The 55,039-nt window shown below is 53.9% G+C and overlaps 2 protein-coding genes across 11 annotated transcripts in view; both read left to right on the forward strand.

Moving 5' to 3' along the window:
- MAP1S (microtubule associated protein 1S) overlaps positions 1–8,137 on the forward strand; it is a 22,191-nt gene extending 14,054 nt beyond the window's left edge. The window contains exons 6-8 of one of the 2 annotated variants that reach the window (XM_025885412.2): positions 1,708–1,943; positions 2,054–2,290; positions 2,636–8,137. In XM_025885412.2, the coding sequence (XP_025741197.2) occupies positions 1,708–1,943; positions 2,054–2,290; positions 2,636–2,791 (629 nt within the window). In that variant the 3' untranslated portion in view covers positions 2,792–8,137. The remainder of the gene's footprint in view (positions 1–1,707; positions 1,944–2,053; positions 2,291–2,635) is intronic. The other variant, XM_025885413.2, reaches the window with a different exon arrangement.
- A 7,494-nt stretch (positions 8,138–15,631) lies between these two features.
- On the forward strand, positions 15,632–43,036 carry FCHO1 (FCH and mu domain containing endocytic adaptor 1). Of its 9 annotated transcripts, none has more exons than XM_073900965.1 (30): positions 15,632–15,692; positions 16,100–16,250; positions 18,781–18,885; positions 20,479–20,523; positions 21,284–21,354; positions 25,484–25,575; positions 26,597–26,671; positions 27,548–27,689; positions 29,443–29,595; positions 29,840–29,944; positions 31,371–31,469; positions 31,562–31,658; positions 33,093–33,137; positions 33,253–33,331; positions 33,829–33,853; positions 34,182–34,239; positions 34,684–34,862; positions 34,951–34,975; positions 35,368–35,419; positions 35,965–36,056; positions 36,423–36,698; positions 38,533–38,645; positions 38,759–38,846; positions 39,009–39,117; positions 39,812–39,967; positions 40,301–40,433; positions 40,888–41,087; positions 41,727–41,782; positions 42,160–42,324; positions 42,778–43,036. In XM_073900965.1, the coding sequence occupies exons 5-30, from the start codon at positions 21,328–21,330 to the stop codon at positions 42,798–42,800; spliced, it is 2,664 nt and encodes an 887-aa protein (XP_073757066.1). In that variant the 5' UTR covers positions 15,632–15,692; positions 16,100–16,250; positions 18,781–18,885; positions 20,479–20,523; positions 21,284–21,327; the 3' UTR covers positions 42,801–43,036. The 9 variants fall into 9 exon arrangements, with proteins under 9 accessions (XP_073757066.1, XP_073757070.1, XP_073757068.1 ...); XM_025884994.2 differs by lacking the exon at positions 16,100–16,250 and adding an exon at positions 20,755–20,844 and having other exon boundaries at positions 15,634–15,692; positions 20,479–20,598; XM_025884996.2 differs by lacking the exon at positions 16,100–16,250 and adding an exon at positions 20,755–20,844 and having other exon boundaries at positions 15,634–15,692.
- The last annotated feature ends 12,003 nt before the right edge of the window (positions 43,037–55,039 follow it).

A 55,039-nucleotide genomic window follows, 5' to 3' on the forward strand; every position in this document is an offset into this window, starting at 1 on the left:
GGGGGGGGGGGGGGGGGGGGGGGGGGCTGTTTCTCCCTTGGCCTTCCCCCCCCCCCCGACTCATGCTTGTGCTCTTGCTCTCTCTGAAATAAATATATAAATCTTTAAAAAAAAAAAAAAAAAGTCCCGGATGCCTTGCATGTGTTTTGCAACCCCTGCTCGTCTCAGTCTCAACTCATACCTGCCGTGTTGCAGTGGTTGGTGACACCGTGGAGGGCAGTGCAGGCCTAGAAGTACCAGGGGGCTGGTGGGAGAGCAGCGATGATGGTTAGCAGTGATCATAACTTGAGCTCGTTTCCTGAGTGCTTGCTCACCTGTTCTGGGTACCTGGGTGGCCCTGACCGTAGTTCTGGCTTCTCTAGCCCCATGGCCTGTCATTGGTTCCTAGCCTCAGTGCCCACCTGAGCTGCCACTTCTTAACCTTCTTGGGCACATTCCAAGGGAGGCACCGGATGGGGTCAGGGATCCCCAGCACGGTGGCAGGTGCTACCCAGGCCTGTGGGGCAGGGCTGGCACCCAGAGGCTGGGCATCGTCCGAGGCTCTTTCTGCCAGGGCATTTGGCCACTTGGGGTCTCCTTCTCCTACTGCCTCGGACAGACTGACCCTCTTTGCTAGTGTCAGCACACTGTCTCAGAAGAGCAGAAGATAAACGTTTTCAGCTTTGCAGGCCAGATGGCCTCTGTCCCAAGGACTCAACTCTGCACTGTGGCAGAACAGCAGCTTAGGATGTAACCAAACGGGCATTCTTGTAGAACTACATTTACAAAAGCCGACCGTGCTGCCGGTCCCTGCTCTACCCCTGTCCTGCCCACGCTCCCCTCATCTTCCCTTCCCTGTGGCGTCTCTGTGGCTCCTGTCTCCCTTGCGCCTTCCATAGCCACGGTGGCTTTCTCTTCCTGAGTCTTTTAAGATCCTCACCACTGCTGTTCCCAGCTATGAGTGAAGGATGCCACTTGCCTAGAGCTGGGGGATTCATTTCATTCTACATATGCCCCGGCAGCCCTCTGGACCCACACCCTGAGCTGGGCAATGTTTATGATCATAAGATGCCCAGCATCTGGCTGGGATTCCTGGACCTAAGATCCAGGTATGTCTTCAATCAGTTGATTATGAGACACACCTGGGACTGGTGGCCTCATCCCCCTTTGCATAGGCTCTGGATTCAAGGCCATGCATGAGGCTCTGAGAGCTGTGCCACATCCTGGGTCTCCCTCTTGCAATTCTGTCCCTACCACACCAACGCTGTCTCCCCATTGCCCTTGGCAGCAGGGATTTTTGTCTCTCTCACTTACTGCCGTGTCCCCAGTGCCTCATGCCCAGGAGGGCTCGATAAATGCCCCATGAGTAGAACAGATGGATGCTGCAGAGGCAGCAGATTGTTCTAGGTACCGATCGCTTTGGGAGCTGAAGCTCTAAAAACCTCCTCTTGCAGGAAGCCCTCCCTGATTGCCCCTTCCTACCTTCCTTACCTCTGGCCCTGGGTATGTCTGTGTCCAGGGACTAGCCAGGGAGGGTCCAGGCCACTGAAGATATGACCAGGGGTATCTGTAGAGTTCACTGAATAACTGCCCACACCCCGGAGAGCTTGTCAACTATAACCACTTGGAGGGGTGTAGTCAGAGCTGGGAACCCCTTCCTGGGCCCTGGGTCTCGGCCCCTTCCTGGTCCCAGGAGCTCGGGACTGACGCCATCCTTCTTGCCCACAGGGTCAGCTGGCAGCCGACCAGGGGGGTCAGCAGCCCCTCCCGGCTCCCCTGTCTACCTCGACCTGGCCTACCTGCCCAGCGGGAGCAGCGCCCGGCTGGTGGACGAGGAGTTCTTCCGGCGGGTGCGTGCACTCTGCTATGTCATCAGTGGCCAGGACCAGCGTAAGGAAGAGGGCATGCGGGCCGTCCTGGACGCACTGCTGGCTGGCAAGCAGCAGTGGGACCGTGACCTCCAGGTGCGTGACCACCCCAGGGTGTCAGGCAGTCTTGGCACAAGGTGGGACCCACACCTCCTGATACCTTCCTGTTGAACGTCCTCTTATGTGCGACCTTCACCCACCCACAGAGGCAGCAGGGCTCAGAGAGGCTAAGCTGTGTCCCCAAGGCCATGGAAACAAAGGCATACGCAGAGGTGTCCACTTCGTCTGTCTGCAGCAGCCTGGGTGCATGTGCTGGGCAGGACTGGTGTGATGGGCCAGGAGGAAGAGGCGAGGTGTCAGTGCAGCTGACAAAGGGGAGAATTGAGCCTGTGGGCTGGGGTTGTCCCCAGAGGAGGCCTGGAAGCAGAGCCTTGGAGCGTGAGGCAAGTTTGGGTAGAAGCAGCAGATTCCAGGTCCCTGGCCACCCGTGTTGCGTGTGGGCCAGCCGGCGGGAGAGCAAGCCTGGCGTGTGCAGGGGAGGAGCCAGAGGGAGTCCTGCTCTCCTGTGCTGTGAGAGGCTCCCTTCCCCTGGGTGCTGTGGGGAAGAGAAGGGGCTTCGGGGATGAGCTGGCCCCCAGCTACAGACGTCCAGGCGGGAGAGAAGGGAAGCCGAGCAGATGTGTTCAGGAGAAGGGCCTAGAGATGCTGGGAGTGGAGTTGGGGGCGGGGCCGGGAGGGTAGAGGGGACCCCCTCCCCCTCACCGTCAGGCCGTCTGTCCCACCTGCAGGTGACCCTGATCCCCACCTTTGATTCCCTGGCGCTGCATGAGTGGTACGAGGAGACGCATGCGCGGCACCAGGCGCTGGGCATCACCGTGCTGGGCAGCAACAGCACCGTGTCCATGCAGGACGAGGCCTTCCCCGCCTGCAAGGTGGAGTTCTAGCTCCAGGCCAGCCTCCCGCCCCCACCCCACCCCCGCCCCAGCCCGGAGTCGGCCGCTGCCTGAGACTCCCCTGCATCAGAAATAAACCAGGTACCCCACTCGGCCGTGGCCTCCATTCCTTCTGCTGACAGGAGACTTGGCAACGTCCGGGGCTGTTGTCATCACTGTGCCGGCCCCCAGTTCGGGGGGAGGCACGCTCTGGCCTCCGTGTGGCGGATGGGAACCCCCCTGCCCGGGGGAGGGTGTGCCTCTCTGGCAGGGACCACCGGCAGCTGTTCGTGCTGCTGACCTTGAGGAGCTGATTTTCCCCGTGGGGAAGCTGGTTCCCCTGGGCAGCCGCTGGACCCCCACCACACACCAGTCCGTGACCAAGGTGAGATTTGAACCCCAGGCTCTGTGCTCCAAAGCTGGAAAACAGGTTCCTCTCCGTTTCTAGAGATGACTGATGCTCCTGGCCGGGAGTCCCATGCTACAGAGAGGTCTTAAAGAAGAATCGGAAACCCAGTGGTCACAAAACGTCAGTTCCTGAAGACCCCCCTTCCCTGCACTCTGCACATGTGCACATTCGAGGATGTGCCACGTGCCCTGGTGTGGATGGCGACCCAGAAAGCGTACATCTGTCCTGTCACCCGATGTCCGGGAGTGTCACCGAGTAGAGAGATGGAATTAAGTGAGGGATCTTGGGATTATCTGGATGGGCCCTAAACCCAATGACAGGTGTCCTTATAAGAGACAAAAGAGGTGACATTGAGAGAGGAAGGCCGCGTGGAGATGGAGGCAGAGATTGGGGCGATGGGGCCACAAGCCGAGGAGCACTGGAGCCTCCAGAAGCTGGGAGGGGTGAGGAGTGGTCCTCCCCTAGAACTTTCTGAAGGAACCAACCCCGCTGGCAACTTGATTTCAGAGGCAGCCTCCAGAAGTGTGTGAGAGTGAACCGTTGTTTGGGGTACTTTGTGACGGCGGCCCCAGAGGAGCTGGGGGGCACACGGCTCCCTTCCCTGGCCGCGGTGGCCCGAATCACCGCGTGTGGCTGCGGAGCGTCTCCCGCCGAGGACTCGGAGTTTCTCGCAGCTCTGGAGGCTGGAAGTCAGGGTGCCCGCAGGGCCGGGGTCTGGTCAGGAGGCTCCCTGGCTTGCACATGGCTGCCTTCTGGCCGGGTGCTCACATGGAGCGGGAGGGGCGTGGGGGCATGTTCTCTGACCTCCCCTTCTTAGGAGAGCACTGACCCCGTTGCGAGCCCCCCCTTCACTACCTGCTGATCTCCCAGAGTCCCCACGTCCAGAGACACTGTCACGACACCATCACGATGGGGAGTTGGGCTTAAACATAGGAGTTGAGGCGGGGGGTCTGTATGGTTAGGGCTCAGCCTGTCAGTATCCAGCGTCTGGTTGGACTGGCCCCTGTGGTTGCACACCCTTCAGCAACACCCATCAGGAAACTGAAAAAAGTAAAGGTTTCTTACCAACAAGACCTGGAGCTCCCACAGCACCCCCAGGGCGGGCCACACAGTGAGGGGGTGGGAGGTTCCCTGGCTGGGCCTCTGCTTTTACTGGGGTCCAGGATGGGGGCGTGGGGTTCCCAGGGCTCATTGCTTATGGTAAAACTAAAACATAGGAGTGGGAATTTAAAGCGCCAGAAGGGAAAAAACAAGTGGCCCCAAAGGCCAGTTCTCAAAAGCAACCAAGAGCTCTCAAACAAGGCAGCCTGGGGGGGGGGGGGGGGCCGGAGAGCTGGCTGTTTATCGAGCGGTGTGGCTGGCAGATAGGTTTATTCCAGATAGCTACCTTTGAAACGGATGCCTGGGCAATCAAAGCTTAAGTCAGACACTTACATTACAAGAAGAAAAAGAAAACACCCAGGGGGCACACAGTTCAGGCCAGAGCTGTCAGCGGCAGCAGGCAGGGAGATGGCTACAAAGGGTTGGTGTGGGGGACCTGACTGCTTCCTGTGGGCGCCACCGAACTGGTGTCGGGCTGTCTTCATGTGGGATGTTGGGGCTTGACGGGGCCAGGCTGTTGGGAAGTGCAGACGGACGTCAGGAGAGCCCGTCCGGGACCCACAGGGATGGGACCCACCAGGGCGCTGTGGGTGGGGCCGGGGCCCAGCTCAGCACACAACGGCCCCGGGGAACAGGGGAGCAGCAGTCTGGGGGGGCTGCTCAGCACCTGGGACCTGGATCTGCGACCCTGCGCCCACTTGGTTGTCGCTGCACCCGCCTCCCACCGCTCACAGGGAAGGGGAGTGCTGGTGTTTCGCTGGGCATGGTGTGTGGTGTGGGGACAGCCGGCCCCCCCACTTCCGCTGCCGGGCATGCAGGCTGTGGCCCCTTGCCCGCTTTTTCCTGTTGCCAGGTAAGGGTGGGCTTCTCAGCCCCGGGCGTTAGGGTGGGTCACTGTGTATACATGAGGCCACACGGCCCAAGGTTTCACTTTGGCCAAATGCCGAGTGACAGGTGCCACCTCCCATTCTCATTTCATTTGTTTTATTACTAGGGAGGTTTTCTAAAATGTATTTTATCTGTAATGGGCTGCTTCGACTGTTTTATTACATGGGCATCTTTTTTTCAGTTATACATCATAATTTTGCTTTTTAAATACACTTTTTAGGGGTGCCTGGGTGGCTCAGTCGGATAGGCGTCTACCTTCGGCTCAGGTCAGATCTATACATCAGGTGATGGCACTGAGTCCTGCATCGGGCTCCCTGCTTCTCCCTCTGCCTGCAGCTCCCCCCCCACCCCCGCTTGTGCGAGTGCACGTGTGCTCTCTCTGACAAATAAATCTTTAAAAAAAAATACACTTTAGGGCGCCTGGGTGGCTCAGTTGGTTAAGCGACTGCCTTCGGCTCAGGTCATGATCCAGGAGTCCCTGGATTGAGTCCCGCATGGGGCTCCCTGCTCGGCGGGGAGTCTGCTTCTCCCTCTGACCCACCCCCCTCTCGTGCTCTCTCTCTCTCTCATTCTCTCTGTCTCAAATAAATAAATAAAAATCTTTAAAAAAAATACACTTTAAAAAATCTTTAATTGTGCTAAACGACATAAAACAAAATTTACCATCTTAACCATTAAGCTTTTTGTGGTAAGCTTTTTTACCAGATTGAGCTCTCAATTTCATGATGACTTTTTCTGTAAACATTTTATTTTTACGGTTTTCAAACCACAGTTTTTAAACGTCTTTTGTGTTTTGAGAGGCCTTTCTCGCAGCTGACACATTCTCCCATGGTTTTTTTCTCTCTGCTTATAATTTTAAGTTTTATTTTTATCCATCTAGGCCTTATTTAGAGATGAAGAGAAATGGAGGGGTGGCCAGGCCCAAAGGGCCAGCCGATTTTCCCCAGGCGGGGTACAGATTTTATATACTCCCTCCTCCCTAAATAAGACCCTAGTGTGTTGGCCTCTGTTTCTGCATCTGCTCTAATCCATCACCGGCTTTTCTGGTCCTCTCCTGGCTATTTCTTTGGTGTGGTCCTGTGTGTCTTAATAGCTGCTCAGCAGGTTCTTTCTCCTTAATTTTATTTTTTCCCTTCACAAATTCCCAGCTGTTTTCACAAGCTCATTCCTCTTGGGAGTTCTAGAATCTTCATGGAGGGGGCCCAAACACATGCTGTAAGAAATGTTACAGGGGCGCCTGGCTGGCTCAGAGCATGCGGCTCTTGATCTTGGGGTCGTGAGTTTGAGCCCCATGTTGGGTGTGGAGATTACTTTAAAAATAAAATCTTAAAAAAAAAAAAAGTATAAACTTCTGCTTTTGGCCAGATAGTAGACTAGATTCTCAAACTGATCCTCCAAGAAGAAGAGCGAAAATTACTATGTAAAAATGAGTTAAATCTTGATTACTGTGTCTGTGAGCAACCAGAGGCCAGAATGTCAGCCTAGGCAGGAGCCCCAGGAAGGAAGCAGCTTTTGTGTTAGACAAGGTGGGTTTGGTCTTCTGTTTTCACGGGCCTTCACTAGGGTGGCTCTGTTAAGACCTCAGAGGGTGAAGTCAAAATCAAAATAAGATTTCCCCAGGCATGGAAAGGAAACTTGATTATCTCTAGCCTGGCTGTTGGGAGGAAGAGGGGGGAGAATCTAGTCTGGTGAATGGTGACCTTACTCAAGTCTGCAACTCCAGCATTACTTGGGTGGCCAGAGGCCTCCAGTGGACGAAATGGTTTAAAGCTGCCCAGGGTGGTGATGACCCTGGAGGTCTGCTGGATGAGCCTTCAACCCTAGCCTTGAAGAACTCCCCCAGTCCCATCCCAGGAACTGTGTATGAGCGGCATCAAAACTCACAACCTGTCCTTGTGCTTGGGAGCCAAGGGACACAAAAGAAGCAGAGACTTCCAGTGTTGGCATCATCAGACCCAGAATTGGTGTGTTTAATCCTGAAGTGTGAACAAGGAGCAGGACATATGTAGAAGAGCCAAATAGAACTAAGAAATTGGCAAATGGTGGAGATTTCGAACACTGGACACAGCTAACAGTGGATTTCAGCTAGCCAAAGAGAAAACTGGTGAGCTAGAAGGTGGAGTGCAGTGAATTTCCCAAACATGGGAGGAGAAGGGAGGTTAAGGGATGGAGAGAGAGCAGAGGCACACTGAAGAGGATGAGGTGGAGAACTTTCCAGAACTGATGAGAAACACCAATTCACCAGGACTCAGAAAGCCAACCACATCCCAAGCAAGGTGTATTAAAAAAACAGCTGATTCAGGGCTGAAAACTACAGTCAGCATGGAAAGCAATAACGGTGTTGGAGAGCCAACTTCTCAGTCCCACGGCCTGGAACTCAGGACCCACAGGGGCACCACCTTCAAGGCTCTGAGAGAAAGCAGCAGCCCAGAGATGAGATGCTCACCCAACAGAAATATCCTTTGAGAAGGATAGAGAAGTGAAGCCCCTCGTTGAACAAAACTCTAAGGGAATTGTTTTGGGCAGAAAGAAAATGAACCAGGTCAGAGTGCTGACACGCAGGAGGAGGCAGTGAGCAAAAAGGTGAGAAGTGCAACTGAAAGAACATCACCTTCATTAGCAAGAATTGTAAGGTCCAATGTGTAGGATTAAATTCTCAAATTTGACAACAATGGCAAAAAATAGTTGAATGGAGTAAGGTTTTTAAATCTTTGTAGAGGCATGCCTCATTTTACTGCGTTTCTACAAAGTGAAGGCAACTCTGCATTAAACAAGTCTATCAGCACCATTTTTGCAACAGCATCTGCTCACTTTGTGTCTCTTTGTCACATTTTGGTAATTCTTGGCAATATTTCCAACTCTTACTATATTTGTCACGGTGATCTGTGATCAGTGGTTACAACTTTGAAAACTCAAATGATGTTTATCATTTTTTAGCAATAAAAGACAGTTTTAATTAAGGTATGTGCATTTTTTATGCTTCATAGACTACAGTATGGTGCAAATATAACTTTTACAGGCACTGTGAGACCACAAAGTTCATTTGATTGGCTTTATTGGAATATTTGCTTTATTGTGGTGATGGTTTGGAACTGAACCCACAGTATCTCTGAGGTATCGCTGTATTGTTTGAGGGGAGTGGGACATATTACTTGGTTGAGTGGTATAGAAAATATTAATAGTTACTGTAAATACTAGGAGAATAAAACTAGTCTATAACTTCCAAACTAGTAAGGGGCAAAAATTGGAATGAAAAAGAAATAATCCAAAATAATTCTTCCATAGCAAAGGAGGTTCAAGTAGCCCAAAATAAAATCATGGAAATACATATAATTTGCCAGCAATTACAATAAATGTAAATGGTCAAGTTAAAGGACAAAAGATAGACTGTTACCTTTTTTCAATTCAAATGTTTAAGCTACCTACAAGAAATTTCTACACATTTATCTTAGATGCTGAAAATTTTAAAGGATGAGAAAAAATAAACCTGACAAATATTAAAGAAAGAAAGCTGATATACTCACATTAGTAAAGTTTTATTTTTGTATATTTTTAGAAATAAGGAATATCAAATTAGAGTTTTTATTTTTTTTAAAGATTTTATTTGAGAGACAGCACAAACGGGGAAGGAGAAGGGCAGAGGGAGAAGCAGACTCCCCACTGAGCATGGAGCCCCACATGGGGCTCAATCCCATGACCCTGAGATCATGACCAGAGCCGAAAGCAGCCACCTAACGGACTGAGCCACCCAGGCACCCCTCAAATTAGAGCTTTTAATTCACCAAGGAGATAGAGTCTAAGCTTCTTTACATCTAATAATGGAGCCTCAAAATAAAGTTAAGAACCATTGGAGGATAAGTTTATCTTTTTTTTTTTTTACACTATTAGTAGGTTTTCTAACACTGATCTATACTTAGATTCCTAGAAAGAACTCCACTTTGTATTTTTATTTTAATAAACTGGGCGGGGGGTGGGGGAGGAGTCTGGGCTTTTGCCCTTAATACTTGGTGGATCTTTCCCTGACCTTCAGATTTCTGATGTTGCTGTGTTTTTCAACACCCTCACTCAGCGCAGCATTGCAGGACTCCAACCACCTAGAACATCAGGTGACGAGGTGGGAAGGGAGCCTGGTGAATCAAGCATGGGTTCCTAAGGGCTAACTACCAGGAAGTGACATCCCCCTTCTCTCATTTCATTGACCAAAGCAGGTCACATGACTGCCTGATTCAAGAGCTGAGAGGTACACTCCTCCCTTGTACCTAGAGGGAGAAGAATCAGAAATAGTGGTGAGAATCAACTGATCACTGACAAGTGCCCCCAGCAAAGACAGTTTTGTCTTAGCCAGAGGTTGGCAAACTTTTTCTGTAGAGCCAGATAGTAAATTTTTTCAGTGTTATGGGTCCTGTGGTCTCTGTTCAACAATTCAACTCTGCCGTTGGAGCTGAACACAAATGGACAAGACTGTATTCCAATAAGACTGCACAAAGAGGCTGTAGGCTCGATTTGAACTCTGGGCCATTGGGTCGCCAGCTCCTGGTCTAGGGCATCTACAGCTGGAAGGGCTTGGGGCCTGGGGTCTCCCCCCTCTCCTTCTCCCCTGCTTTCTCTTTTCTCCCTTTCTGTGTCTACTTCCTCCCTCTCCCCCAATCCCTCCTGACAGCTGTCTGGCCCAGCCTCTGCCTGAGTGCGCACTAAAAATATCCCGGCAGCAGCCAAAGCACCTGGGGGCCCTGACTGGAGCATGCGCCAGGAGCTGGCTATGCGACCTTGGCCCGGGCACCCACTCTGCGCAGCCGGCTCATGGGCAGCCCCTCCCTGATACTCACCCTGAGCCTGAGCCACAGCTGCCCCCTGATTTTTCCATGTTCCTGCAACATCTATATCACACCTCCAGGCCTCTGCACCCAAGCTGTCCTCTCCCTGGGGTGCCACCATCCGGCCATGCATCAGCCAGCAGATACTGGATGCTATCCTCACAGGGCAAACTGGCAAATGGAGGGGGTCAGACACGCAGGAGGATACAAGCCACAGAGCTGGGTGTGGAGGGGTAGGTAGACCCACATGCCGCTTGGGGGTGATAGAAGGCCCCATGAGGAAGTGGAGGATTAAGCCACACTGGGGAAGAGGGAGAACACACCTGGCAGAGGGACCCACAGAGGCCCAGGCTTGGTCTTTTAAAGGAACCAAGAGAAGGGCGCCTGGGTGGCTCAGTTGGTTAAGCGACTACCTTCAGCTCGGGTCATGATCCTGGAGTCCCGGGATCGAGTCCTGCATCGGGCTCCCTGCTCGGCAGGGGGTCTGCTTCTCCCTCTGACCCTCTTCCCTCTCGTGCTCTCTGTCTCTCATTCTCTCTCTCTCAAATAAATAAAATCTTAAAAAAAAAAATAAAGGAACCAAGAGAAGACTGGTAATACTGAAGCTCCCCAAGGGGAGGCTGTGGGGTGGGGCTGGCCCTACAGCGGCCTGCCGGGACACTCTACTGAGCAGCTGGGACTTCCCCTTCAAGGGTGGGGGCAGGGAGGGGGAGTGCTGGGATACTTTTCTGGGAAGATGTGGGCTCTTAGGAGATAATGGTGGAGGAGGGAGGGATTACCTCTCCCAGGAAGAGCAGGGCAATAAGCAATCATCTTCCAAACCCCACCTGCTAGGGCCCCTCCTCTAGAAGCCCTCCCTGTTCTCCTTCTGGTTCTGGCCTACCCCACCCCAGCCCCTCCTCTGGCTCTCCCTGACCCGCTCCCATTAAAATGCCACCCTGTCCACCAGCAAGTCACTCTCCTCTGTTTCCTTCTAGTCTGTAGTCTGGGTTGCTGCCAGGACAGGACAAGGCAGCCGCCCATCTACACACAGTATGTGCCTTAGCCCCACCCGGCACATAGTAGGTGCTCAGGAAATGGTGGCACTGCTGGTGACCTTGGGGATGTTACTTAACCTCTCTGTGGGCCCCTGACCCTCGCTTCCCCTATCTCAGAAATAAGAAAATTGTCCTGAACCTCCAGGTGGCCTCAGGCTGTATTGGCAGTGACTGGACCCCCAGGTTTCCTTCCCAGCAGCCAGTTCTGCATCCAGGCCTCCCCACCCCCACAACATTGTTTTAGGATCCAAGGTCAAGGCACGTGAGTGCTTTGGCACCAGTGCACCTGATTAAGTTTTGTCTCTGACATGTCTTTGGTGTGTGACTTCAGAAAGTACCTTCCTGTCCCCAAGCCTCAGTCCCCTATCCTATAAAATAAGAATAACCGCTCCCAACCCCTTCACCCTGGCTGGGGCTTGGGGGAGGTGTGTATGGGGAGTGTATGGGCACTTGGCCCAGATGAGTGGTTCCAGGGCCCCCACAAAGCTTCCACCCTGTTGGGGGAAGGGCTGAGCCCAACGCAATACCCTAACCCTGGGGGGTCAGCGTTGGGCTGGAAGGAAGCCTGACCAGGGCTTCCAGTAGGAACTAAGAGCTGAATTACCAGTCAGATGTAGAGCTAGGAGGAGAGCCCTGCAGGCAAGGGAACAGCAGCAGGAGCAAAGGCCCTGAGGTGGGATTGATTTTGTCAGGACAGCAGTGAGTGGGCAGGGAGAGGCGAGGACAGGGTTGTAGACAGGGTCCTGCTGCACAGGCCCGGAGGACTGTGGGGAGGGTGTGGGGTCTTTACTGAGGATGCTGAGCCCTAGAGGAGGGTTTGGAGCTGGAGAGGAAGGTGACCCGTCCCTGTCTGAAACCCTCACTATGGGCACAGGTGAACATCCTGGAGCCACCATACGTGTACGCTGGAATGGAACAATTAAGCAAATGGGGGGTGGAAGGTGGGAGCCAGGTTTCTCACTATTGGAGTGGGAGGTTATAGACAGGCGAGGGGAGACTAGAAGAATCCATTTGCTAATGGATGAGATGCGGAGACGTCTGCATGAATTCATGTGTAACTTAATACAGACGCGGACAGTTACACATGGAGATATTTACAGGTCTGTGTCAATAAACCGGTAATACACACATTTTGTGTCCTTGCTCTGTCAGCTGTGAGGGCCTAGAAGCAATGACCCCCCAGTAGGAAGCAGCACCCCTCGTGCCCAGATCTCCGTTTGTGTTAGTACAGCAGTGCCCCTCTTATCTGTGGGAAAACGTTCCAAGATCCCTGGTGGATGGGCGTCTGGGTGGCGCAGTCATTACGCGTCTGCCTCCGGCTTAGGTCATGATCCCAGAGTCCCAGGATGGAGTCCCACATTGGGCTCCCTGCTCAGCAGGGAGTCTGCTTCTCCTTCTGACCCTCACCCTGCTTGTGCTCTCTGTCTCTCTCAAATAAATAAATAAAATCTTAAAAAAATAAAGATCCCCAGTGGATGCCTGAAACCACAGACAGTACCAAACCCTATATCTATACCATGATTTTTCCTATACATACATAGCTATGCTAAAGTATAACTTATAAATTAGGCACATTATGACAATATAATAGAAATTATGTGAATGTGGCCTATCTCTTACATTCTCATCTTGTCCTGTACTCGCCCTTCTTGTGAAGATGGGAGATGATAAAATGCCTACGTGAGGACATGAAGCAAGGTGAATGACGCAGGCTTTGTGACGTAGCGTGAGGCTGCTGTTGACCTTCTGGCCATATGTCAGAAGGGCTATCATCTGCTTCTGGAGTGCGGTTGATCACAGACCACCACACTGTGCAAAAGGGGAGACTACTGTATTCTCCAGCAAGAGGCACCCAGGGCAGCTCCTTGAAGAAAAGGTTGATTCTAGGACCGGGGCAGGAAATATAGGAGATGAGTATGAAGCTTTTTGTAGGGACAGAGTAAGGAAGTGCTAAGAGGGGAAAACCATGGATGTGATGGGGGAGTGTCAAAGAGCCCTGAGAACCAACCGAGTGAGCCTCCGATGGCCAAAGCTGAAACCGTTTGAGCAGGAAAATCAATGAAATAGTATTGGATTTTAACCCAAAGTATAAAATAAATAATCCATACTGATGTGGATGATTGAATAGAGAAACAGGGAGAAGAAAGGAATTCAAAATAATTTGTGCAGGAAGGAAGCGTGACTCCCCCCACCCTGTAGGTGTGGGCTGCGCATGGCAACTTTCTTCCGCAGGGCACAGCACCAACGGAGGAGGGGGGTGCCGGGGGGAGGGGGGAGAGTAACTTCGCAGTGGAGACACCCGACAAGGCCAGCTCAGCCAGGTGATCCAGGTCAACATCACAGTGAAGAATCACGCTGATGGCATGTCCTGTGGACTTGGTGTGACGAGCAGGGCGCTTCACCTCTGTGGTCCTCCCCAAAGTTGTCACTCCCAGGCCAACCTTGAAAAAACACCAGACAAATCACAACTGGGGGAATTTCCCACAACACACCTGACCAGTTCTCCTATACACTGCCCAGGTCATCAAAACAAGAAAGTCTGAGAAACTGTCTCAGCCCAGAGGAGTCTCAGGAGGTGTGAGGACTATATGTAACATGAAGTCCCGAGACAGAGAAAGGATATTAGGAAAAACGGAGAAAATTTGAATAATGCATGGACTTTAGTTAATAATAATGTCCTGGGGGCGCCTGGGTGGCTCAGTTGGTTAAGCATCTGCCTTTGGCTCAGATCATGATCTCAGGGTCCTGGGATAGAGCCCTGCATCGGGCTCCCTGCTCCGCGGGGAGTCTGCTTCTCCCTCTCCCTCTGCCCCTGCTCCTATGCTCTCTCTCTCACTCTCTCAAGTAAATAAATAAATAATCTTAAAAAAGTAAATAATGTGGGATGCCTGGGTGGCTCAGTCGGTTAAGCATCTGCCTTCGGCTCAGATCATAATCCCAGGGTCCTGGGATCAAGTCCCGAAACCAGGTCCTTGCTCAGCGGGGAGCCTGCTTCTCCGTCTCCCTCTGCCTGCTGCTCTTCCTGCTTGTGCTCTCTCTCTCTCTCTCTGCCAAATAAATAAATAAAAATCCTTTAAAAAATAAATAAAATAATGTCCCGGTATCGGTTCACTAATTGTGACAAATGTACCATATTAATGTAAGGTGTTTATAATAGGGGAAGTTAGGTGTAGGATACACAGGAACTCTGTACTGTCTTCATAATAATTCTGTAAATCAAAAACAGCTCTAAAACAAACGGTTTATTAAGAAAAACAAAACAAGGGCGCCTGGGTGGCTCAGTTGGTTAAGCGACTGCCTTCGGCTCAGGTCATGATCCTGGAGTCCCGGGATCGAGTCCCGCATCGGGCTCCCTGCTCGGCAGGGAGTCTGCTTCTCCCTCTGACCTTCCCCCCTCTCATGTACTCTCTCTCAAATAAATAAATAAAATCTTTAAAAACAAAAAACAAAAAACGTGTAGCTGCCATGGGAGAGCAGGGACTGTTCTGGGCAGGGGTGGAAGCCACAAGAGGCCCAAGTAGGGAGCCAAGGCAGCCTCCAGGCCTGGCCTCAGGCCACGGGCGGGGAGGGGGGGATACAGGAAAATGGATGAAGTGGGGAGTTACAGAGACACGGCGCCAGGAGAACCAACGTGGAGGATGGGAAGAGAAGACTGTGGGACTCCAGGGGCACTGGCCCGTGCTCCCGGGCTGCCCTTACTGAACAATGGACGCCGGTAGGGAAGCAGGCCTGGGACCGGAGAGGTCACCCCAGTGTTCCAATGGAGGGTTGAGTGGCAGGAGCATTGTGTAAATCTCATTTTATGGGGGTCCAGGTGAGGGAGACAGAAGCCTGTCTGATTTGTGACAAGACAGCATTCTTGGGGATAGTCCTTCCCAGTCCCGGGGCCAGATCCCGAGACTGCCCTCAAGGATGCAGACTTGCGGGGCGCCTGGGTGGCTCAGTTGGTTAGGTGACTGCCTTCGGCTCAGGTCATGATCCCGGGGTCCTGGGATCGAGCCCCACATCGAGCCCCACATCTGGCTCCCCCTGCTCAGTGGGGAGACTGCTTCTCCCTCTCCCTCTGCCTGCCGCTCCCCCTGCTTGTGCTCTCTCTCTGTCAAATAAATAAATAAAAAATCTTTTTTAAAAAAGGATGCGGACTTGCTGTGTGGCCTCCTGGCAAGTTCTTGTCTTCGCGGAGTCTGTTTCTCCAGCTGTAAAATGGGATTCAATAACGTCCCGCCCACAAGTTTGTGGGGGACAGCACATGAGCCCAGTTCAGTGCCTGGCACACGGTGGGACCTCAAACTGTGATCACCCCTGCCCCCACCCCTTGGGTCTCAGGTAGCGCGAGAGGAGCCTGTTGCTTTAACTTATGCAAATATATTGCGGGTGGTGGAAGGGGGGTAATAAAAAAGGAGCTCGTCTCTGGATCAGCCAATCAGCTCGCGGGACTGACGGAGCTGGCCGCCTAAATGGCCCAATGGCGGGCCGCGCGGACTCCAAGCCCGCCCCTGACTCCGGGTGCCGTCTTGTGGGTGGGGACTCTCAACGCCACGCCCCGGAGGCGGAGCCAGGCGGCTGCCGCGCTGCAGCCGCGGAGGTAGGGGCGGGGCGGGCTCGGGTGTCAGAGACCGAGCCGCAGGTGGCGGCGGGCGCGGGGCTCGGCCAGAGCTCCGGAGGTGAGTGCTGTCCCCGGGACCCCCCGAATCCCCTGGCCCGCGCAGCGCCTTGTGCGCACTGCGCCCAGTAGCCCCGGAGGCCACTGGGGGCAAAGGCGCGGCCGGGCATGAGGGATGGCTAACTGGGGTCGGGGGCTGCGCGGTGGGCCCCCCCCGCCTCTCCGTGGCCATCCTCGGGGGTCTATGGAGGGAGATAGGGACCCCTCTCCAAGTCCCCCGTCTTCTGGCCTAGAACCGGAGCGTGCAGGAGGGTGGCTATGACGTGAGACCCCTCCCCAAATCCCTTTATTCTAAGCCTGGATCTGGGTGTAGGTTCCAGAGCTGCAAAGATGGGGGTGCCGCTCTCCCTCCAGCCTGGGACCCAGGACAACCGAAGTGAAGACCACTCTCAATTTCCCTCTTCCCAGCTCTGGTCTGCAGACCCCTGAGGACCGAGATGGAAGAACCCCCTTCCCTTTTTCTCCACTGTGAACCCTGATAGGCCTGGAGGAGGAAGCTGGGGGCCCCCGGGCCCCTCCTGTAGACTGCTCTATCCAAGTCTCCTACCGCAAGGATGAGGTGGGGGGCGTTTCACCGGCATCTTCAGCAGGGACCCCCAAAGTGGGAATTCTGGGGAGGGGGCCAGTGTGGGGCCCCTTGCCTAACAGGGACTGGCCAGGCCAGGCCTGAAAGGGCCTGGAGCATGGACTTGGGGGTGGTCCCTGCCTCAGTGGGGGGTGGGCAGCAGCATCTGTTCTCGGGGATTAAAATAAATCGAGGTAAATTAGGATCTTGCCGGAGGCTGACTGCGAGTGGGGTGCGGAGGAGGGCTGTGGGGTGGGCGGCCCCTCCATCTGCCTCGAATCTGGGAGTTGCCTGCCCCAGCCGCAGTGGGGACCAGGAGGCCGCTTTGATGGACCTGCCTCCCTGGTGACCTTGGGCAGGTGACAGCACCTCTGTGAGCCTTGGTTTTGTCCTTTGAAAATGGGGATGAGGGCTTCAGAAGCCGAATTCTACAGATTCTGAAACCCACACACCCCATCATATGCCAAACGATAACTCCCCCACCTTCGCTTAAGATGTCAGTGGTTTGGGGGTGAGAGGGCAGTGGGTTTGGAGACCACCTGACATGACTCACTGGCCTCCGAACCTCAGTTTACTGCACTGCAAAATGGATTCGTGGTCACTCTGGCCTTGCTGGAAAGGCTATTCTCCCAGACAGTAAAACACATTACCAAGCTGCAATGGTTGGAACGGGGGCTCCACCACCCTGGTCTTACTGGTGGGACTGCCAGTGCCTGGCACACGATGGGACCACACCCTGACCCATATATTGTCACCCACGCCAGGGACGAGCCAGTTCCTGGGTGGGGTCGCGGGTAGGAGGAGGTAGAAGCCACCAGGCCAGCCTGTCCCCTGACTGCGGTGGGCACAGGGGTGAGCTCGGGGCTGGGAGTCGTCCAACACCCCCACGTTCAAACTGATTCTCCCCGTGTGTGGCTTTGCCCCCAGGGCCTTGGTGTATTCTTCTATGGAATGGGCTGGATCCCCCTCAGAAGATCAGAGGAGACGTGGGAAGATGGGAGCCCTGTAAATGCAGACATGGTCATTATAATACTAATTACAATATTAGTGATCATAAATGGGGTCACAGCTGACCAGGAGCAGGGAGGAGAGAGAGGAGTCTGCCAGGTTTGCCAGCTGGATCTCTAGAGCCCGGCAGTTAGGTACACAGTTGGTGCTCAATAAGTGTTTGCCAAATAGATGACAAAGAGGGAGGAGACTAGTGGGGGAGGACCAAAAAATTCCTGAGCTTGACAGCCTGGTCGCTGGGTGACATGGGGCACGTGCCTCAGTTTCCCCATTGGGGTGATGGCCAAGATGAGACACTGCCTTGAAGCGCCACTGTGAGAATCAAGCCAGATTGTGTAAAGGTCACTGGTGGCTGGGCCTAGAAGGCAGGAGGCTCATGACAGGACAGGTCATTGAAACAGCACGGCCAAGAGGCTGGCTAGTCACTGGGAAGGAGAAAAATCTCAAACTGGCCGCACTGTGCACAAACTGGAGTCTGGGGGGAGCACAATGTCAGGGACTGTTCCCTGGGACCCTGGAGGCACCGAGGTCAGGGTGGGCCCAAGGTCACAGCACGAGGTCAGGGGTTCTGGACAGGTGGCTTAGAGCCAGTGAGCGCTGCCTTCTTTGCTGACTCCAGCCTGTCCTGTTCTGTTAGCTCCTGGGCCTGCTCACACGCTCCACCCAGTGCAGAGCTGTAGGTTTTTGGGATTTGGTGCCGGGGAAGCAGGATCTCCACGCAGCGGCGCCTGGGGCTGGTGTCAGGCACCCCCTGGAGGACTCTTCTCTGCTTTGGGCAGCCAGAGGATGGCGGGCATCCTGGTCAGCTGACAGCCTGCTGTGTGACCTTGGGCAAGTCCCTGTCCGTCTTTGTGCTCTGCCCTGGTGCTCTGGAGGTTCGAGCAAGAGCCCTGGGTTCGAGCAAAGCCATTTTCTCCATCAGATACAGAGACTTCTGTGTCTTGGACACAATACTTTCGGAGGCCCATGAAGAGGTTTTAACTTCTTTCAAAATCAGAAGGGAAAAAGATGAGCTTTGGGGGTCAAGGAATACATTTTAATACATAATATTAATATAGTCATCTCTGTGCCAATGCAATTTGTAACATATAGTTTAAATTCTTCTTCTTTTTTTTTTAAATTAAAGGAAGGGGCCCATGAAAGTTTTCATGCGGCCCTGGGTTTGAGTCTCGGCTGTACAGACATGAGCCTGTACGCTCTCCTCTCTGAGCCTTGGTTCCCCCTCTGTGAAGCAGGAATCATTAGCCCACCCCGGGGTGGTGAGATGTGGAAGAGCTTAGCCTGGGACAGATGCAATGTGGGGCCTGCTATTATTTCACCATTGTGGTCATGATTATTATTTGCTGGGTAATAACAGCCCCAGGCTGGGAGCCCCAGGTTCAGGTGCCTCAGTTTACCCATCCATGGCCGGCCCTGTTCCAGGGAAGTCCCAGGGGTGCTGGCCTGGTGGGGGAGGTGAGGTGGCAGTTGGGCGGTAGGCGGGGCAGGGTGAGCTTCCTGTCCCCCTCGCACACAGGCCTCTGCTTGGTTGGTGCTGACGGAAGCGGCAGGAGCCGCGTGGCCATCTCCTGGTGCCCACCGTGTCTGTCAGGGGCCCCAGCCCCACTCGCTGCCCTATCCGGTGAGTTCGAACCCTGTCTGGAGGCCCCTGTTGCCCTTCCTCACCCCTCTCAGGAACAGAAGGGCCCCCCCCCCCCCCCGCCTGGCCTAGGGTTTCCGAGAGAAGAAGCAGGTGTCATTTCCTGGGCCGGGCAGGAACCTGCGGGGGGTGGGGGGGGACCCTCGCTCTGCCCCCCTGCGCTCCATTACGGTTCGGAGTGGTGGGGCAGTAGAGGGGACCTGGAGACCCAGAACCACATGTGGTGGTTCCAAACAGGAGTTCTTTGGCAGACCATGCCAGGGACAAAATCACAGTGACCCCGGGACAGTGAGTTACTGCTCTGTGCCTCAGTTTCCTCATCTGTAAAGGTGGGACTGGGCCCCATCGTGTGGCTGTGAAGGTTGAATGAGCCGGTACCCGCTGGGGGGTTGGGTACAGCGAGACACACATACTGGCCTTCGGTATATTGTGGGGGGAGGGGCCATCTAACCATTGTTGTGAAAACAGTAGTGAGATCCTCGGTTTCTGGGGAACTTGGGCCCAGTGGCTCCTCAGATCCTCTAAGAAGCATCTTATAGCAGAACTTTCTCTACCTGTGCTGTCCAATATGGCGGCCACCAGCCCCCTGTGGCTACTGAGCCCTGGGGCAAGGTTGGCCCAACTGAGGAGCTGGGGGTTAATGGTATTTAATTTTACTTAGTTTAAAATTAAAGCACCACATGAGATTAGTCGTTCCCTTATCAGTCAGCACAGCTCTAAGGGATTTGGAGATTCTCAGGGCCTAAATCCTGGCCAGAAATGAAGACATGAGATGGGAATTGAGGGCTTTTCCCCCTTGGGATGTCAGCCCAGCATGCCCCCCGCCCCCACTCCAGACTGGGTTTCCTCAGGGACAGCGCCAGTGACAGTTTTCTTAGGGGCACCGGCATTACCCAGTACAGGGTGGTCATGGGGAGTATTTGTGGAATCGAATAATTTTTTTGCCTGGTGAACTCCTATTCATGCTTCAACCCCCCAACTCCCACGCCGCCTCCTTCTGTCAAGGCTCCCACAGTCACTTCTTCCATTTGGCCCAGCCCTGAGCCTGCAGGACTGGTGTGTCTGCATCCAGCTCTATACCCCTAGACCGGGGGCTCCTCAGGGACCAGACTCAGGACTGAATAATCTCACAGTCCCTGGCATTGTCCTTGCTACATGGGCACATGGTGGCTGCTGGGTAACTTACAGAAGTCAGGGAACCTGGGGCCAGAGGATAATGGTTCAAATTAAATTCACTTTCAAGATTAGGTAAACTGAGGCTCAATGAAGGCAGCCTTGTCCGAGGTCCTTGCTTGGTCCTTTCCTTGTGAGGCCCGAGGAGCTTTCCCATTCGTGGTCAGAAGCCCTGTCCCAGCTGCCCCTGTGGCTCTTGGGCTCCCAGCTGCTGCTGAGCTGCCCGAGGGGTCATGAATTATGGATGAGGCCTGCGGGCTCCTGTGACAAGACCAGCCTCGAGAACGTGCCAAGGACACCAAGTGTCCCTCCCTTGCCAGGCGGCTTGGCCCAGCCCCTTCTGCAGGGAGGCCTGGACTCCCCCAGCAAGACCCCTTCTAGGCATTCCTTCTTGTTTTTCAGATGGGGAAACTGAGGCACAGAGCTGGCTAGTGACTGAGACACCAGGTGACCACTGGCTTCTGGGAGTCAGGGTTGGGACTCATGGGGACACCACTGCCAACTGGGTCATCGTGGTGAGGGGTGAGCTCTCCATTCCAGGAGTGTGCATGGGGTGGGAACTGTTGTAGAGGGATTTGGGAGACCCCAAGGGATCCTTGGGGACACTTCAGGGACCCCGACCCCCATGTGGCCGATCACAGTCCCAGTGTCCATCTCTCAGCAGACCCTTTCCCACAGGAGCTGCCCAGCGTGGAGCTGAGTGCTTAGGTCTTGATTCAGCTGGCCCAGGGTGCAAATCTACTGTCATTTCCTGGCTCTGTGACCTTGGCAAGTGGCTTCCCCTCTATGGGGGTGGGGGAACCTCGGTTTTCCCATCTGTGAAATGGCCCTGAGATTTTCTGCTTAGGCTGGAGCTCATCCAGTACCCTGCCCCCCCCCCCAGTGAACTCTTATTTGTGCTTGAAAGCCCCAACTCCCATGCCCCTTCCTCTAGACTAGGCTCCCCAGTCCCTATCCCTCTCTCCAGTCCAGCTCTGACCCCACAGGACTTGGGGCATCTATATCCAGATCTGGCCCCCTAGAACGGAGGCTACTTGGGGGCCAGGCCTGGGGATGAATCATCTCGGGGGCCCTGGCATGCTCCCACGCTTTTGGTTCCTCCAGCCTCTCTCTTCCTCCTCCACGGGGAGGACAATTGGAATTTCCCCTCCTTAGGCCCAAGCTGGCCGTGGCTTTACAGCTCAGATTTGCTTCTCTCTTTGGACAGGCACTAAACAGGAGCCTGCAGGGGTCTCCACAGAGGGCATCAGGATGTCGTATTTTGGGGAACATTTTTGGGTAAGACCCACTTTTATTTTGATGCGGACTCCTGGAAGGGCTGTGGGGCCTTTTATGGAGATGGGGGGACTTGGCGGCTTATGGGCAGAGCCTTGGATAGGTGGAGGGTCTGCGACTCATAGAAGTTAAAGTGGGAGGAGTCAGGCTGGGTTTTGAATCTACACCCTCCGACTTCATGGGCTTTGTGACCGTGGGCAAGTCACAGCTTGAACAACAGGGAGATCTAAGGCCCAGAGTAGGATTCTTTTATCTCAAATTGCCTGGTGAGAAAATGCAGCGTCGGGGCTCGAACCCGGGGCCAGACTGAACTTCCAGGATCCAGGGTCATTTCAGCCAGGGAATTTCCACATCTTTCCGATCCTGGAGAGTTGGGGGGTTTCTTGACTTGGCCCCTAGTGGCACCCTCACCCTTCTGCCTTCCGGGTTGGGGACCACATACTGTGACCCAGGAGGGCTGAGACAAATTTATTTTCATTCATTCATTCCCTCCCTCCCTCCCTGCCACCACCACTCCACACCCAACCAACTGTGGAAGGGGCTGAGGCCCCCAGGAGGCTTCATCCTGGTTCTGACCCCAAGGAGCTCGCAATCTGGGAGACGTAGAGCCAGCCAGAAATCTTCAGCCCTTCAGGGTCCGGGCTGGGCCCAGCCTTGGGGGCAGCCAGAGGAGAGGTCAGGACATGGAGCCATGTTCCCTGTGGGCTTTGAGGGCTGAGATTTTCTAAGATGTAAGAAGGGCATTCCAGGCAGGGGGAACAGCCTGAGCGAAAGCCCAGAAGTGTGACACGGGTGACCAGTTGAGGGCACAAGACGTCTCTTACAGGCACATGCTAATGGGGAGCCACAGAAGATGTATGAACAGAAGAGTCCAGGAAGGACCAGGGCTGAAAGCCCCTTCCCCAGTAGGGCCCTGAGCTTGCTGAGAGGAAGCCTGTTGCTAGGCAACTGGTTGCCCCTGGCAACAGGCCCGTTCCCTCCCTTTCTCCCTCCCCAGCTGGGGCTCCTCTTACTGCCACTTGTTTTCTTAAAGGGGCCTCACCCCCTTGCCACCTGCAGGGAGGGGGTGTGGGGAGAGGGCAGAGGGGGGATGGGGCCTGACCTCCACCTTCTGCCCAAGGGTCAGATTCCCTGGATTTGTCTCTGAATGGCTATGTGACCCCAGCAAGGGGCTGCTCCTCTCTGAGCCCCTTTTGGTGCCTCTATGTAAGGGGGTTAACTGTTCAATGATCAGTCATTGCCCACGTTTTGGAACCCTGACAACAGCACCTACATTTATTTTAAAAGTCCGTTTAATGGCATGAGGCACCTACATTTATTTTAAATTTTTTTTAATTGCATGAGGCATGCAAGCTTGCTGCAGAAAATTCAGATCAGCAGAGAGAAAATAGAAGCCACCCCCGAGACACTCCCCACCCAAAGATAGCCTGGTACAGAGTGGATAAGGGTTTTGAGTTCAGTCTTTGATTTGGGCTCTGCTGGGAGCCCTCAGGCAAGTGATTTTGTGTCGGCAAGCCTCAGTTTTCCCATCTGGGAAAGGGGATGAAATTCCTGCCTCTCTAGGTCTCAGGGAGTACCCTGGGATGTCTGTCACTGGCAATGTTTCTTTTAATCAATTGTTTGTATCGGTGGCTCTTAGCTGGGTGGCACTGGTGCCCTGGCTGGCCTGAAGGAGGCTCCAGTTAGGGGAGATCAAGCCGGATAGGGATGCCCGAGTCCCGCTGGGCCAAGGCAGCCTGGAGGCATCGAGGGCACCGGGGAGCCATGGGCAAAGTATGAGCAGGAGAGGGATACGATCAAGCTGTGTTAGAAAGATCCCTCTGGGGTTGGCATAGGGGCGAGACTGGAGTCCAGAGGTTCTGATAAGAGACACAGGCCCAAGACAGTCCCTCCTAGGACCCTCACTGCCAGCACAGCCAGAGAGAGGCAAATACCACTGGGGGCCTTGCCAGGTCTGGGAAACGGTCCAGTGGTTGGCTCCAAGTCAGCCCCAGATGCTGGCCTGGGTGGCAGTGCCTGGTGCAGCCTTACCCCAGGATCCCCTGGGTGGGGCAGGCAGGGACTGCTGGGCCTGTTTGCTGAGCCCTCACCACTGCGCAGGAAGCCCTGTGTTCAGCACCGTCCCAGCCTCATCTCACCAAGACCCTTGGGAGGTGGGTGCTGTCATTGTCCCCATTTGTCAGATGAGGAGACTGAGGCCCAGAGAGGTGAAGTCACCAGCTCAGAGTGACCCAGTGCATAAAAGGAGGCTCTGACACATATTCCTGGGAAACTGGAGGGAGCAACGTTGAACATTCAGGGAAGTGAGGGTCTGAGAAGGTTCCTGAAGGGGTTGGGCCTGGAAATGATCCTTGAGAAGTAGAAGGATTTGGATGGGTGGAAAGAGATGCAGCCTGCTGAGCCGGGACTGGGCTGCAGGAACAGCCTAGGCAAAGGTGTGGTGGTAGGAAGGCAGAGCCTGTCTTTGCACTGCTTACCATTTTACTGGCGAGGCCAAGAGGACGCTGGGGGATAAGGTTGGAAAGACAATTTTGAGCTAAGGGCTTTGCATTTAAGCAGCTGGTGGGAAATAGGGAGCTGTCAACAATTCTAGAATGAGGAGCGACCATTGGGAGATTTGAGCATCAGACTGTGTTGGGTCTGCCCGTCTCGGCCTCAGTTTCTCCATTTATGCAGCAAGAGGGGTTATCTGGTTGTGACTTCTGGCTTCAGCCTTCCGGTTTCCAGGTAAGTGGGAGGGTAAACTCGCCAGGTTGGAGGAGATTGAGGAAACCACTGTTAACGCAGGACCTGCTTCCAGAGGGATCACTTCAGTGATTTGTGTTGGGAGTTAAATAATGCCAGATCGCTCCACAATCTTCTTCTTTCGGCCCTACTCACAAGGCCCAGTTTGGTGCTAAAATGTCTCCAGTTCCTCAGACCCCAGCTGATTTCCCTTTTTGATGAACAGCTCAGTGTTTGGACATGATGCCCTTCACATGTCACAGGATCTCGCTGGGATAAAAACAGTTATTGCCTTATTTTTTCCTATTCCTTTCATTATGGCATGGGGTCCAGGGCTCCCAGTTAGAATAATGGTAAAATTTGCCTCTTTAAGTGAACGTATTTGGAGAAAAAACGAGCAAACTCAATGCAAAATGTTAACTAATACCACGAATTAGAAAAAACTAGGGTTCCCTTTGGGGATTTGGGGAACCCTGATGTGGATCACCTTGGTGTTTACTTCATCCTCATACACAAGGTGGATGACTTCCCCTGTCCCATCTTAACAAGGAGCCACTAATAGTTCAGAGAGGGACAGTGCCTTGCCCAGATCACACAGCACAGCCCTGGCATCCCCCACCATGGTGACCCCAGAACTGGGAGGAAAGAGGCACCCGAGTAGAGGCACTGTTCCTACCAGCTCCAGGTAACAGCAGAATAACTCATTTGTTCATTTATTCAACAAACTCAAATGCCCTTTTTGGCCCCACCCTGTACTGGACATTGCTGGGTCCTGAGAGAGGCATCAGACCCAGACTGTACTCTGGGGTCTGAGAGGGTGTTTCCATGTTGAAGGGAACAGAAAACAGCGACTTAAGCAACAGGGGGTTATATTGGCTCACTAAGGTGAAACATTGTAGGGAAATGGGGCTTTCAGGCTTGGTTTGATCCAGTAACTCGACTCAACACACTTTTTATTCAGACTCTGTCAGGTTCAGCTTCTTTCCAAATCTCAAGGTTTCCACTTGGCTTCCAATATCTCCCGTGCCCACATAATTACTCATTATGGAAAGGCACAGACAGAAAAACAGGGGAAGAGATTGATGAGACAGAAACAGAGGCAGAGAGACAGAGAAACAGAGGAAGACGGAGACACAAAGAGAGACAACAGGCGTAAGAGAACATCTTCCCCTCAGCCATGGGACAAAACCAACCAGGCTGCTCTCTGATTGGGCCAACGTAAGACCCATGAACCAATCCTTGTGACCTAGGGGATAGGCCACAGGCTGATTGGCTCAGGCCTGAAGCAATCACTGCTGCCAAGGGGTTGGGCTTCTGCTGGTTGGCTCCTCTGGCCACGCCCCCGTTGCTAGGCAACCGTCATGTCTCCTCCACCCCTTTACTCAGTCTCCGCCCCCATCCCCTGCAGGGTGAGAAGAACCACGGCTTCGAGGTTCTGTACCACGGCGTGAAGCAAGGGCCCATCTCCACCAAGGAGCTGGCCGACTTCATCCGGGAGAGGTGAGGTCCCCCACGCCCCGCCCACCCCTGGCCACGCCCCGCAGTCCATGCAGCCTCCCCTACCTCGTGGCCCCGCCCTGGCTCCGCCCCACCTCTCCCCGGCGCATCCCACTACGGCCCCGCCACACCCAACCTGCTGGAAAGTCCTCGAAACCAGCGGTTCTCAACACAGCCCCTATGCCCGCCTGTCACCCATTCCCAGGTTTCTGACGCCTCCTCCTGAAGAGATGATGATATGACCTACTTACAAGGGGAATTTTGAAAACTCAGTCTCATGCACTGAGTATGATAAAACACATGTATGATGAAGTAACCTACGTTTCGGCATGTAAATGCTCTGACATCCATATCCCAGAAAACATAACAAATTCAAATTGCAAGACAGCCTTCTGCTGCCCAGCCGTTCACTAGCTGAACGCCCATTAAATCTGAGCGGAGTTCAAAAGATTATAACCAGGTTTTTCTCTGTGGCTGTGCAGCGAGACCCGTCCAAGCTGTTCGGGACAGGGGCATTCTTTACTTTGAGGGCCTTAAGCTCCTGGGTCCATCCGCGATTGCCTGTGGTGCCCTGTGGGTGCCTCTATCACAAAATGCCTCCGTGGGTAGCCGGTTGTAACTGGGCACATTGCTGCCCCGAACAAAAATCGAAGTTCTGTTAATCTGGGCGAAAATGTGAGTGGATATTAAGTAGGCATTTAACAGTGTCTGTTCAGAGGGAGAAAGGAAATAGGAGTTTGCCTCCTGCAATTAAACGAGACAAGGCGTATAAAGCATTTATAGTATGTGCTCAAATTGTTTTTGAGCCGGTGCTACTATGGCTGTTCCTACCACTCTCGTTTTTAAAACATATTACTTACCTGCGCCCGTGATTTTCCAAAATGCCTCTCCCGGCCTGGGGACTCTACCATCCTCCTTGAGAGCTACTGCTCAGATATTGAGATGGGGAAACTGAGGCCCAGGGGGATGGAGCGTCTCCCAAGGATGCCCAGAACCTTCTGCATCTTTCCTCTGTTCTACTCAGGGCCACCATCGAGGAGACCTACTCAAAGGCGATGGCGAAACTTTCCAAGCTGGCCAGCAATGGGACCCCCGTGGGGTGAGTGGGCTGGAGCAGAGGCGGGGGGTCCCCAAGGCGGAAGGGTCCTGGGGTATCAAGAGCCTCCCCTTAGTGGACATCTCTTCACACAAGTGATATGTCGACTAGGGAGTCACCCTCCCCTCCCTTAGCAGCTAATTGGACCGAGGAATGTAATTCATTCATTCACTTACTACCTCAATCATTCATTCAATGCGTATTTACTGAGTACCTGTCGTGTGCCGGGCACCATTCTAGGTACTCGAGACCCAGCAGCAATCAAGACAAAATAAAGCCCCCAGTCACCTTCATGCCATGGTCATGCCATGTCACCTGTGGGGTGTGTGGCAAAACAGATGTTAACTGCAAACATGAACAAAAGCCCTTTCCTGGGGTGGAAGGCTCTAGGAAGGGGATGAAATAAGAGCGTGAGAGGTCAGGTGCTTCCTCTGGCATGGCTGCCATGAGCTGAGACCTTAATAATGAGATGGCGCCAGCTACAGGGGTATCTGGGTCGGAGACGCTGGGAGGCAGCTCAGCCAGTGCAAAGGGCCAGAGGCAACCATAGATTCTGTATGTTCAAGGAAGAGCAAAGAGACTGGCGTGGCTGCAGGGCCTGGGTGCCCTTGAGTATCAGCTAGGGCCTGGAGTCCAGAGTGAGGACTCTAGGGCCTCAGGGCCTGGGTTTAAATTCCAGCTCTGATATTCGTTTCCTAAGGGGCCTTGGGTGAGCTGTGGAACCTCCTATGCCTCCGTTTCCCCATCTGTCCCAGGCCTGCCTTGTAGTTGTGGTGCAGGTGCTTAGCAGGGCCCGGCACACAGTAGGTGCCTGCTGTCTGAGGGAATCCCGGTGGGGGGTGTTGGGCCTGCTGGACCCTGAGTGTGGCCTGTTTCTAGGACCTTCGCCCCGCTCTGGGAGGTCTTCCGCGTCTCCTCAGACAAGCTGGCGCTCTGCCACCTGGAGCTAACACGAAAGCTGCAGGACCTCATCAAGGACGTGCTCCGCTACGGCGAGGAGCAGCTCAAGATGCACAAAAAGGTGTGTGCTGGTGGGCACTACACAGCCAGGCGGAGGGGGGATGGCAGTGGCTGGAAAGATCCCAGAATTTCTGGGGCTTTTGAACCCCCCGCTCCTGGTGTGTACCTCTGAGAATTCTGTCAGTTCCACAACACCAAACCCAGACTCCCATAGACCTGAGCACTGGCCAGTTTCGGACTCAGAACTCTGGACCAGGGCTCTGCAAACTATGGGCTATGGACCAAATCCAGACTGGTGTTGTAGAGCCTGAGAGCTAAGAATGGTTTTTACATTTTTAAATTGGGGGGGGGCAGGGATCAAAAGAAGAGTTCGTGACAGGTGATAATTATGACCTTTGGATTTCAGTGCCAATAAATAAAGTTTTATTGGCCCCAGACCTAACCCACTCCTGTTTAAAAAGGGAGTTGGGGGCGCCTGGGTGGCTCAGTCGGTTAAGCGTCTGCCTTCAGCTCAGGTCATGATCCCAGGGTCCTAGGATCGAGTCCCGCATCGGGCTCCCTGCTCAGCGGGGAATCTGCTTCTCTCTCTGCCCCTCCCCCTGCTCGTTCTCTTTCTCTCTCTCAAATAAAAAAAATCTTTAAAAAAAATAAAAATAAAAAGGGAGTTGTTAGTAGTTAATACTGTACACTTAAAAATGGCTAAGATGGTAGGGGGGCCTGGGTGGCTCAGTCAGTTACGCATCCGACTCTTGATCTCAGCTCAGGTCTTGATCTCAGGGTCAAGATTTGAGCCCCATGTTGGGCTCCACACTGGGCGTGGAGCCTATTTAAAAAAAAAAAAAGGCTAAGATGGTAGATTTTCTGTTATGTGTGTTTTACCATGTTTTTTTTTTAAACTGGGGGACAAGGGGGGAACCTGGGTGGCTCAGTCATTTGTACATCTGACTCTTGATCTCAGCTCAGGTCTTGATCTCAGGGTCATGAGTTCGAGCCCCACATTGGGCTCCATGCTAGGCGTGGAGCCTATTAAAAAAAAAAAATGGCTAAGGTGGTAGATTTTCTGTTATGTGTGTTTTACAAAACAAAACAAAATTTTGTTTTGTTTTTGTTTTTGTTTTTTGAAGAGAGGGAGAGGGGCTTGGAGGGGCAGAAGGTGAGAGGGCATTTTAAGCAGGCTCACACCCAGTGCAGAGCCCCACATGGGACTCGATCTTACAACCCTGAGATCATGACCTGAACCAAAATTAAGAGTCAGATGCTTAATTGACTGAGCCACCCCGGCGCCCTACCATGATTTTTTTAAACTGGGGTACAAGGGGGGGTGCCCAATGTGAAGCCTACTTAAAAAACTGGGGGACAAGGAAGTTTTCTGTGGGTTGATACAGAATAATTTTGGGAATAGATTATTAACCCGAAAAAGCTGTGAGTTAAACAGAGATTGTGCCTATTTGTCATTTAAAAAAATGGGCTAGAACAAACACATTTGCTGGTCTATGTGCCGATTATTTCTGGAGACCTATCAACTCCGAGGCAGAGGCCTGGGAGGCTGGGGATCAGACAGTGGGAGGTTTTTTCCTGAGCTTCCCCCTTAAAACTTCTTACAATAGGAACCCTGTGTAAATATTCCTTCTTTAAAAAGTTAAAATTTTTGAAATTAATAGAATACTCATAAAAGGTACTCCACGGGACCAGGAAACCCACAGAGTGTTTGGGAAGCTGGGAATTTCACGTTGTGCCCCTGCGATCTGCTCGGGTCCTGCACCCGGGCGGGGGCTTCACATGCTACCCACACTCCCCCTTCCCCACCCCTGCAGTGTAAAGAGGAAGCCGTGGGCACCCTGGACGCTGTGCAGGTCCTCGCAGGTGTCAGCCAGCTCCTGCCCAAGTCCCGCGAGAACTACCTGAACCGCTGCATGGACCAGGAGCGGCTGCGGAGGGAGAGCACCAGCCAGAAGGAGATGGACAAGGTGGGCCCCCAGTCATAAGGCCCCAGCTGCCATGAGCCCTCACAGGTCCAAGCAATGCACCGAGGGGCAGCAGGACTGCCTGATGGGAGTATGAAAACATATCCCAGAGCACTGGCCATCAAACCTTCCGTGGTCATCACACCCTGGGTGCCCCAAGGAGTCTACCTGCTGGAAGATGAGCCCCCGGGGGAAGAAATGCCCCGTGTGTCCCCTCCCGCCCCCATCCCCTCCCTGTGCCTCGTAGGCAGAGACGAAGACAAAGAAGGCGGCAGAGAACCTGCGTCGCTTGGTGGAGAAGTACAACTCAGCCCGCGCTGACTTTGAGCAGAAGATGCTGGACTCAGCTCTGGTAAGAACCAGGCATTGGGACCTTGGAGACCCACACAGTCCTTGGCCCAGGATCTACAGGCCTCAGAAGTTCAGAATCTCTGAAACCCTCGACTCCCAAGAGCCTTAGAATCACAAGCCATGGGATTCTAGAGCCAGTTAGCTACTGGGATTGTTGTTGGCATTATTATTTCAAAAGCCAAAGCCTTTTTGTGCCTCAAAATGGGAACAGAGTTAGTACCTGCCTCGTAGAGTTTTTGTGGAGATTAAATGAGTCCCTACATGGGAAGTTTTCAGACTAGTGCCAGGTGCATAGAAACCACTCTAGGCAGTATTATTATCTAAAGATTTATTTATTTATTTATTTGAGGCGGGGAGGGGCAAAGGGAGAGGGAGGGAAAGAATCTCAAGCCAACTCCACACTCAGTGCAGAGCCTGACGCAAGGCTCGATCTCACAACCCTGAGATCATGACCTGAGCCGAACTCAAGAATCTGCTGCTGAACTGACCAAGTGACCCAGGCGCCCCTATTTCTATTATTACTGACAAGGATTTTGAACAGGGCAAGGCAGGATTTAGAAGCCAAGAGTCTACTGACAGCTCATGGTGGCTGAAAGACCTGGGTTCTGCTCCAGCCTCCATTCTTCACCAGCTATATAACCTCTTTATGAGACAGTGTACTTCTCTGGGACTCTGTCTACCCAAATGTATAAAAAAGCAGATTGGAATCTCAGGATTAGGAATCAGATTTTTTTCCTGACTTTGCAAGTGATATAAAGTTGCAAATGATAGAAACCTTCATTCAGGGGCGCCTGGGTGGCTCAGTCGGTTAAGCGTCTGCCTTCGGTTTGTGTCATGATCCCGGGGTCCTGGGATCGAGCCCCGCATTGGGCTCCCCGCTCGGTGGGGGGCCTGCTTCTCCCTCTCCCACTCCCTCTGCTTGTGTTCCCTCTCTAGCTGTCTCTCTCTCTCTCAAATAAATAAAATCTTTAAAAAAAAAAAAAAAGAAACCTTCATTCAAATTGACAAGGAAGATTGATTTATAGGCTCAGGAAACTGAAAAGTTTGAGGGGAGAGCTTCAGGCATGGCTGGATCCAGGTACTCAAATGTTGGCAGGAAGTTGTGCCTCTCTGCTTTTTGAGTCTGTTTTTCTCCCTGGGGGCTTCACTCTCAAGTAGAGATGCCCTCCTGGGTGTGTGTGTGTGTGTGTCCAGCAGATTTGGTCACCAGGAGCCCCATATGAATCCCACCAGTTCATTGACTCAGGGTATAAAAGTGTCTCATTTCCCATAGTTTTAGCAAAAGTCCCAGGGAAGACGCTCCTTGGGTCTTCCCCACACCAGTCACTGAGGCCAGGGGGCTAGAATACTCTGATTGGTCAGGCTGGATCACCTGGCCACTCCTTGTGACCTCCATCTTCCCATTTTCCTCTCGCTTCCCGGCTCAGCGCTTCCAAGCCATGGAGGAGAGCCACCTGCGGCACATGAAGGCACTGCTAGGCTCCTATGCCCACTCGGTGGAAGACACCCATGTGCAGATTGGGCAGGTGAGTGGCGCCAGGGGTGGGAAGCAAAGCAAAGGGTTCCAGGCAAGGGGCCCTGGCTGTGCCCACTTACACACTTCATTCACCTGGCCCAGGTACATGAGGAGTTTAAGCAGAACATAGAGAACGTCAGCGTGGAGATGCTCCTGAGAAAGTTTGCAGAGAGCAAGGGCACAGGCCGGGAGAAGCCTGGTGAGTTGGGACATCTGTGGGGGTCAGACTCAGGGGCCACAGCTGCGGAGAAAGAACAAGACTCAGGGCGCCTGGGTGGCTCAGTCGGTTAAGTGTCAGCCTTCGGCTCAGGTCATGATGCTGGGGGTCCTGGGATCGAGCCCCGTGGTGGTCTCCCTGCTCGGTGGGGAGCCTGCTTCTTCCTCTCCCTATGCTGCTCCCCCTGCTTGTTTTCCCTCTCTCTCTCTCTGTGTCAAATAAATAAATTAAATCTTAGAAGAAGAAAAAAAAGGACGATACTCAAGAGGCAGGGCACTGAACCTCCCTGCACCTTGGTGTCCTCATGAGAAAAATGGGCTGATGACAAATCTAATTCCGCAGCCCACACGGGAAAGGGATTTGCTGTCCCATCGTTTTTGTTTTTTGTTTTTTGTTTTAAGTATATTTAAGTAATCTCTACACCCAAAGTAGGACTCCAACTCATGACCCCAAGATCAAGAGTCATGTTCTCTTCCAACTCAGCCAGCCTGGGGTCCCCTGGTGCCCCATCTTATATGTAAATCTCTTACAACCAGATACTAGAGAGGCCTTGAAGGCCAGACCCAACTCTTCATACTTTACCCTGAGGGCCTAAGGGAGCCATTGAGGATTGTTGAGCAAAGGACCAATTTGAAAAAAATGTCCAGATGAGGGGTCGGGGAAGGGTTGAGAACCAAACTTTTGGGGTCAGATCTGAGTCTGGGTCTTTTCTTCATTGCTTGCTATGTGACCTTGGACGTTTGTCTTGACTTCTGTGAGTCTCAATTTCTTCATCTATAAAGTGGGGATGATGATAATCCCCACCTGATGAAGTTATGAATGTTCAGTAATTTGATGCAGGTAAAGGGCAAAGTGTGTGCCTAGCATACAGTAGGCATTCAATAAATGCTGGTATACAGTTTATGTCCCCAAGTCAACCACTAACAACTGTCCTTAATCCCTCCTGTCTCTATAACTCAGCCCTGGCTCAGGCCATATCTTCTGGTGTATGGCCCCACTCTTGCTCTAAACTGGCCACAGATCTGTCATACCCTGCTCCTGCTCATATACCCTCCATGGTTCCCCATCACCTTTGAAGAGAGTCCCCGCTCGTCATCTTGGTACTTGAGGTTCAGCCTCCCGCACAGACTCATGGTCCAACCCCTGACCCACTCAAGTACCTGTGAGAAATGCTGGAAGTAAAAAAAGTAACTCAGGCATCACCCCCTCCGGTCCATCCCAAGAGGGGACAAGAACCCCTGGCCCATCCCCCTCATGACCATCTCTGGGGCTTGTTTAGCATCTCGGCTTGTGCACTGGACCCTCACTGGCCTTGAACTCAGACCCAGGTGCCATTGTGAGTCCAAGGGCGTACTGCTCTCCTTCCCAGGCCCGGTCTCCCAGCCAGGCTGAGTTTCTCACTCTCTTCTCTCTCAGGGCCTTTGGACTTTGAGGCGTACAGTGCGGCTGCCCTGCAGGAAGGCAAGTACGTCTGGGCCTGGATGCCCAGGCTGGACGGTGGGGATGAGCAAGGCAGATCTGAAGGGGAAGGGGGCACCCCCAGGGCTCAGCTGCACCCCCCCTCATCTGTTCTCAGCAATGAAACGTTTGCGGGGAGCCAAGGCCTTTCGCCTCCCGGGACTGAGCCGGCGGGAGCGGGAGCCACCTGCAGCTGTGTGAGGACGCACCCCCTGCCCAGGCCTGGCCTAGGCTAGCCCGGGATCCTTCCCCCTTTCCCAGGCTGTCCTCTCCCAGAAGTTCCCTGCTGAGAATTCCTCTTCCAGGCTAGCCCGGGAGAACCTCTCTCCCAGGCTAGCTCGGTATTCCCACTGCCCAACCTAGCCCAAAATTCTTCTTTTGCCAAGGCTAGCCCTATCATTTCCCTGCCGAGGCTAGCCCCTACATTCCCTACCTTTTCAAGCCAGCCCTTCAGACTAGCTCCAGGGCTCCTTCCTCCCCTGCCATGCTGTTTGAGAACACCCTGAGCTCAGCTAAGTCCAGACTCGCGGCCCCCAGCCCCAGGCAAACCCCTGGGCCCCATCACCCAGGGGACTAGCTCAGGACAACATTGCAGCCCAGGGGCCGCCCCCAGGTGCCATGTCCAGTGTTGGGGGTTGGGGGCGTGCAGATGAGGTGGGAGAGCAGACATGAGCATCTCTTTCTCCACCCCCAGAGATTCCCTGGAGCCCGATTCAGGGGTGAGTACCACGGGAGGGGCTGGGCCGGGCTGCAAGTGGGAGGGGTTCAATCCCACCTCGGCCCCTAAGCCTGGAAGCCAAGCCTGGAGCTCAAGGGGCTCAGTCTCATCTCAGCTGCAAATTCCTGTGGGCCACGTGGGAGGGACTGATGTCCCTACTTAGCCTCAGTTTGCCTGTCAGTCTTACCACCTCAAGACAGGCAATACTATTATTGCCGTTGGGGGCTGTTTTTAGGTCTAAGTCAGGGCCCAGAGGTGGGAGGGGGCGTGGCAGGGGGAGAGGGGGAGGTTCAGTAGCGGGGAGCCTGACTCACTGCTTGTCCCCCTAGACGTGTCCAGAGGTGGATGAAGAAGGTTTCACTGTCCGGCCTGATGCAACCCAGAACAATATCCTCCTGGTGCCCCCTGGGGGCAACTGTTGGCACAGCAAGGACAAAGCTTTGCCCCCAGTGATCCCTCCACTAATAGCGACCCTCTCTGTGTCCATCCTGCGGGGAGCTTGTGGTGTAGACAGAGCAGATTCAAATAAAGACACCTGCCCTGTGGTGTCAGGGCCGAGCAAGAGGGAGCGAGGAGGAGCCCGGAGGGCTTCCTGGAGGAGGGCACACCAGCCGTTGGGGTTTTGCATCTGAATGAGAGTTTGCTCGTGAGGGCTGGGCATGCTCATGCAAAGACTTGGAGCAAAAAGAGTGGCAAGGCCAGGATGGCAAGTGGGGAGAGATGGGCTCGTGTAGGGCCTCGAAAGGTGTGAGCGGGAAGGGGCGGATTTGAGGGCTGAGCCGAGGGAGACCCCCATGCTGGGATCCGCTTGGCCCCTTGACTGTGACGCACGCACGGCGGAGCCCTCCCGCTTTTCCTCCAGTGACTCGGACTTCGATGATGAGGAGCCCCGCAAGTTCTATGTGCATATCAAGCCTGCCCCTGCCCGGGCCCCCGCCTGCAGCCCCGAGGTGGCTGCTGCCCAACTCAGGGCCACAGCTGGCAGCCTCATCCTTCCTCCTGCCCCAGGGGTGAGGCGTAGGAGGGGTATTCTGGGGGGGAGCGGGGGGGGGGGCTGGCGGGACGCACCCGGCCTGATGCCACCCACTTTGTCCACAGGGCACCATGAAACGCCATTCTGCACGTGAGCAGCCTGTTAAGGGGTCTTCAGTTTGGGGAGGAGCACGTGGAGGGGAGGCTGGGCCTGGAGTGTGAGTGTGGGTTTGAATCCCAGCTCTGCTGTGTGACTTGCGACAGGCTGCTTATCCACTCTGACCCTCAGTCTCTTCTATAAAATGGGGTATTAGGAGAATTAAATGAGAGCTGAAGGAAGGAGCCGAGCCGGGAAAGAAGCCAAAACCTGGAGACAGGTTGCCTCAGGCTCAAATCCCTCTCTGCCCGACTTGCTGGTCACCTTGGGCAACTGGCTGGATCGCCCTAAGCCTTAGTCTCTTGCTCTGTGGCTGGGGGGTGGGGGGGGGGAGGGGAATGGTAGGCAGGGTGACAGGAAGGCTCAGGGAGGTGCATCTCTTGTAGGGGACGCTGCTGGGAAACCACAGAGGCCTCGATCTGCCCCAAGAGCCAGCAGGTAGGTCCTACCGCGGTGGGACATCCGGCCAACATTGAGTGGGGGCTGGGGGCCGCCCCCAACTCCTCTTTCCATCCCCCCTTCTCTCAGCCTGGCAGGGAGCTGAGGGCATGCTGTTTTTGAGGAATCACTTAGTCATTCATTCGATGAACATTTACTGAGCACCTGCTGTGTACTCGTGCTATTCTGAGTTCAGAGACGGATGACCAAGACAGGTCTTCCTTCTCAGATTTGCATTCTAGTGGTTCAGATTTTAGGAACAGCAAATAAGTTAGAGCATGTTCCATACTTCCAGGTGCCATGAAGAAACAAAGCAGGCAATGTGGGGGAAGATGCCAGTGGGCAGCTTCAGTTGAGAAGGTGGAGGCTGCTCTGGGGTGGGGGTGGGGGACTTTGAGTTGAGACTTGAAGAGAGCAGGATGTGGCCTCAGGGAGAGCCGGGGAAAATGAGAGCTCAGGACCAAGACCAGCCTGTGCAAAGGCCCTGAGGAGGGAGGAGGCATAGGAACGATAGAAGCCATCCCTCCTGTACACTTCGTCCACAGCTGTGCAGAGAAGCTGCAGTCAGATGAGCAGTTCTCCAAGACCCTCTTCGGGCCGCCCCTAGAGTCGGCCTTTGACCACGAAGACTTTACAGGTGATGGCGGTAGGGGGCTTCAGGGACACAGGCTTGGCTAGCAGGAGGCTGGGTGGGGCCATTGCAAGGGTAGGTGGGAGGGTGGGCCAGGCTGGAGGGAGTATTTGGGGGTCCTGTGTGGGTCACTGGTCAATGGGGTGGTGGGCGGGGCCGCAGCGTGAGTGGGCGAGGCCCCTGTAGTAGAGTAGGTGACAGTGGGTGGGTGGGCGGAGCTTCCGCGGAGATGGAAGCGACCAGAGGGCGTGGCCTGATGGGTGGGCGAGGCTTTGAGTGGGCGTGGCCCGCAGGAGGAAGGATGGGGCCTCCATGTGGGCGGGGTCTGAAGCTGGCACACACACACACACACACACCCCGCCCCCCCTCCAGGCTCCAGCAGCCTCGGCTTCACCTCCAGCCCCTCACCTTTCTCCTCCTCGTCGCCCGAGAATGTGGAGGACTCCGGCCTGGACTCGCCATCCCACGTGGCGCCTGGCCCCTCCCCGGATTCCTGGGTCCCCCGCCCGGGCACCCCACAGAGCCCACCTAGCTATAGGGCGCCGGCCTCCGAGTCGAGGGGGACACGGCCCCTGCCAGCGTCGGACTCGCCACAGCCCCTCGCCCCATCCCCGGGTCCCTGGGGGCTGGAGGCTGTGGCTGGAGGAGGTGAGTCCAGGAGTCAGAGTTATCAGAGCCCTGGGTGGGGAAGACTGAGCACCTACTGTGGCCAGGGCCTGAGTGGGGTGCTGGGGACACAGCCCAGAACCCTCACCCTTGCAGGGACAATAATGAAATGGATATTTAACAAGGTGGAGGTGTCAGGTGCCTGGTGAGGGTTCAGAAGGTTGGAACCTCCCTGAGGAGGTGACCTCTGAGCTAAGAGTTGATGGAGGTGAGGAAAGAGCCGTTTGGACATGGGGGGCAGGGTCTTTCCAGCCTAGAGCACATCCTGTACAAAGGCCCTGGGGTGGTAGCTGACAAGGCCCTCTGAGGAACCGCTGGGAGGCGGGTGAAGCTGAAACAGAGTGATGACAAGGAAAAGGAGGGAGAGGAGGGAGATGGGTCCGAGCAGGGCCTGGTAGTCTCTGGGAATGATGTGAGTTTTACCCTAGCAAGGCCTGAGCCACGGTTGGGGGGAGGGCTGTGGGCAAAGGAAGGGCGGCACGTGACTCAGATTATGGGCGCCCTCTGTCCACCTGGGGGTGGGAGCTGGAGACCAGGGAGGTGAGGTGAGTGAGTCTGGGGAAGGGGTGATGGGGTAACAGTGGGGAGAAGCGGGCACGCAGACACATTGGGAGAGAGCAGAGGGGTCGGGGTGGAGCGCAGGAGGGCAGCTGGGCATTCTTCCAGGGAGGGCCAGAAGGGGCAGGGAATATGGGACGGAAGTAGCTGGAGTGGGGGCATGTGGAGACTGGGCCTTTAGATGTCAGGTGGCCAGTGGACCCTGAGTGTGCGGGGGAGGCCAGATTGGAGCACCCCATGGGCAGCTGCGTGAAGCAGGAGGTGAGGCCGCCTGGGAGAGGGGAGGGCCCAGGGTGAGCTGGGACAGGGCTGCAGGTTGGGAGGAAGAGGCCAGTGGGGGAGGGGGCCTGAATCAGAGGGCTGTGACGCCATGAGGTCCGCAGCAGTGGCGACAGGGGGGCTTGGCACCATCCTTGATTAGAGAAAGAGCCTGTTTGGAGCTGGATCAAGGGAGTTGCCAGGGATGTGAGTGTCGAGCATGTGTGGAGACTAGTCAGGTGGGGTTGTCTGAGCTTCCCTATAGAACTGGGGTTCTCCACCAGGCCGGTTCTGCCCCCTAGGGGACACTTGGCAATGTCACCGCTGATCTTAGCTTGTCACCACTAGAGGGATGGGTGCTACAGACACCTGGCTGGTGGAGGCCAGGGATGCTGGTCAGCACCCCACAGTGCACAGGACGACGCCCCCCCCAGAGATTGCTCGGGCCCCCGGTGTCAGTAGTGCTGTTGAGAAGCCCTGGGGTAGAGGGGAGCACACCTGGGGTGTAGGCGGGGGGTGAGCAGGCAGCTGTAGATGGAGCAGACAGGGCACCTGAGTGTTAGGCAGTGATTAGTGACCTTCGGGGGTGAGACTCAGACGCAGGCCAGAGTCGGAGGCTACATCATACTCATACTCGGAGAGGATGCAGGTCACAGAATCACTGATGTTGGATAAAAATCCTCTGCCAGTCCCCCCACCCCTCACCCCTGGAGCCATGCCTGCCTCCCGAGCATCCGGAACATCCAGCCCTTGCTCACGTATCCCCAGTAACCCCTTACTGGGCCATCAGTCCAGTGTCTGGGAGGCTCAGGGCTGTGGATAGCCTCTGCAGTCCTGTCCGGCACTTTCTCTGCAGCCCCAAGACTTCAGACCCAGGGGGTCTCCCCCAAATAAGCCCGACTCCCAGTTTTGGGGGGAAGTTCCTTCTCTGGGCGGTGGGGGGGGGCTGAGAGGCCCGTGGCAGCATCCCGGCTGTGCAGCTGTCTCACTCCCTCCCCAGACCCGATGCCCGGGCCTGCTGACCCTGCAGCCAGAGACGGCCTGGCAGCGCCCCCCCGGAGAGCCCGCACCAGGAAGGTGTCCTGCCCCCTCGCGCGCAGCAACGGCGACCTGGTAGGGTGACGGGGCGCGGCAGGAGCGGGGCTGGGGGGCGCCTCTGCTGGGGGGCGGGCAGCGTCAGGGTGCTGCTCCTGGGCCGTCATAGCCTGGCCTGTCTCCCTCCGCAGTCCCGGTCTCTGAGTCCCTCCCCGCTGGGCTCCTCCACCGCCAGCACCCTTTCGGACCGGCCCGGCTTCCCATCACAGACGGCACATGGTATGGTGTGGGGAGGCCCCGGGCCCCTCTCTGGGCCTCGCGCTCACCCTCTCTGGCCCCGGGTTGGGTGGCTGAGTGAGGCGTTGGCAGAAAGTGGGTTCTGGAGTCTGGGACCTGTGCCCACTCGGTCTGTCCCCATTCCCCCCCCCCCCCCCCCCCCAGGAGTCTCCCGGGGACCCAGCCCTGTGGTCCTAGGCTCCCAGGATGCCCTGCCTGTAGCTACCGCCTTCACCGAATATGTCCACGCCTACTTTCGAGGCCACAGCCCCAGGTACGCAGTGATGGGGGGAAAGTGCCAACGAGGTCAGGGACAAACAGGACTCTCTTGGGGCCTCTGGGTCTAGGTGTCAGGAGAAACAGCCTTCAGGTGTGTTCCTTGATCTGCTTTACTGTGGAAGGGCCTCGATCTCTGAGCCAAGCAACCAGGCCCCTGTCCTGAGGGCAGTGGGAACCACGGAGGGTGTTAGAGCAAGGGGGAGGCCTCGTTGTGGCCACAGGTTAGCAGCTCTTCTGAGGCTGCTCTGGGCCTCACACCAAAGGGAGCGGGACCAGACGCCAGGCCCTTGGAAGACTGGGTGAAGGAGGAGTTGAGGGGCCAGGAATAATCTGGGGGCAGTGCCCAGCAGGGAAGACCTTAAGATCAAACCACAAATGGGAGACTATTAGGCCCGAAACCCAAGGTGAGGACAGTTCCACAACTGAATGTCTTGCTTTGAGCTTCCTGGTGGCCTAGGGGTAAAGAGAGCTAGGGAGGGGGACGTTCCTGCCTCCCTCAGCCCAGTGTGGTTTCTTCCTGGGGCCTGGATTGCTGTCCAGGCAAGGACACAGGGAGCTGACGTTGGGAGTGAGGACGCTGGGCACAGTCAGGGCCTCGCTTCTTCTGAGGAACTTGGGGAGCCGCAAGCTGCAGTGGGGCCGGGAGAGCCCCGAGCCAACACCCAGTCTCCTCACCGCCCTCACCCCAGCTGCCTGGCTCGAGTAACTGGGGAGCTGACCATGACCTTCCCGGCTGGCATCGTGCGTGTGTTCAGTGGGACCCCGCCCCCACCTGTCCTCAGCTTCCGCCTCGTGCACACGTCCGCCATTGAGCACTTCCAGCCCAATGCCGACCTGCTCTTCAGGTACTGGAGGCCGAGTGGGGGATCAGAGGCAGGGGGTCCCAGAGGCTGGTGGGGTCCAGGAGCTCCCCGCCTGGGAACTCGGGCTCTGCCTCCTGGAATTTGCTCTGCGGCCCTGGGCAAATCACTCTCCCTTCCGGACCTCATTGTTCCCCATTGTTCTTTTCTTCTCCGTGTCCCCCCACACCCCCCCCACCTCCGGGGGCCCATGCTTGACTGGGCCCGAGGGGAGCCAGGGAATCTGCCTCTGCAGGAAGCCCTTGGGGTAGGTTGGGCGCTGAGGGCCTTGGGAAGGTGTCTCCCAAGGTTTGGGGTGATTATTCCCGGTCTCTGTAGTGACCCCTCCCAGAGCGACCCTGAGACCAAAGACTTCTGGCTCAACATGGCGGCTCTGACCGAGGCCCTGCAGCGCCAGGCAGAGCAGAATCCGGCCGCCTCCTACTACAATCTAGTGCTGCTGCGGTACCAGGTGGGCCCGGGGGAGGGGGGGGGCACAGGGCAGAGGGTGCGGGGAAGGGCTTGGGGCTGGGCAGGGTGAGCAGGCCACGGATGTGAAGGCCAGGGATAAAGAGAGCAGAGTGAGCTGGGTAGGGGGGTAGGCAGTTGGGGGGCAGGTGGCACCATTGTGTAAATTAGGAGAGGCCCCATCCCAGGAGCCTGTGCCGGCGCCCTGGCCGCAACTCTGTCAGAATGAGGCACTCTCTTGCCCTCTGCTGGAAACGGTGGTGTCACACAGACTGATCGAAACGATCTCTGAGGAAGAAGGAAGAGGCTCTGTGGGGCGGTTATAGGCAGTGCTGAGTCGGGTCTGAGAGACTGCGGGGCAGGGTCTGGGACGGGGGCGGGGGGGTGTTGAATAGTGTGTGGTGTGGCAGGAAGGGTGGCCTAAGCTGTGTCCCCTCTCCTGTTCTCGCTCCTCCTAGTTCTCCCGCCCGGGTCCCCAGTCTGTGCCCCTACAGCTGAGCGCCCACTGGCGGTGCGGGGCGACCCTCACTCAGGTCTCGGTGGAATACAGCTACCGGCCCGGCGCCACGGCTGTGCCCACACCACTCACCGACGTCCAGATCCTACTGCCTGTGGGGGAGCCTGTGACCAACATCCGCCCACAGCCCGCCGCCACCTGGTGAGGGCGTGCGGGAGGCCAAAGGAGGCTCGGCGGTGACCCTAGAGCCCTCCCAGACCTCTCCTTGATGCAGCAGCTAAAGGGTCCACCATAGGTCCGACCATTCAGCATGAGCATCCCTTGCTTAGAGCTAAGGGTGACGTTATTAGCAACAATAATATCGGACACCAAGAGCTTCCTGTGTGTCGGGCGTGGTCCACGTGCTCTATACACACGGACTGGCTCAGGGCTTCTAGCAATCCCTTGAGGTGTGGACCGCCATCATTCCCCTTTGTGGAGGGCGGACGGAGGCAGAGCGAGGCTAAGTCACTTATCGGCCGTCACACCAGGATTTGAACCCAGCTGCCCACTCTCTGCCCTGGGCTCTTAGTCACCTCACAATGTTGCCTTTGTTTTGTACAAAAGGTAGAACCTGCCATGAAGAAGCCAGACTTGAAGGACTAAAAATGCTGCAAAGGCTGTGGGGTGCTCAGGGGCCAGCTGCTCCATACCCCACGTCCGTTTTACAGATGGGGAAACTGAGGCATGGGGGAGCACCTGGCTTGCTGGGGTCATGGAGCTGAGAGGTGACCGAGCTGGGACCCTCGGCTCCCAGTGTCCTCTCTGGGAGAGACCTGACCAAGCTTTTCTTGATATCAGGAATCTGGAGGAGAAGCGCCTCCTTTGGAAGCTGCCAGATGTGTCTGAAGCAGGGGGTGAGTTAGGGTTGTGCATGAGATCGCAGGGGGTTCGGGTGGGAGGGGCTTGTTTAAAATGGGGGAGAATTGGGGATGTGCTGGGGAGAAGTGTAGGCAGGGAGGAAAGCTTCAAAGGGCTTTGACAAAGCTGTGGGAGAGGACCTGGGGGCGGGGGGGGGGGGGGGGGGGCAGCCATAGCAAGTACAAAGGCCCTGAGGCAGGACTCCTTTGCAATTTACACATAGCCCTGAGGGGCCAAAGGAAGAGGGTGCAGGGGCACAAGAGGAGGTCAGAAGAGACAGATAGAGGTCACAGATCTAAGGGCGTGGGAAGAGCCCAGGTCCCAACAGGATGGGGGCCGAGGCTGGGGCACGGCTGACCGCAGGCCTCCCCAGGCTCTGGCCACCTATCTGCCAGCTGGGAGCCATGCTCAGGCTCCAGCACACCCAGCCCTGTGGCTGCTCAGTTCACCAGTGAGGGGACCACTCTGTCGGGCGTGGACCTGGAGTTGGTGGGCAGTGGCTACCGCATGTCGCTTATAAAAAGGAGGTTTGCCACAGGTACTTCCCCCCCCCCCCCCCGGACCCTGCCGCTGCCCACCCCTGAGGCCAGGACCATGCCAGGCCCTGAGCCCCACCCCCTGCTTCTGCCGGGGTGCCGGGGTGGGGGGGGTGGGGGGGCAGGGGCATCTGGGGTGTGTTTGGAAAGGTTGGTGGGGGTTGGACCCTGGAGGCCCAGGATGGTGGGCGCAAGTGGGGAGGGTCAGTCAGGGCCGCAGCGGGAGGTCGAAGGGCCCCTGTAGGGCATCCTTGCGAGGACCCAAGGCAGGGAGCCAGAAGCCGCACGGCCACACTGCCCCCACCCCATTCTCCTGCTGCCGCAAGGGGCTGTTGGGACCCGTGGGGCAGTGGGAACAGTGAGTTACAGGGGTGTTTGGGGGCGGATTGGGAGATCCCAGGGTCGGGCAAGGGACAGCCCTCCCTTCCTCCCCGTTCACGGCGCCACCCCCACAGGGATGTACCTGGTGAGCTGCTGAGCCTGCAGAGGCCCCCAGCTCTGCACTGTGTCCTGGTGCTCGCTGACTGATCCCTGCCTTCCTGCCGGACCCTGGGATCCCACCCTGGCCTCCCTCGGGGCCCCGCTCCGTGGAGAGGAGCCCCACACCCAGCCTGGCTGAGCCGGAGATTCCCTTTTGCTCAAGCCAATTCCCATGCAGGTCCTTGGACTTTTAATGTTCTTTGAATAAACTTTATTTTCTAATAAAATAAATAAGCCTTTCCTTGCTCCAGGAAATTCACGGCGCCAGAGAGGAGAGGAAGGGAAGATGGATGGGTGGGGAAGATGTAATATCCTTAATGTTCCCCATCGTCCCCACCCTACCCCCACCCAGCCTGTGCAAGGTGGCACCAGGGGGGAGAAAAAGCCAGACATGGACACCCCAAGCTCCATGGACATCTGAGCTCTGTGAGGAGCTGGTGGAAGGGGCAAGGACTAGAGCAACCCAGAGGGGGATTCAGACTCTTCCTAAGGAGAGGGCTTTATGAATGGGGCTCTGAAGTATGAATAGGAGTTTGCAAGATGGGGTTGGGCATCCCAAGCAAAGGAATGGGGAGTTGTGAGTTCTGAGAGGAATCCATTAGTCAATCCACAAACATTGATTGACTACCTACTGGATGCCAGGCAGCTGGGACATGGCTGTGAGCAGGACAGGGCTCTTGGAAGCCATGAAGCTATGAAGCCAAAAGGCCTGGGTTTAGAGCCTGCTTGGCCACCAAGGGCTGTGTGTGACTTTGAGCGAGTGACTTAACCTCCCTGGCCTCAGCTTCCTCTCGGCTTCTGCAACCCACCTCACTTGGGGGGCTGTTGGGAAGTTGCACACTTTGGAGAGAACCTAATACAGAAGGAGCACCCCAGCAGCGGGAAGCCAGGGTGGGGGGTGGTGTGCGTGGGCAAGGGGTGGCCTGAGTGTAGCCCAGGACAGGTGAGGTAACCAGCACACTCTGGTGGGAAGCAGGTTTGAGCTCAGTGGACAGCCCTGGATCCCGATGGACACGTGAGGACCCTGTGCCCACACAGATCCCGAGGACCAAGCCGGCGCCGGATGGAGCCGGGGAAGCAGGAAGCAGGACTTGACCTTCACTCTAATCCTCTTACTCTCCTCCAAAGACAAAAGGGCACGGGGGGGGGCGGGGGGTCAGGGGAAGGGCCTGGCTGTGCCTCAGTTTCCTCATCTGCAAAATGGGGGGAAATCCTCTAGCTGGAAGACGCCTGGGGAGCATCTGTAGCGCACCATCAACATGCCTTCATGAACAAATGGGGGCAGTCCCAGCAGCGAGGGCCCCAGCGCGCTCACTTTCCTGCCTCGAACAGGTACGGCGCCAGGACTCAGCTCCTCAGCTGCAACATCAGATCATGGGCCCATTAGGGGCCGGAATCAAATATCTGAGCCAGTGGGAGTGTGCCTTCCATTCTAAGTCTGCACGCGTGTGTCTGTGTGTGTGTATGCGTGCGCGCGCGTGCGTGCGCTCCATGCCTCCCAGATGGTCCCTGTACTGGCCCTATGTGGCTGAGTGGCGGGGGTGCCACCTCCCAGCCACAGGCCACTGGACGGCAGGACACAGTCTTATTGGCCGCCACATCCTAGGGGCTTTAATTTGGCTTTCTTTGGGTCACAGATGAGGTTAGGTACATTTATTTATTTGTTTATTTATTAAAGATTGATTGATTGATTGATTGATTGATTGATTTGACAGAGAGAGAGAGACAGTGAGAGAGGGAACATGAGCAGGGGGAGTGGCAGAGGGAGAAGCAGGCTTCCCGCCGAGCAGGGAGCCCGATGCAGGGCTCGATCCCAGGGATCATGACCTGAGCAGAAGGCAGACGCTTAAGGACTGAGCCAACCAAGCGCCCCTAGGTACATTTAAAACACAGAGGGCATTTCCTGGCTGGGGCCTTCTAAGGGCCAGGGCTTCCAGAGCTGGTGTGACTTGTGCCTATCTCCGGAGGATGATTCCCAGGAAGGGGGGAGTCCCAACAGAGAGGGCGGGACACCCGTTTAACTGGCCAACTGTGGATGGGCAGGGTGTCCTGTGGTGGCTTACAATGCCCTGCTCTCCTATGCCTGGGAGGCCCCCAAACCTCCGTTTGAGGCACAAAGTGATTAGGTCACTTGCTTCAGAGGCCACCCCCAGTTGACGAATGACCTCCTTGGGTTTTCTTTTTTTAATTGAGAGGAAATTCAGTTAAAATAACAAGAAATGAACCACTGAAAGTGAACAATTCAGTGGCAGATAGCACATTCACCATGTTGTGCAGCCACCACCTCTATCTAGTTCCAGAACATTCCCATCACCCCAAAAGGAGACCCCTTCCCCATTAGCTGTCACTCCCCTTTTCCTCTCCCCCAGCCCCTGGCAACCACCAATCTGCTTCCTATCTCTACAGACTCACCTGTCCTGGACATTTCATATAAATGGAATCATGCACCATGTGACCTTTTGTGTCTGGCTTCTTGTACTCACCATGTTTTTGAGGTTCATCCATGGTGTAGCATGTCAGTGCTTTATTCCCCGTTATGGCCCAGCAATATTCCATTGTAGGCGTCGTTAACCTTAAAATTAAACAGCCAGTTATTTTACCAGCAAAATGGATTCATTCACAAATAGCAAAGGAACCACAATTTGGGACATGCCAGCTGCGGCCAAATCATAGGCATGTCCAATAAACAAAGGAGAGGTACGTTATTTTATGGAGAAGGAGGAAGTTGGGAGGGCTTGTTTTGAACTAAAGTTCATTGGGGAGAAGCAGGAGTTCAGGGTGATGATGGTTTCTCATTGGCTAAGTTGCTGGGATAGTCAGTTTCTTGTAGGAGATGCCATGTCCATTGTTTCCTGTTGGGGTCTCTAGTTGATGATTCTTTCTTGTTGAGGATTCTTCTGTTGGGGCTGTAATTGACACTTCTTGTAATTGACTTTGAGAGGTAGGGCTCCCCCACTCTACTTTTTGTGAGGTTTCTCTATCAATTTTCACATTTCCCCATTTGGATCAAGCTCTTTCTCCAAAGGCATCGCTGATCAAGAGTTGGGTTTTCTTGGGGCGCCTGGGTGGCTCGGTCGGTTAAGCATCCAACTCTTGATTTCAGCTCAGGTCATGATCTCGGGGTCATGAGATCGAGCCCTGCATCAGGCTGTGTGCTCAGAGGGGGATCTGCTTCTCTCTCTCCCTCTGCCCTTCTCCCCCTCACCACACACACTCTCTCTCTCTCTCAAAAAATAAATCTGAAAACAAAAGTCAGGTTTTCTTAATCCATTGACTTTGTGTCTCTTGATGTCAGGAAGGCTCTTTCCTGGATGTCATGCCCCATAACTGCTCAAAGGGCAAATAAACAGAATGGAAACCTACTGAGATCACATTGGAGCAGCAAGGGTGGGTCTGGGGAGAACACTCAGGCACTTCCCATATGTAGCCCATATTTATCAAGATCGTAAGCACTGGAGATCATCTCCTTATTGGGTACGTCATTTTTACAAAGGCAGCAATTACAGAAATCAAAAGTAACATAACAACTCCAAACTGTGACGGTTCTAAATCGGGACCCTAGATCTGAGAATCGCCAACTAGAAATATTTCTTGGCACTAATTCAGGCAGGGGATAAAAGTTCTCTCTATGGAGGCAAACCCAGAGTCAGGTCTGCCTCCTGGAAGTCCCTGCTTAAAGGGGCCATGACAGCAGAATCGTAAATACCACAGGAGTGCCCTGAAGGAATTATTTGGGGAAAATTGGGGGTATGCTTTTGGGAAGATATGGTGCAGGCATAAACAAGAGGCAGTAGCTAATGAACTTTTGGCAAAACAGCAACACTTCAAACAGTTACCTCCAAAGAACTGTTTGGAAACAAATGCTCGGGAATAATACAGCCTGCAAGTTTGCAAGTTCTGACACGGTGAAGTCAGTTAAGAGTTCACATGAAAGAAAAGATTTTGGTGAATTCTGAACCTTCTAACCCCTCAGATAAAGCACTTGAGGGGTGCCTGGGTGGCTCAGGTAATGATCCCGGAGTCCTGGGATCGAGTCCCGCATGGGGCTCCCTGCTCAGGGGGGAGTCTGCTTCCCCCCCTCACTCTCCTTCTGTGCTCTCTCTCTCTCTCTCTCTCTCTCTCTCGCTCTCTCTCTTGAATGAATAAATAAAATCTAAACAAAGAAAAAGAAAAAGAAAGTGAAACTTAATTTGTCACTGGATCATAATGAAACCATTTCTGAAGGTCCATATTCAAAAGAAGAGGTTTCCCCTCTTCCGCAAGGGCTTCAGAAATGCAGACGAGGGCACTGTCTCTCCATGAAAGAAAGAAACAACAGTGAGGATAAAGGATACAGGCCTGTTCCGGATATCTTGGGGAAGCTGCCTTGGCAGATGTCATCTGCGTCAGTTCTGAGAAATTTTTACTTACATGTCAGCGTCACCAGATGGCATGCAGACCCGGCCAGGGTTTGGTGCTTTCTTTAGATGTGTCATGTGAATCCACGAGTCTGTTCTCTGGAGTTTGGTGGCATGAGGGTGGCTGGCGGCGCCCGAGGAGGGCCTTTCCAGTGAGGTTGAAGGGAGCCTTTCTGGAGGGGTCTTTTCCACTAGATGAAATCACCAGCATGCAAGGTGTGATGCTTAAGGTCATAGCCCCACCCCACCCCTCGCCCACCAGAGGGAGTGGAAAGATTGTTCGGCTAAAGCATTTTTTTTTTTTTTTTTAAGAGAGAGAGCGTGCAGGAGCAGGGGAGGAGGGTCAGAGGAAGAGAGAGAATCTCAAGGAGGATCCACGCTCAGTGCAGACCCCAACTCAGGCTGGATCCCATGACCCTGAGAGATCATGACCTGAGCCGAAACCAAGAGTCAGATGCTTAACCTACCGAGCCACCCGGGTGCCCCTAGCATGGTTATTTTTCATCAAAGCAATTAGGTCTTTACAATATTGAAGTCTATCTCCTTTATCAACTGTAGGGCAAAAGAGGTAGGAGTCAAGTGCTTCGGACATCTTATGACTACCTCAAGGGGTGAGAGTCTAGGAGTTCTGAAGGGGTTGCAACTGAGATTTCAAAAGACCAGTGGCCAGGCTTTCGGCCGAGGCATTTGGAGGGTCCCTACAAATTCTGTGTCCTAAATAGAGTCTTTTTTTTTTTTTTTTTTTTTAAGTAAGCTCTACGGCCAACGTGGGGCTTGAACTCACAACCCTGAGATCAAGAGTCGCATGCTTTACCGACGGAGCCAGCCAGGCGACCCTTAAGTTGAGCCTTAATGATGCTGTCAGTGTGCTAGACTAACCCTGAGAATTGGGGACGGTATGCCCCCATGAAAGTAAAACCAGCCCAACAGCAGACTTGTCAAAGCCCCCAACTGGTTAAAATGGGTCCCTATGAATCGCTATGAAGTTCCAGGGGAGTTCCAGGGAGAGATAATCTTTTCTAAACCGATTTTGGCCACAGAAGAGACAGTGGCCTGTCTCCAAGGGAAAGCTTCGGTCCGGTGAGAAATATACAAACCACGCCTAAAACGTATTTACACCCATGAGACAAGAAAGCTATAGGAAATCTATTTGTGCAAACAGGTTTCCCAGGACTGTACTCGGAACAGGTGAGACGAGCAAAGTAGGCACTCGTTGTGGCCTTATTACTATTTTCCCACCAACACTGGTTCAGAGATGCTCTCATTGTGTCAGTGGACAATGGTTTAATGCATATACACTGGTAAGTAGTGGGACTTGTCGAATTTCTGGTAGGGCCAAATTGTTATTTGGTCCAAACCAGAGTTCTCTCTATTTATCAAACCAACAATTATTAGATTTCCAATATTGCTTTTCCTTTCCTGGGGCCAATTATTGGATGTCTCTGGTTCAGTTTTTGTTTTTGTTTTTTTCCAAATTATCATTTGGGAGAGCATCCCTTTGGACCATGACAGAAGTTTGGCGATTGGCTTCCTGGAGAGCAGCATTCGGGGCAGAAATATCAGCAAAGTGGTTTATTCTGGCCTCCAGGGAGTCAAGTCTGGACTACCCGGGAATCTTTTTTTTTTTTTTTTAAGATTTTATTTATTTATTTGACAGAGAGACACAGCGAGAGCAGGAACACAAGCAGGGGGAGTGGGAGAGGGAGAAGCAGGCTTCCCGCTGAGCAGGGAGCCCGATGTGGGACTCGATCCCAGGACCCTGGGATCATGACCTGAACCGAAGGCAGACGCTTAACGACTGAGCCACCCAGGCGCCCAATACCCGGGAATCTTAATAATGGCTGGAGCAACCAGCAAAAGTATGACATCTAATACATTTGATGGACGTAGGAGCTGTGTTTAATTTTATTCCTGTTGGAAGTAAGGGAACTTTGCTGGTTCCAGAACACCCCAAAGTTATGGGCTACCCCTCAAAGGCGTACTGACATATGTATGGATATAAATGTTTGCAGTTTTGCCTTTGGCCAAAATACACGGATGTACCCCCAAGAGACAATTTCCTCAGTGGCCCTAACTCAAAGGGCAGTGGCAGGAATGGCTCTGCGGCCAGGGGGACGTCCCGAGGGTACAGCCATCGGCTATAATACCCCCTGGGTGGATGATGATCCCCTCGATGAGGGAACAGAAGGCGAGCTGAGGGCAAAGCATGAGCTGACACTCCGCGACCCCTCCCACTCCCAGGTGGGATCTGTGTGACATTCCTCAGGCACTCCAGGCTGCCCTAAAACTAAGGAAAGGGAAAACAAAGAGTTAACTAACACTTTCCTCCAGAAGCTCCCAACTGTCTTACTGTCCAGGCTTTACTAGAGGGAAAAACAACCTGAGCTTGACAATGGCCAGGCCCCCAGGATCCAGAGAGTCTTCTTTAGCATATAAAAGTCCTTTTGAAAACCTCCCTGTTTCCTGACCTCCCCCAGCTCCCAAGTATATAATCAGCCACCCCTCACAGCGCCCCATGCAGCAGCCCTTTCTGCCCACGGGTCCTGTCCCCATGCTTTGATAAAATCACCTCTTTGCACCAAAGATGTCTCAAGAATTCTCTCTTGGCCATCGGCTCCGGACCTCACCAACATTCCAGAACTGTGTCACCCGTACTGTTGGATGAGCATACCAAGAGCATTCCCTTCACATGCAAAGAGGCAAAAACTGAAGTAGATAATTAGGCTTTTCTTTAAAGCCTCAAAGACTGTGTCACCCCCATCTTTCTAAACAATAGGGTTAGGGCTATCATATTTTATTTTCTTTTAAAGATTGTATTTATTTATTTGACGAGAGAGAGAGAGAGAGAGAGAGAGAGAGAGAGGGAGAGAGAGAGAAAGCACAAGCAGGGGGAGCGGGAGAAGGAGAAGCAGGTACCCCACTGAGCAGGAAGGTCAATGAGGGGGCTCAATCCCAGGACCCCGGGATCATGACCTGAGCTGAAGGCAGCTGCTCAACCGACTGAGCCACCCAGGTGCCCCACGGCTATCATATTTTAATAAAGCAGAGAGAGATTGAGCCCTGAGAGAGAAGACTGGAATCCAATTCTGACAATAGCCAGCCAGTCCAAGAAAGCCTCGTAACTGGCACTTAGTTTTAGGTTTTGGGAAAGTCAGGATGCCTTGAAGTCTACCTGGATCCAGAGGAAGTCCTCGTTCCCAGATCAAGTACCCTGAGTGTTGAACTTGAGTGTGGCAAAGAGCAATTTTTCCTCCGGAGACTTTTTTTTTTAAGATTTTTATTTATTTATTCATGAGAGAGACAGAGAGAGAAGCAGAGGGAGAAGCAGGCTCCCCCCTGAGCAGGGAGCCTGATGCGGGACTCGATCCCAGGACCCTGGGGTCATGACCTGAGCTGAAGGCAGACGCTTAACGACTGAGCCACCCAGGCGCCCTCCTCCGGAGACTTTATGTCCCTTTAAGGTCAAACATATTAACAGGTGGATGCTGTCTTCCTGCGAAGAGGTTTGAGAAGGGAGGCAGGGCAACAAGTCATGGGCAATATTGTAACAAAATAGAACCTGCAGAAACCCTGATGTCATCCAAAGCAGCTGCCAAGGTTGGTGCTAAGTAAGAAGCTTTCTCTGTGAAACAATGGGGCATTTCTGTCCAGGTGTATTTCCATTCTTCCCAAGTGAAAGCAAAAAGTATCACCTGCAATTCTAAAAAGTCAATTTCAGAGAAAAATTGGCTTTCGGTGTGAAAGGATGTTGAGAATGGGGAATGGGGAGCCACGGTGTGCTGAGGGATCATGATGTGATTTGAAGTTTGGGTCCCAGGGCAAAAGGACAAGAAAGAATTCTTGAGATGTTTTTGATGAGGGAACAGAAGGCAAGTAGAGATCACAATCCTGCAAGACCTGAGTCTCCCTCAGTTTACAAATGTCCTAGTGATTTACAAGGAAGAAGCTTTCTTATCAATAGCCTAACTTCCAGAGACCCCTAACTCAGTTTCCTGAAGCCCTAACATCACCCTCCCCTCCATAAAATTGAGGGAGGCTGAGGCAGAAGGAAATGTAAATAAAATTAAATTTCTTTTAAACCTGCCACCATTGATAAGGACATGTGATAGGAGGAATGTAACCTTCCTCCAGGAAGCTCCCAACTATCTTACTGTTAATGCTTTACTAGAGGGGTAAACAACCTTAACTTGACAATAGCGAGGCCTCTGGTATCCTGTGAGTCTTCTTTAATATATGAAAGTTCTTTCTCGAAACCTCCCTTTTTCCTTACCTCCCCCAACCCCATAGTATATAAGCAGCCACCCCTCACCACCCTGGGGCCCACGGGTCCCGTCCCGGTGCTTTAATCAAATCACCTTTTTACACCAAAGACAACTCAAGAATTCTTTCTTGACCGTCGGCCTTGAACTCTAACATCCTTCCTACATCATTTCTGGTGCAGAAAAGGTGCTTTTGTTTTGTTTTTAAGATTTTATTTATTTATTTGACAGAGAGAGCAGAAGCGGGGGAGCGGGAGAGGAAGAAGCAGGCTCCCAGCTGAGCAGGGAGCCCGAGATTCAGGGCTCGATCCCAGGACCCTGGGATTATGCCCCGAGCCAAAGGCAGACGCTTAACCGACTGAGCCACCCAAACGGCCCACAAAAAGGTGTTTTTATTAAAGCACGAGGACAAGACCCGTGGGCAGAAAGAGCTGCACTGGGATGGTGAGGAGTGACGGATTCTATGCTCTTAAGTTTGTGGACACGGGTGGGGGGGTGGTAGAGATAACATAAGTTTCTAAAGAATTTCTGTATGCTGAAAGCGGGGTCTACAGGACCTTGGAGGTCTGACTATTGTCAAGGTAAGGTTGCTTTGGGGCACCTGGGTGGTTCGGTCTTGAGATCAAGCCCCGCAAGGGGCTCCGTGCACAGCAGGAGTCTGCTTGAGATTCTCTCTCCCTCTCCCTCTGCCCCTTCCCCCCTAAAAATAAATAAATAAATCTTAAAAAAAAAAAAAAAAAGGCAGGGCACCTGGGTGGCTCAGTCGTTAAATGTCTGCTCAGGTCAGCTCAGGTCATGATCCCGGGGTCCTGGGATGGAGCCCCATGTTGGGGCTCCCTGCTCAGCCAGAAGCCTGCTTCTCCCTCTCCCACTCCCCCTGCTTGTGTTCCCTCTCTCGCCATCTCTCTCTGTCAAATAAATAGATAAAATCTTTAAAAAAAAGTCAAAGGTCATTTATTTAGTTCACCCGGTTGGCTATTTTGATTACTACTGTCAAATGCTAGAATGAATTCCCCCCTTTCGGAAGAAAGAAATTCCAGCGTGACATTTTTCCAAGGAATCTTGGCCCAATAAATGAATAGGGGCGGAGGAAGTAGGGGGAAAAGTGTACGTGTCTCTCCAAGGGACTAGATGGAGGAACTATGTTTAGAGCCAGGAGCCCGTTGAGGTCTGTTAGAGCCTCTCCCCTCCCCACGCTTGGAACTGCTTTAGTCCTCTGAGGCAGGGTCTGCTGGATACCAGTGGGGGTGAGTTCGGAGACTGTAACTTTGGCGTCAATAAGGACACAGAAAGATGCACTCCAAACTGGAGAGGGGTTTCTCTGAACCAATTAAGAGGGGAAGAGCCCTGCCACTGGGAATCAGGAGGGCATCAGAAAGGCTGGCTGGGGGCTGAAGGCACTTGGGGCACTTACACTGGTAACAATCCTTTTTCTAATGTTGGCAATAATAGAAAATAGGGGAGTTGGGGTTGGGGGGCCTTCCTTTGCGGGAGTTGAAAATTGAGAATTAACGGACTTTCCTCCAGGTGACTGATCTAGGATGTGAGCGAGCTGGTTTGCCAAATTAACTAAATCTGGTCCTTTTAACTAAAAGGAGAAAGTTCTGGGTTCAGCCCATTAATAAACAAAGAGTTAGGGCGCCTGGGTGGCTCAGTTGGTTAAGCGACTGCCTTCGGCTCAGGTCATGATCCTGGAGTCCCGGGATCGAGGCCCGCATCGGGCTCCCTGCTCAGCAGGGGGTCTGCTTCTCCCTCTGACCTTCCTCTCTCTCATGCTCTCTACCATTCTCTCTCTCTCTCTCAATAAATAAATAAAATCTTTAAAAAAAAAAACAAAAACAAAGAGTTAAATGCTACCCAGGTGGATTCAACATCTAAAGGAAGATCAGAGGGACGCCTGGGTGGCTCAGTCGTTAAGCGTCTGCCTTCGGCTCAGGTCATGATCCCGGGGTCCTGGGATCGAGTCCCACATTGGGCTCCTGGCTCAGTGAGGAGCCTGCTTCTCCCTCTCCCTCTACTGTTCCCCCTGCTTGTGCTCTCTCTCTCTCTCTCTGACAAATAAATAAAAATCTTTAAAAAAATAAAATAAAGGAAGACCAGAATTTTCTTCATTTTTTTTAAGATTTTATTTATTTGAGAAAGTGAGAGAGAGTGTGAGCATGAGCCTGGGGAGGGTGGGGGGCAGAGGAGAGGGAGAAGCAGACTCCCCACCGAACCAGGAAGCCAGATTTGGGTCCCAGAAGCCAGAGATCATGACCTGAGTCCAAGGCAGACACTTAACACACTGAGCCACACAGGTGCCCCCAGAATTTTCATTAAAGACAATTTGAAATTGATTCTAATGGTCATGAACCAGTTCACCAGGCTTTTGTGTGCAAACCTGAACTTTGTTCCAAAAGCTACCAGAATTGCTCAGTGGAGATTTCCAGCAAGCGTTCTAGCATCTTGCCAAAAGTGAGGGGGTCTGTTTCTCTAAATTCCTTTCAGGTTGTCCCCAGCCGGCTAGTTTACCCGGTGTTTGGCCTGGCCCTCATCAACACGCAGGTGGCTTGTTGGAAGAGAATCAGGGGGCGCCTGGGTGGCTCAGTCGTTGGGCATCTGCCTCCAGTTCAGGTCATGATCCTGGGGTCCTGGGATCGAGCCCCACATCGGGCTCCCTCCTCCATGGGAAGCCTGCTTCTCCCTCTCCTACTCCCCCTGCTTGTGTTTGCTCTCTCGCTGTGTCTCTCTCTGTCAAATAGATAAATAACAAATCTTGAAAAAAAAAAAAGAAGAAGAAGAAGAGAATCAGAACGGGCCCAGGGAGCAGGAGGCAGTGCAAAAGGAAGGAGGATGCTGGCACCCAAAGTGAGCGCTGAGCATCAGGTGCCGCTGGGTGTTTGGAGACAGAGGCCTCCGAAGCCATTTTGACTCCTTTCAATTGCCTGTTTGCCTCAGTTAGTTGAGAAATCGCATTTTGGGGGCTCCTGGGTGGCTCAGTTGGTTGAGTGTCTGCCTTGGGCTCAAGTTGTCATCTGGGGGTCCTGGGATGGGGGAGTCCCGGGATTGGGGGGGTCCCTGCTCAGGAGAGAGTCTGCTTCTCCCTCTGCCGCTCCCCCCATCGTGTGCTCCCTTTCTCTCTCAAATAAATAAAATCTTTAAAAAAAAAAAATAGTAGTTGGCAAAAAGGCAACTTTTAGATTCCCGATAACGTTTGAAAGCTTCAAAATACCAATTAAATTAGGCATCCCATTCAGTTTTGCCAATTTTATTTTATTTTTAAAAGATTTTATTTATGTATTAGAGAGAGAGATTGAGAGCACAGGCAGGGGGAGCGGCTAGCAGAGGGAGAGGGAGAAGCAGGCTCCCCGCTGAGCAGGGAGCCCAACGCCGAGCTCCATCCCAGGACCCTGGGATCGTGACCTGAGCCGAAGGCAGACGCTTAACTGACTGAGCCACCCAGGCGCCCCAGTTTTGCCAATTTTAGAGCCACGACTGTCCAATTCAGCTTTGAGAAAAGTAAGTTTGGGGAGATCAAAGCTGCCCCATAATGGCCAATTCTAAATTACGTCCTTCGCTTTAGAGCCCATTTAGTTGGAAAT

The sequence above is a fragment of the Callorhinus ursinus genome, unplaced genomic scaffold (genome assembly GCF_003265705.2).
Source record: "Callorhinus ursinus isolate GAN/ISIS: 27379988/994484 unplaced genomic scaffold, GSC_fseal_2.0 scaffold15, whole genome shotgun sequence".
Lineage (NCBI taxonomy): Eukaryota > Metazoa > Chordata > Mammalia > Carnivora > Otariidae > Callorhinus > Callorhinus ursinus.

Bases quoted from the DNA above. Each gene is read 5' to 3' on its own strand.
- FCHO1 (XM_073900965.1), top strand. From the start codon at position 21,328: ATGTCGTATTTTGGGGAACATTTTTGG. The intron at 21,355-25,483 runs GTAAGACCCACT...CATCCCCTGCAG, and splicing joins ATTTTGGGGAACATTTTTGG to GGTGAGAAGAACCACGGCTT. The intron at 36,057-36,422 runs GTGATGGCGGTA...CCCCCCCTCCAG, and splicing joins TGACCACGAAGACTTTACAG to GCTCCAGCAGCCTCGGCTTC.